This window comes from Arvicanthis niloticus, chromosome 12 (genome assembly GCF_011762505.2).
Source record: "Arvicanthis niloticus isolate mArvNil1 chromosome 12, mArvNil1.pat.X, whole genome shotgun sequence".
NCBI lineage: Eukaryota > Metazoa > Chordata > Mammalia > Rodentia > Muridae > Arvicanthis > Arvicanthis niloticus.
The window spans coordinates 41,588,092-41,660,180 of record NC_047669.1 but is presented as its reverse complement, the minus strand read 5'-3'; the positions used below and the strand labels follow the sequence as shown (position 1 = coordinate 41,660,180).

At 39.0% G+C, this 72,089-nt stretch overlaps 1 protein-coding gene across 1 annotated transcript; it reads left to right on the top strand.

The window, feature by feature from the left end:
- The first annotated feature begins 14,153 nt into the window (after positions 1-14,153).
- Positions 14,154-48,176, top strand: LOC117718180 (transmembrane protein 45A-like). The gene is made up of 9 exons (XM_034515718.3): positions 14,154-14,481; positions 14,770-14,801; positions 14,884-14,960; positions 15,099-15,236; positions 37,327-37,519; positions 39,761-39,967; positions 41,277-41,464; positions 45,813-45,958; positions 47,559-48,176. Exons 4-9 carry the CDS (start codon positions 15,195-15,197, stop codon positions 47,650-47,652), a joined length of 870 nt encoding a protein of 289 aa, XP_034371609.1. The 5' UTR covers positions 14,154-14,481; positions 14,770-14,801; positions 14,884-14,960; positions 15,099-15,194; the 3' UTR covers positions 47,653-48,176.
- Positions 48,177-72,089: the final 23,913 nt, after the last annotated feature.

The window sequence follows — 72,089 nt, the reverse complement described above, 5'->3', positions numbered from 1 at the left end:
CTACAACAACAACAAAAGCAATAATGTTTTAGACATATTTTCTGATATTTATTATATTTTTTCACATTTATTGGATATTTTATTTATTTACATTTCAAATTTTATCCCCTTTCCCAGTTTCTCCTCTGGAAACTCCCTATCCCATTTCCCCTCCCTCTGCTTCTTGAGGGTGCTACCCTACCCACACACCCACTCCCGACTTCCTGCCCTGACATTCCTCTACAATGGGGCATTGAGCCTTCACAGGACCAAGGGCTTCTCCTCCCACTGATGCCCAACAAACCCATCCTCTGCTACATATGCAGCTGGAGCCATGGGTCCCTCCATGTGTACTCTTTGGTTGGTAGTTTAATCCCTGGGAGTTCTGGGGGCGGGGGGGATCTGGTTAGTTGATATTGTTCTTCCTATGGGGTTGCAAACCCCTTCAGCTCCTTCAGTCCTTTCTCTAACACTTCCATTGGGGACCCCGTTCTCAATTCAATGGTTGGCTGTGAGCATATGTCTCTGTATTTGTCAGGCTCTGGCAGAGCCTCTCAGGAGACAGATATATCAGGCTTCTGTCAGCAAGCACTTCTTGGCATCAGTCATAATGTCTGAGTTTGGTGTCTGTATATGGGATGTATCCCCAGATGGTGCAGTCTCTGGATGGCCTTTCCTTCAGTCTCTGCTTCACAGTTTGTCTCCATATTTCCTCCTGTGACTATTTGGTTCCCCCTATTAACACAGTCTACCTTTTCCCTTTTCAAAACTGTAATTACTTTAAAATAAATCTTAACATGTATCTTACCCAGTATTTCTGCTAGGCAGCACTGAGCTATCTTCTGACTAACTCTCAACCCTTTATTTCTATTGCTTAAATTTTATTTTGTATGTTTTATTAAACATAAATATTATGTAATTTATATATTCCTAGGTGTTGTTTTGGTATAAATGGTATTATGAAGACATTTCTTCTAAATGAAAACATTCCCTCTGGGAGAGAAGAAAATGACTTAGGATGTAAGAGAAACAGGTAAGTCCCAGGAAATGAGTGAAACTTATGAGGTTCAGGAAGTTCCTGAAAGTTACAACATTAACAAGGCCTCTCTGAGATTATGTATGCATATATGCACTAACTGTTGAGAAAATGAGAAGGAGCAAGGAAGGGATCCAGGGAAATAGACAGTGGGGAAGCTGGCCAGCTGCCTACAAGTCATTCATTCAAAGAGTTCCAGATATGCAGCTTTAGTCCCTGTACTTGTCAGGATGATGCAGCTGCCTTTGAGTCATCCATTCACCTATGAATAACCCCTCACCTATGCTTCAACTTATCTCAAAATATTCACTCACAAAAACCAAGGCAAGAACTTTCCTTTGCTCTTCTTGTGTCCTGAGCCCTGCTTATTCACTGAGCAGATATTTAATAAGCACTTACATTGTGACAGGCACACAGTGGTGGGCCAATAAGCTTATGGCTTCGCTAAGTTAGACATGGGTAAAATTTTTTTCTTTGAATTATTTTTGTGTATGATGTATGTGGTCTCTCTCTCTCTCTCTTTCTGTGTGTGTGTGTGTGTGTGCCCACCTGTGGTTCCCAATGTACATATCCATTTATAAATGTGCAGAAGCTAGCAAGGATGTCCTGTCCTCTACCATGCCTCACCTTACTCCCTTGATACAGGGTTCTCACTGAACCTATAGCTCACTGTTTGAGGTTAGGCTGGCTACCAAACACCTGGAATCTTCTTGCCTCTGATCTCCAACTCTGGGGTTACAGGAATGGGCAGCAATACATGTCTTGTTGTTGATGTTGTTGTTGTTGTTTTGTTTTAGGTGCTAGAGGCTAGAAATCAGGTCTTCATACCAGTGCAGCAAATAGTATAACTCATGAAACCATCTATGTAGCTCCAGAACTCTTTTTCTTATTTGGTCTTCAGGGCCCTCTCTGGGGTAAATATACAATTTTTTTCATATCTCCATATATATTATATATATGTGGTTTAAGAGCATTACTATAAAGAGCTGGAGCCAAAAAACTTGGTCTAATTCTGCCTACTTTAGGCAAGCCCTTATCATATATTACTCTTAGAATGAGAAACTGTGTTTATAGTTAGCATTTTTGTCATAAAATGAAAACTACTTGCTCACATAAGAAGTATTTGACATGCTTCCAAGTAACGCAGAAGCACATAAAACATAAAATGGCAATCTTGCAGGAAGGTTAGGAATATGGTTCAGTGCTGGAGTCAAAGCACTCTAGTAACTGACCTCCGGAGGGACAGACTCGAGCTATGAGTTGGACAGACACTGGGCTTGAATGTCTCCTTCACTAAAGGAAAAATTGCCACCAACATTTTCTAATAAAAAGAACAGTACTATAGCATTTCCCATGAAGACTCTCATATGTTTATTAAGCAACGTAAATATTTAGCAATTTTCATGACTTACCAGTACTGGCTTCAGACACCAGCAGATAAAGAGAACTTAATATACAGTGCCGATGACTGACATTTGATATGATAGAAATTTTAGATAGGCGAAACAAGTGACTGCAAATTCTAATTTTCTACCTTTAGTTTTTTTCAATTAGTTATCTGAGAATTTTATACCCTGTCCTTTAATCCCATTCCATACCTTCCTCCCACTCCTCCTAGATTTCTTCTACCCCCGTATCATACCTTTGTGTGAAAATGAGACCACATCAAGTCCAATTAGCACTACCTATATACTGTTGGGTGTGTAGCCATTCCTGGAGCACATTAGATCTACTACTAGATAGTTAGGCGTACTACTATTAGAGAGTAGTCCTCTATATTACATCTGTAGAGAAGATGGATTCTTCTTTTTCTAGAAGCTATTAATTACTAGCACCCTCTCAGTTAGAGATGGAACTTTTATGCTCCTTTGTCCCCTCTCTGCTGGGATTTTTGTATAGCTTGAGCTTGCACAAGTCTTTTGCAGTCTGTCACAACGTCTATGAACTCATATGTGTGATCACCCTTTTGTATCTCTGTGAGTCATCACTGTCTGTGGCACTTGCCATTCTTTGTTCTTCTTCTTTTGCAATAGTCCCTCCCTGAGCCTGGGGGGGAGGAGGGTGATGCCAATGACCCATTTAGGGTGGAGCACTCTGAAGTGCTTAATCTCTGTACTGCAACCAGTTATGGTTCTCTGTGTTAACTGTAATAGGAAGCTTTACAAACACCACACTCATACATCATAAGTAAGGTAATGAGTAATAGAGAAAGAAACCCGATGTCAGCCTCTGGTCTCCACATAAATGTGCACATGCACCTGCACAAAAGTGCACACATTCGCATCTGAACAATTCACATTCATAAAATACACACACACACACACACACACACACACACACACACACACATTTTGACAATGTTGTGTTTGTGTGTGTCTGTGTACAGTGTATTGTTTATATTTACCCTCCATTTCCTTCTCTAATTTCCATCAAGTCTAATTAGCACTACTTATATACTGTTGGGTGTGTAGGCAATGTAGTCCACTAGAGCATGTTAGACCGGCTACTAAATAGTTACGTCTACTACTAGTAGTAATACTACTACTACTATAGACTACTATTACTACTAGGTAATAGTAATAGTACTCTGTATTACATTCGTAGAGAGGGTGAATTCTTTTTCTAGAAGCTATTAATTACCAGCATCCTCTCAGCTAGAGATGGGACTTTTATGCTCATTCACCTCACACTCCCTTTGAATCCCCCTTTCCCTTCCCAACTGATTCCCACTGTGTCTAGTTACAGCTGTCTGTATGAACATAGGTACAGAATTATATTATTGGAATATACTCAGATTACCGGTGGTCACAACACTGAAGAAAATGACACTATCTCTGGCAACCATTAATTACCAAACCTTCCCTAGGAGTAGGACTGCAAAAGCACATTTCATAATCTATGATGAAATGTTGAAGGTTCCAACCTTGTACAGGCCTTGTGTAGGTAACTGTAGCAGCTGTGTGTTCATGGTTGCAATGACTATGACATGTCAGGAAGTATTCCAAAGCTGTGATTCTTTCTCAAGCTCTGACAAGTTTTTCAACCCTCTCTTCCATGATTTTTTTTTTTTTGTGGGAATTAGCAGGAACGATAAGTGTCTTATCAAGGAGATCACCTTATAGTTATTTATTCTCAGGATTTTAATCAGTTAAAAATCTCTTCATTACTGTTGCTCCCACAGAACAAAGTTTCTCTTTCAAAGCCGAGAGTGCCAGTAGTTTAATGAATATCAATATGAGTATGAAAGCCTGTTTATTTTGCAAAGGAGCAGTAGTAGACTTCTGCTTAGAACCTGTGAGCGCCTCAGACATAGGCATTTGATCAGTCATGCAGTACAAGACATGTACCCCCTCTTGTGGAGTACACATTAAATCCAATCAGGAAAGTGGTTGGTTACCACCCAAACAGGCCTACTATGACTGATTCATCAGTAGTGTTATTCAAGGTCCATAGATGGTTAATATCCATAATGTCTTTTCTCCTTAAGTGGCTAAACCAACACCTAAGGTAACATATGAATGCTACCCAGATAGGAAAGCACTAACAGCTCAGTTCCAGATTGACTTCTCTGTATCCTGTAAACAAAATCTGTGATGTTTTCAGCAATAGGGAAAAAAGTATTAGGAACAAGGAAACTTTACACACAAAAAAGAGAGAGCTAAGATGCCTGTAGAGGGACCCCTTGAAGATTCATTACAATACTGATTGCACACGTATTTGAGGAAACTACTAGAAGCAGACTTGGGACCTACTGTGATTTGATTATGTCCCCCAAAGGTCATGGGTTCAAACTTAGTCACTGACTATGCTAATGATATGTGGAGAAAGAAGTTTTAGGAAATAATCAGGATCAAGGAGGGCATTAGGGAAGACCCTCAAAGGTTGTATTCATTGCTTTATGTGAAGAACGGATTTAGCTAGCAACCCTTTCCTGCCTCTCTATGACATGCCTTTTCTGCCATATTATGATGCAGCAGGATGTTCATCCTTCATCTTGGCCAGATGCTGGTGCTGTGCTTTCAGACTTCCCAGTCTCTGTACTATACAAAGGTCTTATCTTAATAAATCATGTACTGGAGAGAATTCAGTTATAGCAGCATAAAGTAGATTAGGAAAGAGAAGAACGAAGTCTAGCTCTCAAACAGGGATGCTAATGCTTTCTTTTTCCTTGCAAACTGGAAACGTCATAATGCATGTGACACACAAATATTAGATATATAAATATTAGGCACACACATATCAGAAAAGCACAAATATCTAGTTCCTGTAATCCAGAGTACTTAACACCAGAATGTACACAGTACAAAAGGTTCCTAATAATTCACAAAATCATTTTTTTTGGTTTATTTTCCCTCATGAATTTATCTCATTTTGTTTAAATGTTTTTCTCATTACCTTTTTTTTTTGTTTCATTTTTTCCCGTTTCTTTCCCCCCTCCCCCCATCCCTGCTACAATCTGCTACAAAATGTCTTAACCTCATTTTAGAACAGTGCTCCAAAATACTTATAAGAGGCTGGATATGGTGATAAACACTTGTAATCCAAATACTTGGTATTTAGTTAGAGTTTCCATTGCTATGAAGAGCTATGACCAAGACATTTTTTAAAAATTAAATTAAATTTAATGTTTTACTTATTCACTTTATATCCTGCTCATTGCCCCCTCCCAGTCACCCCCTCCCACAATCCTTCCCCTCCCCCTCCCCCTCCCCTTCTCTGAGCAGGTAGAGTCCCTCTGGTTAACCTCTCCCCACCCCACTTCAAGTCTTTGCCCTCACAGAGGTAGGTGCTTCCTCTCCCTCTGAGGCCAGACAAGGCAGCCTAGCTAAAAGAACATATCCTGCATACAGGCAACAGCTTTGAGGATAGGCCCTACACCAGTTGTTTGGGACTCATATGAAGACCAAGCTGCACATCTGTTATGTATGTGCGGGGAGTCCTAGGTCCAGCCATGTATGTTCTTTGGTTGGTGGTTCAGACTCTGAGAACCCCAGGGTCCAGGTTAGTTGACTCTGTTCGTCTTCCTGTGGAGTTTCTACCCCTCTTTGGGGCCCTCAATCTTTCTTCCTGTTCTTTCTTTTATTTCATTTTATTTTACTTATTTACATTTCAATTGATATCCCCCTTTCAGGATTCCCTTCCGGAAACCACCCCCATTCCACTCCTCTTCCCCTTGCTTTTATGAAGGTGCTTCCCCCACTCACTCCTGCCTCACTTCCCCTAGCATTCCCCTAGTCTGGGGCATCAAGCCTTCACAGGACCAAGGGCCTCTCCTCCCATTGATGCCAGATAAGGCCATTCTCTGCTATATATGCAGCTGAAGCCTTGGGTCCCTCCATGTGTACTCTTTGGTTGGTGGCTTAGTCCCTGGGAGCTCTGGGTGGGAGTGTGTGTGTCTGGGTGGTTGATATTGTTCTTCCTATGGAGTGGCAATTCCCTTCAGCTCCTTTAGACCATCCCCTAACTCCTCCATTGGAGTCCCCATGCTCAGTCTGATGGCTGGCTGCAAACATCCACATCTGTATTGGCTGGCTCTGGCAGAGTCTCTCAGAAGACTTTCATATCAGGCTCCTGTCAGCAAGTACTTCTTGGCATCAGCAATAGTGACTGGGTTTGGTGTCTGTATATGGGATGGATCCCCTGGTGGAGCCGTCTCTGGATGGCCTTTCCTTCAGTCTCTGCTCCACTTTTTGTCCCTGTATTTTCTATAGACAGGAGTAATTCTGAGTTAAAATTTTAAGAAAGGTGGGTGGCCCTATCCCACAAACGGGGGCTATGCCTAACCTCTGGATCTCTACAGGTCCTCTCTCCCTTTTGTTGGGTATTGCATAGAGTCCCCAGCTCCATCAACTGTTTGACTGAGGGTGTCTGTATCTGTCTGAGTCAGTTGCTAGGTGGAGTCTCTCAGAGGACAACATGTTCCTGTCTGCAAGCATAACAATATCGTTAGTAGTGTTAGGGATTGGTGTCGCCTGTGGGATGGGTCTTAAATTGGGCCTGTTTTTGGTTGGCCATTCCCTCAGTCTCTCTTCATCCTCTGTGCCTGTATTTCTTGTAGACAGGATAAATTTTAGCTTGAAAATGTTATGGGTGGGTTGGTGTCTCTATTGCTCCACTTGGCTATAGGAGGTGCCTCTTCGGGTACATATCTCCAGTGTAATGAGTCACAGCTAAGGTCAACCCTGGACATTTTTGGGTGCCACCCTTATCCCAGGTCTTTGTCTCATCCTGGGGAAGCTCCCACCTCTCCACTCCCATCAGTTTCTGATTTTCATTCATTTTAATGGCCATCTAGCCATCTCTAATCCCGATCCTGACCTTCCCATTGCCCCTCCCATCCACTTTCCTTCCTCCACCTGCCTCTTAGGACTATTTTATCCCCCCCCCCTTTTTTTTACTGTTAAAGATTTTCTTTCTTTTTCTTTTTTTATTATTGGATATTTTATTTACATTTCAGATGTTATCCCTTTACCCCATTTCCCCCCTGCCCAGGAACCCCCTATCCCATCCCCTATCCTTCTGCTTCTATGAGGATGTGCCTCCACATCCCCCCACTCCCACCTCCCCACCCTCGAATTCCCCCACACTTGGCGTCCAGCCTTCATGGGACCAAGGATCTCCTCTCCCACCTATGCCCAACAAGGCCATCCTCTGCTACATATACAGCTGGAGCCATGGGTCCCTCCCTAAGTGCTCCCAGGCTGGTGGTTTAGACCCTGGGGGGCTCTGGTTGGTTGTTATTGTTGCTCTCCTCATGGGGCCACAAACCCTTTCAGCTCCTTCAGTCTTCTCTCTAACTCCTCCATTGGGAACCCCTTGATCAGTTCAATGGTTAGCTGTGAGCATCCACCTCTGAATATGTTAGACTTTGGCAGACCTCTAAGGAGGCAGCTATATCAGGCTTCTGTCAGCATGCACTTCCTGACATCCACATCAGCATCTACCTTTGGTGACTGCACATGGGATGGATACCCAGGTAGGATGGTCTCCAGACAGCCCCTCCTTCAGTTTCTGTCCCACACTTTGTCTCCCTATTTGCTTCCTTAAGTATTTTGTTACTCCTTCTAAGAAGGACCGAAGCATCCACACTAGGTCTTCCTTCTTCATGAGCTTCATGTGGTCTGTAAATTGAATCTTGGGTATTACGAACTTCTGGGCTAATATTCAATTATCAGCGAGTGAATACCATGTGTGCTCTTTTGTGATTGGGTTACATCACTCAGAATGATATTTTCTAGTTCCATCCATTACCTAAGAATTTCTCAAATTCACTGTTTTTAATAGCTGAGTAATACTCCATTGTGTAAATACACCACATTTTCTGTATCCATTCTTCTGTTGAAGGGCATCTGGGTTCTTCCCAGCTTCTGGTTATTACAAATAAGGCTGCTATGAACATAGTGGAGCATATGGCCTTGTTATATATTGGAGAATCTTCTGGGTATATGCCCAGGTGTAGTATAGCTGAACCGCCAGACTGATTCCCAGAAGGGTTGTACCATCTTGCAATTCCACCAAAAATGAAGGAGTGTTCCACTTTCTCCATATCCTTGCCAGCATCTGCTATCACCTGAGTTTTTGATCTTAGCCATTCTGACTGGTGTGAGGTGGAATCTCATGGTTGTTTTGATTTGCATTTCCCTGATGACTAAGGATGCTGAACATTTTTTTTAGGTGCTTCTTGGCCACTCCAGTTTCCTCTGTTGAGAATTCTCTGTTGAGCTCTGTACCCCATTTTTAATAGGGTTATTTGATTCTCTGAAGTCTAATTTTTTGGTTTTTTTTTTTTTTTTTTTGTAAATTTTGGATATTAGCCCTTTATCAGTTGTAGGATTGGTAAAGATTTTTTCCCAATCTGTTGGTTGCCATTTTGTCCCATTGACAGTGTCCATTGCCTTACAGATGCTTTGCAATTTTATGAGGTCCCATTCGTCAGTTCTTGATATTAGAGCATAAGCCATTGGAGTTCCATTCAGGAAATTTTACCCTGTGCCCAAGTATTCAAGGCTCTTCCCCACCTTCTCTTCTATTAGTTTCAGTGTATCTGGTTTTATATGGAGGTAGGTCTTTTATCCATTTGGACTTGAGCTTTGTACAAGGGGGTAAGAATGGATCGATTTGCATTCTTCTACATGTTGTCCTCCTCAAACCTAAACCTCACAAAGACCCAACAAAGAAAGAGAACTTCAGACCAATTTCTCTTATGAATATCGATGCAAAAATACTCAATAAAATTCTTGCAAACTGAATCCAAGAACACATCAAAACAATCATCCATCATGATCAAGTAGGCTTTATCCCAGGAATGCAGGGATGGTTCAATATTTGGAAATCAATCAATGTAATCCACTATATAAACAAACTCAAAGAAAAAAAACCCACATGATCATCTCACTAGATGCTGAGAAAGCATTTGACAAAATTCAACATCCCTTCAGGGTAAAAGTCCTGCATACGGGCAACAGCTTTGAGGACAGGCCCTACGTTCCCCTATACTGGGGCCTAGGTTTTTTATCTCCAGGGTAGTCTTCTTTTGAGATTTCTTTATTGTTTCTACTTCCATTTTTAGATCCTGGATGTTTTTAATTCCTTAACCTGTTTGGTTGTGTTTTCTTGCAATTCTTTAAGGGATTTTTGTGATACCCTTCACAATAGTCACAAATAATATAAAATACCTTGGTGTGAATCTAACCAAGTGAAAGATCTGTATGACAAGAACTTCAAGTCTCTGAAGAAAAAAATCAAAGAAGATCTCAGAAGATGGAAAGATCTCCCATGCTCATGGATTGGCAGGATTAATATAGTAAAAATGGCCATCTTGCCTGCCGAAAGCAATCTACAGATTCAATGCAATCCCCATTAAAATCCCAATTCAATTCTTCATAGAGTTAGAAAGAGAAATTCTCAAATTCATTTGGAATAACAAAAAAAAATCAGGATAGCAAAAACTATTCTCAACAATAAAAGAATTTCTGGAAGAATCACCATCCCTGACCTCAAAGTGTACTACAGAGCAATAGTGATAAAACTGCATGGTATTGGTACAGAGACAGCCAGGAAGTTCAATGGAATAGAATTGAAGACCCAGAAATGAACCCACATACCTATGGTCACTTGATCTTTGACAAAGGAACTAAAACTGTCTGGTGGAAAAAGGACAGCATTTTCAACAAATGGTGCTGGTTCAACTGGAAGGCAACATGTAGAAGAATACAAATCAATCTATTCTTATTTCCTTTTCTAAGTGAGATTCAAGCATCCTAGCTTGTGCCTTCCTTCTTGTTTAGCTTCTTTGGGTGTGTGGAGTGTATCATGGGTATCTTGTACTTTGTGGCTAATATTCACTTGTAAGTGAGTACACATTGTGCATATCCTCTTGGGACTGGGTTACCTCCCTCAGGATGATATTCTCAAGTTCCATCCACGTGTCTGTAAATTTATGATGTCTTTGTTTTAAATAACTGAATAGTACTCTTTCATTGCTGGTGGGAGTGCAAACTTGTATAGTCACTTTGGAAATCAATTTGGCAGTTTAAAAAAAAAAAAACTTGGAATAGTTCTATTTCAAGACTCAACTATACCACTCCTAGGCATAGGTGTTTCACCATCCCACAAAGACACTTGTTCAACTATGTTCATAGCAGCTTCATTCATACTAGTCAGAAACTGGAAACAACTCAGATGTCCCTCAACTGAAGAATGGATAAAGAAAACGTGGTGCATCTATACAATGGAATACCAAGACAACTTTTATAAGGGACAACATTTAACTGAGGCTGGCTTACAGTTTTAGAAGTTCAGTCCATTAACATCACAGCAGGAAGCATGGCAGCATGCAGGTAGACGAGGGGCTGTAGAAGGACCTGAGTGTTCTGCTCTGTGACTGTAGTCCAAAGAGGTCTGGCTCTCAGCCAGATAGGAGAAGGGTCTCAAAGCCCACCTCCAAAGTGACACACTTTCTCCAACAAGGCCACACCTACTCTAACAAGGCCACATCTCCTAATAGTGCTACTTCCTGGGCCAAACATATTCAAACTCCAGACTTGGGAAGCCGATGCACCAGGATCATAAGTTCAATGCCAGCTACAGCTACATAGCAAGACTTCTCCCCCCCCCCAATAAAAAAGAGTGGTTTACATGTATGTATACATATGCACTTATATATACTCACACACTTGTAGTAATAAAGAAAACCCAGTACTCACGCCAAAAAACAACTACAATGCCTGCCTTCTCAAAAGAGTAAAGCAGTTGTATTTAGTATGCTGCTAAATGCACACATGGTTAAACTGATTCCTCATAACTTATCATCGTATCAGAGATCTATGTATCTTTAATCCCCATCTGAAACACTTCTGTTTACAGTGAATAGTGGTTAATGCAGAGACCCACAACTCATCAAGGTACAGAGAATAAGAGACTAAAGAATTCTCAACCCTAAAGTGAATATATATCTCTCATCCTCGCTACTTCCAAGGTTCAGAGATCACTGCAGGATAGGGGCTTGGAAAGAGTGTAAAGTTGAAAGGCAGTAGGTAACTACATGTAAATGGAGTCTTTTGGCTAGAACAGGGGAGATGCACACATGAACTCATGGTGGTTCAGACACTATGCCCAAGACTGCAGAAGTCTAAACCACACAGCATGGAGAAGGACATTGGGCGTACAATCCTACCCCTAACCATGGAGCTATTTGGCAGTCATTAGCTGCTGGGAGAAGGAAAGACAGTGTTCTCTAAGAGTACACTGGCCATGCTCCAATAGAAGATCGAATATCCTAGAATATCTGGATACTGCATGTTGACCTTGAATGGTATAAACAGGAAAAAAAAAAAAAAAACAAGACACAAAGTTAAGTCAGTAAGTAGAGAGTGTGGGTGTGGGAAGAGTTGTGTGGGAGCAATGAATATGATCAAAGCTCTTTGTATCAACTAGTAAAAACTGAATAAAAAATATAGTTGAAGTATACTACCCCAAGTTGCTCTGGAGACATACTTCCACATGCATTTTTAATCATGCCTTCAGTGCTTTCAGTATGATACTTTGTATGTAACACGCCAGAGACTGACAAACCATCCCCTGTGTTGATACTTCTCTGGTTTCCTAGGTGGTCATGCTTTGGTACTCATTACTATTTAAAAATATTTTTTTTTGTTATGCTTGGTCCCTTTGTATTGAATCATAAGAAGCTGAGCCAAGCTAAAACATTATCCAGTGACATAATGTGTTCTAATGGAATTTAGAACAAGGGACTGTGAAGGTGGACAAACAAGGTGATGCTATCTTTCTAAGGTTAGTGGATGATGCCAAATCAAAAAGTGGAAAGGGACACCAGAGAGAAAATAAATCTCAGACAGGTTTACGAACTGGATAAGCCACAGTCTGTAGTCATAAGTTTCTGAATGCACATGAGGTATGTGAGACATATGTGAAGAGTGGAGAGGACCAAGCTTATTTTAGGGGCTGAAGATCTCAGCTTTGTTTATCCCCAGAGGCTGGAGTTAAGGTCAAAGATTATGCAGGGCTCCACCACTGACCTCTGCACTTTGAGCTTGGATGTTTCTGCTGTGAGTTTGACAGTTTTATTGTGCCCGATAGGTATGTTTATATGGTCTCCCTCCCCACCTTTGCAACTCTCAGGGCCATCTGATACTCTACATTATATCTTAGGCACTTGTTGCCAGAGTGAGTTTCCGTCAGATCAGCTGGTACTAAGCATCCAGACATTCCTTCCCATCCTGCCCATGGAGCTGCATGGGATTTCTTCATGAACTGTATCAAGCTCTTTAGTATGGAAAAATAATTAGTTTCTTTAAAAATTTTGTCTGTACCAGTTTATGTTAAGAATCTTATGTAAAAAGCTGGGCGGTGGTGGCGCACGCCTTTAATCCCAGCACTTGGGAGGCAGAGGCAGGCGGATTTCTGAGTTCGAGGCCAGCCTGGTCTACAGAGTGAGTTCCAGGACAGCCAAGGCTACACAGAGAAACCCTGTCTCGAAAAACCAAAAAAAAAAAAAAAAAAAAAAAAGAATCTTATGTAAAATCATGACAGGATATCATTACCATTATTTTATCAAGTATTTTCTTTCTTTGGGATATACAGTTGGAAAGTGTTTGGAGACATTTTAATTTTTTTATTTGAGGAGAGACTGATTCAAATCATTTTTTTTTAAGTCTAGGAAGAAGGTTGTCCATCTATGGTCCTGCAATACTTTATCCTAGTCTCAGGTATGAGTGCTAGAGGTTGGGTGACTAGATGTAGGAATATAAGGTGGTTTTTAGTCAGTATTATCCTGGCCATCATTTTGGCTTCCAGGATGAGAGTAGCTTACAATATTTCATGACAACAACAACCACCAAAAGCCACATAGCAGATGAAATAAGCGAATTCATTTACTTTTTTTTTTTTTTTTTTTTTTTTTGGTGTCAACACAAACTGAAAAGGATTCTGCTCTGTGTTTTCCAATGAGAAAGACATAGAGGAGTTGCAAAAGTCTGGTGAGTTAATTGGCTTTGATGGCTGTGGGACAGGAAAAGTCAGTTTTCTTTAATGGCATGATCCCTGGTAGATTAAATATACTCTGAGGCAGGACACATACTCAGGAGAATTTGGGCAATAGACACTAGACTTAATAAGCTAAAGAAGAAAAGAAAAAGGAGAAGGAGGAAGAGGAGGAGGAGGAAGAGGAGGAATAGGAGGAAGAGGTGAAGGATGAGGAAGAAGAGGAGGAGAAGGAGAAGGAGGAGGAGTAGAAGGAGAAGGAGAAGGAGAAGGAGAAGGAGAAGAAGGAGAAGGAGAAGGAGAAGAAGGAGAAGGAGAAGGAGAAGAAGGAGAAGGAGACGGGAAGGAGAAGAAGGAGGAGGAGGAAGAGAAGAAGAAGACAGAGAAGGAGAAGGAGAAGAAGAAAAAGGAGAAGGAGGAGGAGGAGGAGGAGGAGGAGGAGGAGGAGGAGGAGGAGGAGGAGGAGGAGGAGGAGGAGGAGGAGGAGGAGGAGAAGGAGAAGGAGAAGGAGAAGGAGAAGGAGAAGGAGAAGTTGTTGATTATGTTGACTACATATTTGTAGCAGTTTCATTTGTGGTGGTGATGTGTGGGAGGGTGGCATGAGGAGATTGTGAAACTGCTTCTGTGAGGTGACGAAAGGAATGTTTTGCACTGATTTGTATCTGAGATATATTTTTCCAACTAGAAGAGTATTATCTCAGCAAACATGAAACCATAGTAGCCCAGCCAAGTGCATTCTACTCTGTCTCAGTCTCAGTTGTATTTTTCACTTTCCCACAATCTTCTGTTTCCTTTATTCCCACTCCGGGTTTTAATATCTTTCAGGGTCCTTCTGTCAGCAATCCCTGAAGGTCCTTATTGGCACAGACATTTCACATAATTCTGAAGAAGCTTTGATGAGCAATGTTAGCTCCTTGCATTGGTGGATCTTATATTTGGCACAGAAATAGAATTTATGTAATAATGTAAGTGTTCTTCAGTTTTCTGAAAATCAAGAGAGCCTTCCTCCCACCCCCATAATGCAGAGTTGGCAGGTTAAACAATGTCAGTAATGATATAAATCAGGTGTAGGGAAAGTAGAAATAAATTGTAAATTTACCACATAGTTATGGGGAAAACCTCTGATGTTAGTGACTATGTAGTACTTCTCTGACTGTACATAATAACGAGGTAATCTGAGCCCTTGATTAATAAGTATATGATATGATTTTAATGCTTAATGACATTAATTTGTGGGCCTGGACTTTTTGTAGGTTGGGCGGAGTTAAAACCTCCAGAGAAAAGGGTGAGTAAGAGGAACACATAATGCTCCTCTGGGCTGTTGCAAGGCTGATGCTGGCTAAACTGACTTCTCGTTCTGTAAGCAGCATCTGCCAGGATTGGCTACTGTGGAGTGCATCTCCAGCACATGAGTGGTAAAGACTTGGGCAATTGTTTAAGTGTGGTAAGTAACATTTGGCAAAGGTAAAATGTGGTAAGTTTTAATATCGCATGCTACTTGCTTTTGGCATATGCAAACAGATGTAAAGCTCTCTGTAAGGTGTCAAGTTTCAGCTGATCATTTTCTTCCTCTTTTGTCTAGGAAATCTCAGCCTTAAGTGAGAAACAAAACTGACATCGTAGCTGCTTTTATCTTCTCCCTGCTGTGTCAGTTCTAAAGTGTTTGATACCAAGCAAGATGAACGGTTCAGAAGTAAGAATTGACCCAAAGCACCCAAAGGTTAGTTTTCTACTTCTGTAATAACTTTGGTTTCATAATGTGGGAAGAGCAAGAAAAAAAATGTTTCCTGTAGCCTATCACCCAACCCGCCTTGAGATGAGTCTCGTATAACTGAGCTAGCCTCAAGCTTACTATACTGTGTGGCTAACCTTGTACTCTTGATCCTTCTGCCTTTCCCTTCCAAGTACTTGGATTACAGATCTGGTTTGATTCTAGACTGTGTATTTGAGACAAACAAGTAATCATTTCTGTTTTGTAAAATGGGTATATTAACATCATTTTCTTAGAATTTTATGAGATAAAGTTAGGTAAGAGTGCTTATCATGCCGGGAATATAGCTCAGTTGGTAGAATGCTCACCTAATATGCACAGAGATCTTTGATGTACTCTTCAGCACTGAAAAAAAAAAATCAACCCCAAGACAATTTTGGCTTAAAGAGCAAAATTATATGTCCTCTCTCATATTCAGATCCTATGCAGTGTAATGTATATATGTCCTGTCCACCTATAAATGGTTATAAATGGAGTTAAAGCATAAAAAGGTATAAAAGAGTCAAAGAGAGTGCCCAAAGAGGTTCTAGCAGAGGGGAGAGGGCAAACGGATACATGCCACTCGAAAGCAGAGAGTCCAAGATGTAAATGAGGGTGGGGATTGGGAAACGAAGGCAAGAACAGACACCACTGAGACACACTTTGCTGAAAATATCATAGTGATACAAACACTTTACATGACAACTAAGCATACAGTGGCTGCTACATGGTAGAACACAATAAAACCGGGTTCGCGGCACAGCCACAGCCACTGGAAATGGCGAGTCATGAAACCAGCACAGCTGCTTGACACTGTTCCAGCAAGGCTGAGCAGATGATGGCTGCAATTGTTGTCCTTCTCTCTCTCACTTTGACGTTTTGGTCTCTGCGTGTTGTGTTACTGGGGACTTTCTGCATTATGATTTATGTCTTTTCTTGAGAAAAATTATGTCTGAGTCCTTTTAATCCTAAAATTAACCCTATCTGGCCAGTATTTGGAAGTCTCCCTTATGCCCTGGAGATCATTAAGCAGAGGTAAGCATATAGCTGGATGAGATGAGATGAGTGCAGGAATCTTCTTGGGGTGTCTGCCCCTGAGCAAACACAAACAGCATAATTGATGCAGGGTAAACAGAGACAATTGACAAAGTCTGACTGGACAGGGGAATAGGTTACAGAAATCCAGGTCTCTTTTTTATTATAGTCTTAGAATTCTCTAAAAATGCAGTAAAGATAGGGGGGGTCATATAAGATACACTCCAGTAAAATAGATTGATTAAAACAAACTTTTCCTACTTTATAGTGTAGATGATGAAACATATAGTAAAATAAGTTAGGTATTAGTATTTGCTACTCATGAAAACAATGGCTCAGATATTTTCTTTTTGTCTGGAATGCTTCCAAAAAGCAAATATAGTGTTTGCTTTGGAGGGGACCTTCTTTAGATTATTTAAATTGGAGTTAAAGGGCTGGTAATAATAAGACTCATCTGTTCTGTTTCTATTCTCTAATTGGGACTGAACTTGTAATCCCGGATATGTGATGAAAAATCAAACACATTTCTGTACCACTTGGATAATGATCAGTCTCTCTTTGTTCTGTGAATCTTGTATAAATAAAGAAGCCCCTGGTTGCTAGTCAGTCAGAGCAGCAGAAATGGCCTGATTCCTACTCAGAGCCACAGAAGTTGCCTGACTGCTAGCAAGTCAGAGATTTATTTCCCTGACCATTGCGCCTGGCATCCTCCCTCCCCTGACTCCTTATCTCCTCTGCAGGCTGTTCTGTCGGCAAAGACCCTCAGACTTTCCTCTCTGTTCTGGGGAAGACCCTCTGGAAGGGCCCCAGCAGGTTTGTCAGCTCTAAGTTTTCTGTTTTTACTGTTCGTAAGTTTTTACTCCTCCTTAGTTGCCTTTGGGATGTTATCTTTCCAGACTGAAACACTAATTGTGAACATTAACGACTCTTCTATGTCTCAATATGAAGTCCTGGCAACATCAATATGTTCTTTCTTCAAACCATTTTTTTTAAAGAAAAGCTTCATTCTCTGTTGGTTAGATTTTAATTATTTGTTTTGAACAAATGCATCTGATTCTTGTGGGTAATTGTGTTTTCCATCAGTAAAGATGCAGAGTTTCTGTTCATATTCAAACTAGAAGAAAACTGCATCCAAGTGATGATACTTCTGAGTTTAAAGTTGAACAGCTCATTATTTATATTTATTATGAAAGTGTCTAAGCTTGTAGCCACATTTGTTGATGTGATAACAATTTGGCACTGGAGGTATAGTTGCATTGCTGACTCTTAGAACCACAGATGTCTTCCTAGACTGCTTATTATGTGTTGTATTTGATGAAAGCAAAGGAGAAACTAGCATAAATTATGGCACATAATCTTCTAATTTATGTGCCATAATTTATGCTAGTTTCTCCTTTGCTTTAGTCAAATAATGTGCCATAATTTATGGCACATAAATTTCTGGCACATAATCTGTATGCCATCATTTCTCATCTATCCAACAGTTATGTAGCACTTAACTATATGCTAGACATACTTTCAAGACCCAGAGATTAATCGGTGAATATAAGTAGAATCTTGCTTCAAGGTGTAAGATTCCCAGTGAAGAATAAACAAAACAAAACAGTAAATTCTATAGCATGTTAAAAGGCAATGTCTTATATAACAAGAAATCAGAAAAAAAAAAAAAAAAAAAAAGAAGCTCTATCTAGGCAGATCCACAGAAAGCACTGCAAGAAGTCCATATTTAGAAAGCAGTGTCCGGACATAGCTTTAGGAGAGAAAAAAGAAATAGCCAATGTTGCCAGCTAGAGGAGCTACAAGTGCTAATGTCCTAAGTAGAAGCAAGTTTGGCATCTTCAAAAAGAAGCAGGAAGGCTAATATCGCTGTTGGAGAAGAAGCTTTGAGCTGTCGGAGAATTAAGTGATGGACTAACTTTTGTGGGTCCTAGGATCCCATTTGAAGTCTTGGTTGTCTTACATGTCAACAAAGCAGTACTGGCTCCTGTGTTGAGAATATTCTGACAGAGGCAAAGATGGAACAGAGTCCACTTGGGTGACCATTGTAATACTCCAGGTTTTCCTAGGGGCAACATTAGTGGAGATAGTGAGACATAGCCAAATCCTGGGCATAGTTGGAGGTGAGCAGTTTCCAGTTGGCTGCATATGGGAAGAAGGAAAGCAGATGAGAAGTCAAGCATGACTAAAATTTTGGCAAGAACCATTAGAAGGATGAAGCTGTCTTTAAATGAGAAAGACAGTGTCGGGGCTCCAGGTGAGAGATGTTGGGAACTGTGCTCTGGACAGTTCTGAGTTTGAAAGCCACACTAGACAACAGAGTGAAGAAGCCAGGTGGGGAGGTTGAGGCAGGAGCCTGGGTAAGTTATATATTTGGGAGAAGTGAGCACAAGGTGTGGCATTTCCAACTGTGAAGCATGGTGGGAACCCCATCTTATGCATTTATCATTTATTTTCGATGTTCTAGGCTCCCCTTCTCGATGGAACCCATAGAAACACTTATGTAAACAGTCTGGCCTTGGCCTGCACTTATATATAAGAACCTTTAATCTTGCCAGATTTCTGGACCCATGCCTGGCTTCTGTCATATCTTGGTCTTGGCAAAATTAAATCTTTCCTGAAACTCCTAATTCCCTGGTGCTGCTAAAATATTACTCAATGCCTTACACCCTTTCTACACCAAAGAACACTTATATGTACTATTTATTTTGATTACAGGGCTTAATATGCATGATTTATTTTGATTACAGGGTCGTCCTAGCCACACTTGTCCTCCTGCCTTCCAAACTTTGCTGATTATTTCTAGGGCTTAGAAGGATCTTCAGTTCCTATTGGCATATCATTATCCGATCCTTCTTTCACTTGAGGATAAGGTGCTGGTGCGTAAGTTTCAGGGAACATTTACATACACATCTACAGATAAAGGTGCTCCTCACACGTACGACACCAGGGCTGCTGTGAGAATGAGCTGTGAGAATGCTTGTGAAAGAGCAGCACAGTGTGTACTCTCTGCTCCCCACTTTTTTCTCCTCTCTTTCATTTCAAGTCTTTATTAAACAAGTAAATGAAACCCATAAGATCTCCAAGTAACCACTAACCCCATATGTCTACCGAGTGAACAGAAACTGAAGGAAAGGCCATCCAGAGACTGCTCCACCTGAGAATCCACCCCATATGCAGACACCACACCCAGACACTATTGCTGATGCCAAGAAGCACTTCCTGGTATAGCTATCCCCTGAAAGGCTCTGCCAGAGCTCGAGCAATACCGAATTTGAATTGTGATAGCTCATCTGAGATGTGGTCTCAGTGTGAAATACACACACAAATTTGTAACTAACATGGTAGTATCCCCAAACCATTATTCTCATGGAATTCCTTCCTAAAATCAGAATAGCAGAGCACTGTGAGTTTGTGGAGAATTTTTTTTATAGAAAGCCAGACTTAGATGTGTTTCTGAGGTGCTTTTCCATCTCTGGTGAGCATTTGTTTTTGTTTTTGCATGTGTGGTTTTAATTTGCAGTGATGTTTTTATGAATGACAGTTTTGCTTTCAAGTCCCTATTCTGTGATCAAAATTTTCATAGTAGTTTAGAAATGTTGAATAAGTGGAAAAGAAGGGAAGAAATAAAAATTGTTTCATGATAATATTTGGTTATAAAAATATTAAGCTTAATTTCATAACTTATAAAAGTGAGCTTCTTATATTTTGTGAGTGGTGAATTTAATTTTTATTTCATTCATTTCTTTAGTGTGTGTGTATTTGTGTGTGTTTTATGCACACATTCATGTGCATGGTGCATGTATTTAGGGGTTAGAGGACAGCTTTTGGGAGTCTACACTCTCCTTCTGCCATGTCAGTTCCTAGGGTTGCAGTTAGGTGACAAAACTTGGGTTCAAGAGGCATCTTGGTAACTGGATTATGATAATTTAAGTTTACATTTTGCTTCTGCTGGGTACTGTGATTCTGACTGCTGGGAATTCTGCAGCAAGAAGCAAAACTGACATAGTTGAGCTTGGCAGCCTTGCAGAGGAAGTAAAAAAAAGAAGTTAAAGAAAAAAAGATTCCATATTATAAAATATAGCATGAACATAAGTCTCTGTGGATAATAATTAGAATGATGTAATTTAGAATATCTTGAGAAGAAAGCCTCCTGAGGAAGACTCACTAGTGCTGAGCCTTGACAGAGCCCTTCCTACAGGAAGTGTCCAGGAATGTGGAGACAGTCTGCCAGATACCACCTACTACCAACATCCACATGTCCTCGGCACTGGGAATGCCTGTGGTGCTGCTAGGTCCACGCAGGCTCCCTCACTCTTTGGAACTTGTGCTCTCATGGAGAGAATGGTGGGTGAGGCCAGCACCTTGAGGAGCAGGCAGGGTCACTGGCCATCAGTGCATTTGTTTCTTTCTTCTCCCATCTCAGGGCCATCAAAGACCATACCTTTTATTGCATATGTTCCTAGGGTGGGTCTGTTTTTCCTTTGAGTTTGGTATTAAGCTATCATTCATGCGTGGCATTGCATGTTCTCACCATCCTGTTCTGACTCAGACTTGGCATCTGAGAAATGAGCATCTACAATAGCCTTTTAATTGTACCTGTTGCCTGTAGGCCCTTCTCCCTTCCATATATTCTGGGAATGGCTGACAAGTTAATCCTGATGAAACGCCGTACCTTCCACACAACTTCTCTGCTCATAACTCTTTCTTAATCTGGTCCTGGCTGAGGAGCAGTTTGAGAAAACACGATGTGCTTCTCATGTTTCTTTTGGCTTTTCCCTCCCCTGTTTATAGAGAAACACACCCTGCAACCAAGATTGTTAGCAGAGATTCAGAAGACTTGAAACCCCAATTTTAAATCTAGCCGTGTGGCCAATTTCTGTTCTTATCCTACATTGCATGGGCATGTAAAAAGGTCCTTTTCTATCAAACCTACCACTCTGTCTATGGAATGTGTGAGAACTTACTGACAAGAGCTTAGGCTGCAGAGTCGTCAGACCAGATTCGAGTCTCAGCTCTACTATTAAATTAGCCTGAAGGAACATTCCCAGGAAAGTATTGTTTTGTCATCTCTGAATAGCAGAAGGCAAAGAGAAAGTTGTATTCCTCAAAGTTGGGCAGATAAGACACTGTACATAAAACATTTTAAGTTTTAAGTGTCCAGTTCACAGTGAATTCTTAGTCCCTCGCCTCTGTTTACACAAGTGTCAAAGTGCATATGGATGAGTAGATGTGCACCTGGGATCTTCTGGCTTTTTTTCTGCACCTCTGGGCTTAGTAATATCCTTAATTTTTAAAAAAAAAACTTTTTATTCCTCTCTCATACAGTACATGTCAACCGCAGTTTCCCCTCCTTCCACTCTTCCCAGGCCTTCCGCCCACCTCTCCCAGATCAGTTTCTCCTCTGTCTACCTTCAAAATATAAAGAAGAGGAAGAAAAATGAACAGGCCTCCCAGGGATATTCACTGAACGTGGCCTAATAAGGTACAGTAAGACTAGGCACAAACCCTCATAACATGGTTGGATATGAGAAGCCAGTAGGAAGAAAGGGCCCCAAGCACAGGCAAAATACCCAGAGACACCCGCCCTCCCATTGTCGGTAGTCCCACAGGAGCACCAAGCGATACAATTATAATGTATACACAGAGGACGTAGCTCAGACCCATCCAGGATCCAGGATGCTCATGTCTCTGTGAGCACTTAGGAGCCCTGCTTAGTTGATTCTGTGGGCCGTGTTTTTGTGCTGTCTTTGGTTCTTGGCGCCTCTGGCTTCTACAGTTCTTCCTCCTCCTCTTCTGCAGGGTTCTCCTGGCTCTTCCTAGTGTTTGGCTGTGGGTCTGTACTTTTGCTCCTTTTTTGTTTGTTTGTTTTTGTTTTTATCCTTTCTTTTTTCATTGGATATCTTCTTTATTAACGTTTCAAATGTTTTCCCCTTTCTAGGTCTCCCCTTCTGAAACTCCCTATCTATCCTCCCTCTCCTGCCTCTGTCAGGGTGTTCCCCCACCCACCGACTCCCATCTTCCCGCCCTGGCATTCCCCTACACTGGGGCATTGAACACACTCAAGCCCAAGGGCCTCTTCTTGCACTGACGTCCAACAAGGCCATCCTCTGCCACATAAGTGGCCAGAGCCATGGATCCCTCCATGTGTACTCTTTGGTTGATGGTCCAGTCCCTGGAGCTCTGAGGGATCTGGCCAGATGACACTGTTGCTCCCCCCATGGGGTGGCAAACCCCCTCAGCTCCTTCAGTCCTTTCTCCAACTCCTCCATTGAGGACCCCACACTCAGTCCAATGGTTAGATGTGACCATCCTCCTCTATATTTGTCAGTCTTTGGCAGAGCCTCTCAAGAGATAGCCATATCAGGCTGCCATCAGCAAGCACTTCCCAGCATCCACAATAGCTTCCTAGTTCAGTGACTGTATATGAGATAGATCCCCAGTTGAGGCAGTCTCTGGGTCACCTTTCCTTAAGTTTCTGCTCCACACTTTGTCTCCATATTTCCTCCCGTGAGTATTTTGCTCCCCCATCTAATAAGGACCAGAACATCCACACTTTGGTTTTCCTTCTCCCTGGGATTCCTATGGTCTGTGAATTGAATCTTGTATTTCCAACTTTTGGACTAAAAGTCACTTATTAGTGAGTGCATACCATGTGTGTTCTTTTGTGACTGAGTTACCTCACTCAGGATGATATTTTCAAGTTCCATTCATTTGCTTGTGAATTTCATGAAGTCATTGTTTTTAATAGCTGAGTAGTACTCTATTATGTAAATGTATCACATTTTCTGTATCCACTCTTCAATTGAGGGACATCTGGGTTGTTTCCTGCTTTTGGCTATTATAAATATGGTTGCTATAAACATAGTGGATCATGTGTCCCTATTACATGTTGGAGCATCTTCTGGGTATATGCCCAGGAGTGGTATAATTGGGTCCTCAGGTAGTACTATGTCCGATTTTCTGAGGAACCGCCAGACTGATTTCCAGAATGGTTGTACCAGCTTACAATCCCACCAGCAATGGAGGAGTGTTCCTCTTTCTCCACATTCTTGTCAGCATCTGCTGTCACCTGAGTTTTTGATCTTAGCCATTCTGACTAGTGTGAGGTGGAATCTCAGGGTTGTTTTGATTTGCATTTCCCTGATGACTAAGGATGTTGAACATTTCTTAGGTGCTTCTCGGCCATTTGAGGTTCCTCAGTTGAAGATTCTCTGTTTAGTTCTGTTCCCATTTTTAAAAATAGGGTAATTTGGTTCTCTGGAGTCTAATTCCTTGAGTCCTTTGTATATTTTGGATATTAGCCCTCCATCAGATGTAGGGTTGGTAAAGATCTTTTCCCAATCTGTTGGCTGTCATTTTGTCCTATTGACAGTGTCCTGTGCCTTACAGAAACTTTGCAATTTTATGAAGTCCCATCTGTCAATTCTTGATCTTAGCAAATACGTCATTGGTGTTCTGTTCAGGAACTTTCCCCCTGTGCCCATGTGTTCGAGGCTAAGTTAATCCTGCCAATCCATGAGCATGGGAGATCTTTCCATCTTCTGAGGTCTTCTTCAGTTTCTTTCTTCAGAGACTTGAAGTTCTTTTTTTGTGTGTGTGTGTGTGTCTTACTTTTTTATTAGATATTTTATTTACACTTCAGATGCCATCCCCTTTCCCCATTCCCCCCCTTAGAAAACCGCTATCCCATGCCCCCTTTTCCTTTTTGCATTTATACATTTTTTAAAAAATGTTAATCATAGGCTTTATAAGTTTGGTATTGCTCAATCAGAGGTGTAACCCACTACCCAACCTAGATATATCAACTATCTTTGACTGGTGGAGATACATGAACATCTGCCTCCCTGTCTCCCCCCTCTTTCTCTCTTTCATCACCTAGCTTCTTCCCTCCTTCTTCTCCTCCTCTTCTTACTCCTTCTCTTCCTCTCAGTACTCCTCCCACCTTAGCTCCTCCTACATATCACCCTTCCTGTTAAAATGAAACTTTTCTCTCAAAATACAGTTAGAGCATAATTATGCCAATTTGTACCCATGAGGTACAAGATAGTCCTCATACCCAGTCCATCATTTTGTTGACTAACCAGAACCTCTGTCGTCTATCCTAACTAAAACATTTAGTTCTGAACCTGTCTTTAGGATGAATGTCAGCTGACGACCATCCACTCAAATCTTTTCTCTCAAGGTAAATAGCCAGGATTGGCTATGAGGCTATAAGTTTTCAACCCCATCAGAAATCCAGAATGACTGAGTTAACTATAATTGTGGGAAGCACAAAGCATAGCTTCTAAAACTTAGCCAATTTATAGAGACCTCTGAACACCTGGACACTCCCTCTACTACAAAACGTTGGAGCATCTGTTCTTCTGCCTTCTGGCCCAGGATCATCTGACAGACCTTAGTGATGCAGAATTATTAAGGGCTGATTACTCTGTCTAGGCAGATATAATCAGTTGACTATTCTGCGAGTATGTCCTTTTCTGGACAGTAATTTGTCTGTAGAAGGAAAGAAGCACTTCTTGTCTAGTGACTATCTCACCACAACTGGAGTAACTCCAAAGATGCTCAATTTCTTCTTAGAATTCAATATAGGAAGCTGTCAGGAGCAGACAGGTCTCTAATCAAAATGAACATTAATACAGAAGTGTTTGTCATGTCAATTCTGTGGATTTCTGATGTTTTGAAAACCAACTATCCATGTAAGGTAATCTGGACTGTTGCCTGTTAACTCCACTCAGCTATTTCTAAATACAACATAAAAAACACCCTAACAATAAACTCCAACCCATGAATTTGCTATAGTCCCTTAACTCACAGGCTGACCATCTCAAATCAGTTAAAAAAAAAGTTAAAGAAGGACTGGGTCTAAGCCTTGTATTCCTAAATGTGTTATACTGGTACAATGCCTATGAGTGTAACAATATTCATCTCACTTTTATATCAATAAGAAGCTCGTACCAATGAAAACCTTAAAATTTGTAATCAAAGTAAATTGGTGCCATTTAAGAATTTATATCTTCATCTTGATACTAATTATACAGATTTCTACTAATAGGTTATGGCTATGCAATAAATCCTAGCTAATCCTCTCTATTCCCGCAAAACCACTACTTTTCCCTACAAAGACAGCCCAACATTTACCACCTTAGTCCCCAAGCCCAGGGAATAGGGACGCTGACTCTTCATTAGCTTCTTCAAGCTGAATATGGGCGTTGAGATATTAGAAGAGGAGTGGGGGGAAGAGCAAATTGATAAGCCTCTGATGCTGCGTCTTCACTGCCTCCAGATGGAATTCCCGGACCTCAGAGGTTTGAGCAGGTCTGCCCAGCTTGCTTGTTGAGTAGATACATTAAGGCTGATCATTCTGCAATATACAATTCTCAAAACAAACTTTAGTATCAAGATAGTTTTTTTTTTTTTTAAAGAGGGCTGACATTTTATTAAGGATGTTGGTTCTAACCGCTTTTCTTTTTTTCCCCTCTTTTATTGGATATTATATTTACATTTCAAATTTTATCCCCTTACGGCATTCTCCCCACCTCCCAGGAACCCCTTATCCCATCCCCCCTCCTCCTGCTTCTATGAGAGTGTTTACCCACCTACCCCCAATCCCCCTCCCCACCCTCAGATTACCCCCCCCACTCAGTGCTCAGCCTTCAAGGTACCATTGACCTCATCTCCCACCTATGCCCAACAAGGCCATCCTCCCCTACATATACAGCTGGAGTCATGTGGCTCTCCATATGTGCTCCTAGGCTGGTGGTTTAGACCCTGGGGAGCTCTGGCTGGTTGGGCAGAGTCTGACATACCCAGAGGCAGATACTCACAGCTAACCATTAATCTGATCAAAGGTTCCCAATGGAGAAGTTAGAGAGTAAACTGAAGGAGCCTAAAGGGTTGGTGGCCTCATGAGGAGAGCAACAAGACTTGAAGTTCTTATTGTACAGATCTTTCACTTGTTTGCTTAGAGTCACACCAAAAATATTTTATATTGTTGGTGAGTATTGTGAAGGGTGTCATTTTCCTAATAACTTTCTCAGCCTGTTTATCCTTTAAATAGATGAAGGTTATTGATTGGTTTGAGTTAACTTTATATTCAGTCACTTTGCTGAAGTTGTTTATCAGGGTTAGGGTTTCTCTGGTGGAATTTTTGGGGTCACTTAAGTATACTATCATATCATCTGCAAATAGTGATATTTTGACTTCTTCCTTTCCTATTTGTATCCATTTGATCTCCTTTTGTTGTCTAATTGCCTGGCTAGGACTTTGAGTACTATATTGAATAGGGAGGGAGAGAGTGGGTAGCCTTGTCTAGTCCCTGATCTTAGTGGGATTGCTTCAAGTTTCTCTACATTTAGTTTGATGTTGGCTACCGGTTTGTTGTAGATGTTTTTTTTTTTTTTTTTTTTTTTTTTTTTTTTTTTTTTTTTTTTTTTTTTTTTTTACTATGTTTAGTTATGGGCCTTGAATTCCTAATCTTTCCAAGACTTTTAACATGAAGGGATGTTGAGTTTTGTCAAGTGCTTTTTCAGCATCTAATGAAATGATCATGTGGTTTTTTCCCTTTGAGTTTGTTTATGTAGTGGATTACATTGATAGATTTCTGTATATTCAACCATCCGTGTATCTGTGGGATGAAGGCTACTTGATTGTGGTGAATGATCATTTTGATGTATTTTTGGATTTGGTTTGCAAGAATTTTATTGAGTATTTTTGCATCAATGTTCATAAGGGAAATTGGTCTGAAGTTCTCTTTGTGGGGTCTTTTCATGGTTTTGGTATCAGTGTGACTATAGCTTCATAGAAAAATTTGGTAGCTTTCCTTCTGTTACTATTTTGTGGAATAATTTGAAGAGTATTGGTATTAGGTATTTTTTGAAGGTCTGATAGAATTCTGCACTAAACCCTCCTGATCCTGGGGGTCTTTTAATGACTTCTTTTTGTTTAGGGGTTATGGGACTGTTTAGATGGTTTATCTGATCCTGATTTAACTTTGGCATATGGTATCTGTCTAGCAAATTGTCCATTTTACCCAGATTTTCCAGTTTTGTTGAGTATAGGTTTTTGTAGTAGGATCTGATGATTTTTTGAATTTCCTCAGATTCTGTTGTTATATCTCCCTTTTCAGTTCTGTTTTTATTAATTTGGATACTGTTTCTGTGCCCTCTGGTTAGTCTGGCTAAGGGTTTATCTATCTTGTTGAATTTTCTCAAATAACCAGCTCCCAGCTTTGTTGATTTTTTTGTATAGTTCTTTTTGTTTCTACTTGGTTGATTTCAACCCTGAGTTTGATTATTTCCTGCCGTCTACTCCTCTTGGGTGTATTTGCTTCTTTTTGTTCTAGAGCTTTCAGTTGTGCTGTTAAGCTGCTAGTGTATGCTCTCTCCAGTTTCTTTTTGGAGGCACTCAGAGCTATGAGTTTTCCTCTTAGCACTGCTTTTCATTGTGTCCTATAAGTTTGGTTATGTTGTGCCTTCATTTTCATTAAATTCTAAAAAGTCTTTAATTTCTTTCTTTATATTTTTCTTGACCAAGTTACCATTGAGTAGGGCATGGTTCACCTTCCATGTGTATGTGGACTTTCTGTTGTTTTTGTTGTTATTGAAGACCACCCTTAGTCAATGGTGATCCGATAGGATGCGTGGTGTTATTTCAATCTTCTTGTATGTGTTGAGGCCTGTTTTGTGACTGATTATATGGTCAGTTTTGGAGAAGGTACCATGAAATGCTGAGAAGAAGGTGTATTCTTTTTATTTTTTAGGGTGAAATATTCTATAAATATCTGTTAAATCCATTTGGTCTATGACTTCTGTTAGTTTCACTGTGTCTCTGTTTAGTTTCTGTTTCCATGATCTTTCCATTGATGAGAGTGAGATGTTGAAGTCTCCCACTATTATTGTGTGAGGTCCAATGTGTGCTCTGAGCTTTATTAAAGTTTCTTTTATAAATGTGGGTGCCCTTGCATTTGGAGCATAGATATTCAGAATTGAGAGTTCATCTTGGTAGATTTTCCTTTGATGAGTAGGAAGTGTCATTCCCTATCTTTTTTGATGACTTTTGGTTGAAAGTTGTTTTTATTCAATATTAGAATGGCTACTCCAGCTTGTTTCTTGGGACCATTTGCTTGGAAAATTGTTTTCCAGTCCTTTATTCTGAGCTAGTATCTGTCTTTGACACTGAGTTGTGTTTCCTGTATGTGGTAAAATGCTGGGTCCTGTTTACATATCCAGTCTGTTATTCTCTGTCTTTTTATTGGTGGAATTGATGTTAAGAGATAATAAGTCCATTGATGTTAAGAGATAATAAGCAATAGTGATTGTTGCTTCCTGTTATTTTTGTTGTTAGAATTTGTTGTGGAATTATGTTTGTGTGCTATCTTCTTTTATGTTTGTTGAAAGAAGATTGTTTTCTTGCTTTTTCTAGGGTGTAGTTTCCCTCCTTGTGTTGGAATTTTTTTTTTTTAATCTATTATCCTTTGTAGGACTGAATTTGTGGAAAGATATTGTGTAAATTTGGTTTTTGTTATGGAATATCCTGGTTTCTCCATCTATGGTAATTGAGTTTTGCTTTGTAGCCTGAGCTAGCTTTTGTGTTCTCTGAGGGTCTGTATGATATCTGCCCAGGATCTTCTAGATTTCATAGTCTCTGGTGAAAAATCTGGTGTAATTCTGATAGGTCTGCCTTTATATGGTATTTGACCTTTTCCCCTTACTGCTTTTAATATTCTTTCTTTGTTTTGTGCTTTTGGTGTTTTGACCATTATGTGACAGGAAAAATTTCTTTTCTGGACCAATCTATTTGGAGTTCTGAAGGCTTCTTGTATGTTCATGGGCATCTCTTTCTTTAGGTTAGGGAAGTTTTCTTCTATAATTTTGTTGAAGATATTTACTGGCCCTTTAAGTTGGGAACCTTCACTCTCTTCTATACCTGTTATCCTTAGGTTTGGTCTTCTCATTGTGTCCTGGATTTCCTGGATATTTTGTGTTAGGAGCTTTTCCAATTTTGCATTTTCTTTTACTGTTGTGTCAATGTTTTCTATGGTATTTTCTGCACCTGAGATTCTCTCTTCTATCTCTTGTATTCTGTTGGTGATGCTTGCATCTATGATTCCTGATCTCTTTCCTAGGTTTTCTATCTCCAGGGTTGTCTCCCTTTGTGTTTTCTTTATTGATTTTATTTCCAGTTTTTAGATCCTGGATGGTTTTATTCAATTTCATCACCTGTTTGGTTGTGTTTTCCTATAATTCTTTAAGGTATTTTGGTGTTTTCTCTTCAAGAACTTCTACCTGTTTATCTGTGTTCTCCTGTATTTCTTTAAAGAAGTTATTTATGTCATTACATCATGAAATGTGATTTTAAATCAGAGCCTTGCTTTCCTGGTGTGTTAGGATATCCAGGGTTCACTGTGTTGTGAGAACTGTGTTCTGATCATGCCTAGTAGCCTTGTTTTCTATCGCTTATGTTCTTAGCCTTGCCTCTGGCCATCTGATTATCTCTGGTGTTAGCTGTTCTTGCTGTCTCTGACTGTGGATTGTTTCTCCTGCAAGCCTGTGTGTCAGTACTCTTGGGAGACCAGTTCTCTTTGGGAGGATTTTGTGTATGGAGAGCTGTGTCATAGGGTCAGCTTCAGGGTGCTGACAGAAACCTGAAGGATCCTGTCCAAGGTTGTTCTTTGATTCCTCTGTCCTGAGGTCCCTGTGCAGGTCCCTCTGAGCAGAAGTGGTGTTCTTAGCTGTGCTCACAGGGCTGCCAGCACTCCTGGGAGACCAGCTCTCTCCTGGCAGTATTTGGGTATGGAAGGCTGTGGCACAGGATCAGCTTTGGGCACAGACAGAAACTGGAAAGCATTACTTTTATTTTTTACAGTCCAGTTGTTACCCCCATCCCAGTTTGCCCTCCCACAGTTCCTCATCCCATTCCTCTTCCCCGTGCCTCTGAAAGGATGTCCCCCCCACTGCCAGGCCTCCCTACTCCTTGGAGCCTGACGTCTCTTGAGGGTTAGGAGTGTGTTCTCTCTCTGAGGCCAGATCAGGCAGTCCTCTGCTCTACATGTGTCCCACACCCACAAAACTTATATTTCCCTTTTTATTCATTCTTCTCTCATATATTACATCCTGACTGCAGTTTCTGCTCCCTTCCCTTCCCTAATCTCTCCCCCATACCTCCTCTTTCCCTCAGATTCACTCTCCCTCGTGGGGACATCAGCCAAATAAAGCATAACAAGCTACAATAAGACCAGGAACATATTCTCACAGCAAGACTGGACAAGGTAACCCAGTAAGAGGAAAAGGGTCCAGAAGGCAGGCAAATGAGTTAGAGATAGCTCCTGCTCCACTGTTGGGAACTCCACAAGGACACCGATCTATACAGCTATAATTTTTATGTAGAGGACCTAGGTCAGACCTACCAGGCTGTCTGATTTCTGTGAGCCCATTTGAGTCCCAGTCAGTTGATTCTGTGGGCCTTGTTCTTGTGGTGTTCTTGATCTCTCTAGCTCCTGCAGTCACTCCTCCCCCTGCTCCACAGGACTCCCTGAGCTTCACCAGATGTGTGGCCGTGGGACTCTACATCTACCCCATCCATTGCTGGAGATGAAGTCTTTCATGTCTCTCTGATGATGATTATCATCTACTCTCAGCATATCCTGAGTCAGAGGTTTGGTGGCTGGATTGGTGTCTCAGTTCTTCCACTGAGGCCTTGCCTGGCTACAGAGGATGGCTGGTTCAGGCTGGTTCACCCCAAAATGCTCCACAGTTCCAGTCATCTCTTCTAGTATCCTCTCACCTCAACCCCCTTAATAGAGCATGAGGCAAATCATAGCCTGCTGCTGTGGACAATCTAAAACAGCCCCATATCCCACCTCAAACCCCATGTGATCTCCCCTGTTCCCACACCCATCTACCTCCAGTCTACTCTCTAGTTCTTGCATCCCCCTTTAAGTCCTCCTTTTTACTTAGCCTCTCTGGGTCTCTGAATGATGATCCTTTTATATATATATATATATATATTACTTTATAGCTAATATCCACTTATTAGTGAATACATATCATATTTGTTTTTCTGGGTCTGTGTTACTTCCCTCAGGATAATTTTTTTTGTTCCATCCATTTGCCTGCAAATTTCATGATGACATTGGTTATTGACTATTGAACTATTTATTGAAAAGTGGGACTATTGTCTGGAAATACTGGGAAAGAACACTGAATAGTGGCACTATGAAACTTACAGAAACCATTATATGTAAGATAATGAGTAATGAGATTTAAATTTCATTTATATATGGACTATACATACATCCCTAATAAATTATTGCTTACATGAATACAAAAATATCACCAGGTTTCCTATACTTTATGGCTTTATTGTTGCTAAGGTCACTTCAGGTATTTCCATAAATACCTGTGCAGATGTCAACACAGCTTTTTGACCCTTCTCTGGGAACTTTCCAGATCTCTATCCTGGGTATTCTTAGAGACTCTTGCTTTTCTTCATAGACTCATAGCCAGGTTGAACAGGTAATGCCCAGAGGACAACTTGCATACTGACAGACTAGGGATAATAGTTACTGATTCCTCTTTATTCCCTTTGTTTATTTTCATTGACCTTGAATCTTTTGTCATGAACAGTAGGAGAAGAATTAAAGGTGGGGATTTCTTGGGGCTCCTTTAATAACTTTAAGTGGTATCAGGGCATGGATAAGAGTTGGGATGGAAGAACAATCTATTTGGCCTTTATTCTCCTATACATGGGAAAGTCATTTTCCATGGAGCTGTTTTTCTCTTTGTATCTCAAACTGAGGCTTGAGCCTATACATCTGTGCCTTCCTTACTTTTTCTACACATTTTTTTCTATTTAATCTTGATTTCAAAGGAAAGATGGCATTGGACTATTTTTCCATGTGTTTAATTTATAAACAGGATACCCTAGAGTTCTTTAGTCTAACTGAGAAATTAAAGACTTTATTCAAAATCATGGAGTACAGTTTAGATGCAGACTTGGTGCATTGATGAGTAAGGAATTCCTAGTTCAAGGGAAGAGTTGGACAATGAGATGGGTGGTTTGATATGGCGAGTGTAAACGCTAATCATAGTAGAAGCAGAGAGTGCAGTCTAAGTAAGACTGGGAGCTCAATGTCAAGAGAAGAGTTACTTCCAAGATCAGCTTTAGCAGCTTTTACTGCTCCTTTCTAAGTCTTGGGGTCAGAGCCTTAAATATTTTCATGATGACCTTGGTTTTTGATACTTTGTTCTGTTATCAGGCCTTGTGCAGAAAAAGATGATCTCTGTATTTTTTTTTTATCTTTTTGTATTTTCAACGAAAAATTTAAGCAAATGTAAAAATACAGCAGATAATATACCTTATCCATTAACTAACTCAACAATAATATTATCTATCCTCTTATCCATGCCTCTCCCCACAAAGAGTTTTGTTTAAGTCTATGTTGGCAGAAACACAACTAAGCACCCCCCCCATATCCACAAATATTCTACAAATAATTCTCAACTTCAGTGGCTGCACGTGATTTTTTTTTTAACCTTTGAATTGTATGAAGTGACAGTTACATTGTATTGGTACACTATTTTGAACCTCCCAAGTTGTCAGTATACATTGTGATACCATCACATGCAATAGAAAGCAAAACCCATGTGATCTCAAAGGTAAACAGTTTTTTTTTTTTTTTTTTTTTTTTTTTTTTTTTTTTTTTTTTTTGTAGTGTGCTGTGGTACTAAGTTGTTATGTTAGTGGGTTTGCCTGTTATGCCATATGTATCGGGGCCCTCAGAAGCTGAATAAATGGGAGTGATTGATACTATCTTTATCTTAGAAGTATGTGAGCTTGTTGTGTAAGCTCTCTGAAGAGACATAAATAGACATCTACCTACCTCATATAGGGTGCCAAAAGTATTATAGAAACAAATTTGCCCATGTAACCTTTAAGCCAGAGTTTAATTAGAGTTACTTAATTGGAGTTAATTGAAGGATCATCCCCACCAACTGTTAACTGTGTACATATCCTTGGGGAGAGAAAGAACCTGTGATATCCTACCTCCTTCCATGGAAGAAAGTTAATGGGCAAAGTTAATCTTCTGTAGGTCTCTGATGGGTAACCACAGGTGAGAAGGCCATGCCATCTTTAAGAGATAGCAATCCAGAAAGGCTGAGTAACTGCTTTTCTTTATTTCATTGTTGCAATGGAAAGCAGATTACTTTAAAAAAAATTAAACATAATATGTATACTGTTATCATCTCTATGAAATAAAAAATTGAATGATTTTTGTGTTAATTCAATAGTATTCTCAGTCTTTTTGTTTGCAAAAAACCTCATATCTAGCTAGAGAGATTGGTTCTGGGGTTACAATCCTCCGTGGAAGAATACTTTGTTCACATTTTGTTTGATTGTATATCTCCTAATCCTGACAATTGTTGATTAACATTGTCACAAATTAAAAATTTGTAGAGTTCTACATTCTACCATTTTGTTGTAGTGAGAATTTTGGTACATTTAAAAGCACGGAAATGTTATGGGAATTGTTTTTATTTTAATCCCAGGTGTGGGATATGGGGCTGTTTTAGATTGTCCACAGCAGCAGACTATGATTTGCTTCATGCTCTATCAAGGGTATGATTTTGCCAGTTGCAGATAATTTCTGGAAGTGTATGACGTTTGGAATTTTGGGGAGTCATATAACTGAGAGAGGCCTGAGAGGGGCAGTGGCTGCTACTCTGCCTGCTGCTGTTAGTTGCTGGAGATATCCTAATAACAAAGATCAAACTTGCCCCAAGGAACTTGATGCCCCTAGTCAGTAGGAAGTAGTCTAATGATATTGATGCTCCCTTTCTACTCTAACCTTCTTTCTCTCCTACCTAGCTGGGGAATTGGAAGAGATAAGTGTGGAGTTGGTGGTAGAGAAAGGGGACCCGTAAAGTAGCCAAAAGTTTGGCTACATTCTGTTTTATATTTGTTAGCTGAAATATACTTATGAAAGAAATTTCCTCTCATTAGCTATCTGGGTACATTTCTTCCTAATTGTTTAATCTCAACATTTTCCAAATTCTAATAAATTAATTCTAGATAGTCTACTGATATCTTCTTATATTATGGGCTGATGATATTTACAGGGTTTTTATTATAATAACCTACCTTTGTATTAACATTTCAACATTTTTAAGACAAAAGTTCACTAAAAGTTCAAACATAAATTCAAATAATAAATTGAATAAGAAGTTTACAACAGAGATGTTTACATGTCTTTCTATTAAGAGTAATTATCTAGCTAGATATTCGTTATCTGTCACTAGCTCCACAAGTTTATAGTCTGAAACTATAATTTTTGTAAGTTAGCATTGAAATTTTATTTAGATAAGCCCAGTCAATATTTTACCTTCTGTCCTTGCACCTACAATCAATCTTTAGTTCTCTTTTACAACTGTTGGTTAATTGTTTTACGGCCTCTTAGAATGAGTCCATGAGTTGTAGATGCCTACTTTCTATCTCAGATGTAATTAATTCGTAACATGTGAAGACTGGAAAATTCTCATTGCAGTTTTCATATCAGGGGGCTTTAATAGCAGTCCTATTATAAAGGGCTTAATAATTACCAGTATAATTTTCAGAATTCTTATAGGATCATGATTAAGAATTAAGAAATAATTTGTCTATATAGCATCACTACAAGACAGTACATCTTCATTGGTCTGCAGAAATCTGTCCAAAAGGGTGGGCTAATACCTAGTGATTATTATATATATTTAATAATAGCAGGAAAGGCATATTAATAGCAGGACTCTTTCCTAAAACACTGTCCCTTCAGCTTTGCCTTGAAGGGCTCATTCATTGTGACTCACAGTACATGGTGGACCATCTCAGGAAGATCGCCTGCTAGCTTTTAGCCTCTCCTAGATGGCTCCTGGCAAGTATTAGTACTGGAGGACTTGAGTTGGAAAAACAAAAACAAACAAAAAAACAAAGTCAGTACTAGGCCTCACTCCTTGAAATTCTAGGTTGGGGTGGGGGATTAGATATCATAGATACTTTTTATGGTTTTCTGGATATTTTGTGCATGGCTCAAACTCAAAATATTTTTCTGCAGGCTGAAAACCACTGCTCTAAGAATTAAGTTTTGATCAGTATCAGGTTACACAATATACCAGAACTTTCCACCGGCAGTTCCAGACTTTCTGATCTCTTACTATTCCTGATTTATGGACTCCAGAATTGTAACGTTGGTTCTAATACTACTTCACTGGCCCCCCACCTCATCACAATGGGTCAAACACTTTGTACCCAATATCAATGAGGCAGAGCAGAGTAGGCTCCCCTCAGTGTTTCTCATGCCCCCCAGTTGTACCCTAGACACAGAAGTCATCTCTATCTCTTCTAGAGAAAGAGTGAAACAGTCTTCTGGGAAGCTTTGCAGTGTTTGAAGCAGAAACAACTTCTCATGTTAGACAGTCCCTGCTATGTTGCAAGAATGTGTATTACACCTGGTTATCCTTAGCTGATAACTGAGGAAGTTAAATAATGTTCTCCAGATTCCGTAACAGATTCCTTTGAAGGATTTGGTAGTGTTCATGTCTGTGCCTGCCTAGACTAATTGAAGCAGAATCTCTGAGAATTTTGGTATCTATCTATCTATCTATCTATCTATCTATCTATCTATCTATCTCTATTATATATCTATGTTAAATATGACCTTTTAATTGAGAATTTTATACACAAATATATTTACATCATTTCCTTCATCTTCTACTTTAAGTCCTTATCTGTGTGCCCCATTGCCTCTAAAATTCAACACTACTTCTTTAATTATTATTGTTACATATATTAACCTTCTGAGTCCATTTAATGTCACTCATTGTGTTTATGTCTAACAACTTGTGCAGGGGTCTCTGTGACCTTTATGAGCAGTGGAGTGATGAGTGAAGGGAGATGAGAAGGCACATCGTTTCAACATGACTCAGCAGCCAGTGTTGGTTAGAACTTTGGGAATATAAGACCAACTTGTTGAGGTCTAGTCTGTTGTTATGTATTGTAATGCTGATTTCAGGCCCTCAGGGATGAGAAAATCCATACACAAAATGATACTACGTGATCTTGCTTCTGGATTTAAAACCATTGGTTGAATAAAGATGCTGACAGCCTATAGCTGGGCAGGAGACAGGTAGGTGGGGGGGGTTCAACTCTCAGGTTTGGGGTCTGAGGCAGGAGACCATAGGGAGAGAAGAAGGTGGGAAGAGAAGAAGATACCATGTGGTAGGTGATCCATAAAAACATGACCATGAGGGCTGGCCAATTGGAGTTAAGAGCAGCCCAGATGGAACATGACCAGTTATAACTTAGGGTTATTGATGAGGAAGTAGATTTTAATAGCTTAGAAGTAAGTATCTGCCCAGCTCTAGTGCATTAAAGGCTCACTATAAATATAAAGGTTTTGTGTCTTTTATGTGGGAACTGAATGATTAAGGTGGGGTAGAAAACCCTAATAAGATTAAATACTATAATACCAAGTAGCTTAGTTTAGACATATTTAAACACAGCAAATCTGGTGAAAACTATTCTTGTGATGAGTAACTCAATTCTGCATACATAACAAGACATACTTAAATCTCTTTGTATTTGTAAGCTAAACACAGATCAGGTGTGGTTGATGAACTGCATAGTGTCTTTTAAAGAAATCCTTGTGAGTTTTACATTAAAACTGACAAAATTTTGCCTAATACTTGTGAAATCTGGGGAAGTCGTCTAACTCCTTCAAACTTATTCCTCAATTAAAAAATTGAGGGGAATAGTGGTCCCTTTGCTGTGAAAGTTGGGCTAGAGATGGCATTTAAAACATCCCCAACAATGTGCATGATCAAGTGTCAAAGTGAATTTTAACTTTCTATTGGCATAGTATAGCTGATACTATACTATGATCTACTATATGCTAATAACCATCAGGATCTACTCTGTTGTATGGAAATAAGAAATAATTTGGTAATGTTCCACAAATGAAATGTCTATCATTTGTATATTCTTATCTTTATAGATCCTGGGGGACGCCACAGGTCACTACATTGCTGGATCCTTTGTATTTATTCTAGGTCTTTGGTGGAGTATAAAGACTATTTTGAAGTATATTTGTAAACAGCAAAAAAGGTCTTCCTCCCTTATTACTCCCAATTTTTTCTCTCGAGCAGAAATTGTGGAGGCAATTATGATGATTGTCATGGCATCAGCAGGTGAGCTGACTTATTCTGTTGTGTTTTCTCAATTTTGTTGTTTTCATATGCATGAAAAAGATTTTGTTACAAAATCAAGGAACTCCAATGATGACTGTCTTATTCAAAAGTATTTATTAAATATTTGAATTACAATTTCCATGTAATATAATTTGGTAGAAAAATGGCATTTTATGTTTATTCAAAGGCCTATTGTTTTAGTTAAATTAATTTTCTTTTACTTATTCACTTTATAATCCACTCACTGTCCCCCACCCAGTCATCCCCTCTCATAATTCCCCCCACATCCTTCCTCCTCTTCTCCCCTGAGCAGCTGACTCCCCTATGGGTATTCCCCTGCCCTGGCACTTCAAGTCTTTGCAAGGCTATGTGTTTCCTTTCCCACTGAAGCTGAACAAGTCTGCCCAACTTTTGGGATACAGGCAGTATCTTGGGATAGCCCCCATTCCAGTTGTTTGGGACCTACATGAAGACCAAGCTGCACATCTGCTACATATGTGCAGGAAGTCTTAGGTCCAGCCTATGTATGTTCTTTGGTTGGTGGTTCAGAATCTGAGAGCCCCTAGGGTCCAGGTTAGTTGAATCTGTTTTTCTGTAGAGATCCTATCCTCTTTGGGGCCCACAATCCTTCCTCCTATTCTTCCATAAGGGTCCCCAAGCTCCATTCTCTGTTTGGCTGTGGGTATCTGCATCTGTCTGAATTAGCTGCTGGGTGGAGCCTCTCAGAGGACATCATGTGCCTGTCTGCAAGTATAATAGAGTATCATTAATAGTGTTAGGAATTGGTGCTTGCCCATGGGATGGGTCTCAAGTTGGGTTGGTTTTGGTTGGCCATTTCCTCAGTCTCTGTTCCATCCTCCATGCCTGCATTTCTAGTAGACAGGATAAATTTTGGGTTGAAAGTTTTGTGGGTGGGTTGGTGTCTCTATCGATTCATTGGGGTTTCTGCCTGCATACAGGAGGTGGCTTCTTCAAGTTCTATAGCCCCAGTGTAGTGAGCCACAGCTAAGGTCATTCCCATTGATTCTTGAGCACTTCCATTATTCCTGGTCTCTGTCTAGTCCTGGAGATGCCCGCCACCTCCTCGCCCCTGTTAGCTGTACATTTCCATTCATTTCCATGACCTTCTAGCCATCTCTCCTGTCCTTCCCCACACCTGATCCTGAACCCACCATTCTCCTTCTTATTCCCCATCCCTCCAAGATCCTTACCTCTATCTGCCTCTTATGACTATTTGATTCCCCCTTCTAAGTGAGGTTCAAGTGTCCTGGATTGGAAGGCCTATTTCTTAATAACTTAATTGTAGTATTTAATGTATCCAATTTAATCATGGTAAATTTTCTTTGTGATATTGTTTGGATCCTCTGAAATAACATATCAGTTTTTTTTTCTGGTCCATGAAAGAATATACCTACTAGAAACTATTTTGCCAGTGATGAAAAAATAATCAAGTGATTGTTCAAAAGCATCAATAAATCATTGCTGAGACGTTATAGAGTGTGGTCAAAGCCACGGAAGGCCTTGTTTTATGATCTTACCCTCTTTTTTTCTAATTTCTTGAATTAGAGAATATAGTTGGGCCATATAATTTATGAGGTCTTTTCATTGCTTTTGGGAATTCCATAAAAATGGTTTGTTTTTAGTTTCATTGTAGCTTGTCTGTTGTAAGAGAGAAAATTTTCTATTTTCCCATTACATATTTCTATGATATTATTCAGTTTCCAAAGAGACTAACTTATCTGCAAACTTATATATGTTAGTAAACAAGCCATCTCTGAGAAAGTTTAAGTGCTTGTATAACTGATTATACTACATGCTATATTGACAGGGGCTTTTTGATTATCCTCAAATGGTGGAAGCTAAATCTTAATTTTGGTTTTGAACTCAGGAACCAAGGCTGATCTTTTACCTAGTAGCTATCCAAAGTTCTAGTATCTAAGAAATGAACAATCGACTTCTATGAGACAGTATCATAAACCTTGGACATTAGATTGGAATGGACACCTAAACCAAAGCAATGAGCATTGGTTTAGACTAAAATTTGTTATCTTAGTGAGCATTTGAACTTCTAAGAAAGTCTAAGGTGTCACTACACAGCTGGTAGGGAACGACCAAGAAACAATGTGATGTTTTAAGAGGACACAGCAGATTGAACTAAGCAATGGTCATATCTTCCTGCCTGTGCTTGCCAGGTAAAAATCATCTAGAATGTTGCTAAACTGTGGCATAATTTTTCTACAGGAATAATTACTCTGTTTTATAACTATGAAAAACTAAAGTCGTTACCACATAAAGAAATGCAGATGATCAAAACCCTTCACTGGCAACATTGTATTATGTACATGTTCCTTGCAGTTATGGGTGTGACCAAGATCTTATGTTTCATCGTTAGTTCATTGCCAGTCTCTTTGGTCAAGTTAATGACATCAAATGCCTTCTTTGTGGAAGGTAAGTATGTGGGAGGAGGGTTTGTTTGTCCCCCCTTTCTTCCTGTACTTGTCTCTAATTGTAAGCACATGGGTAATAATAACTCCTGTATAATAAATACCTTTGTTTTCTTAGTGCAGTATTGACTGACAGGACAAAGTATTTCAGCCTTATTAAGATATTTGGGTATGCTATGTAGGGTGCCAATGGCTTTTCTTCTCTACTGACTCATCCTGCAATATTGAGAAGATACAACCATTTAATGTTATTTACTAGTGTTTGACATCTGCCCTGAAGAATCACTAATATCTTTGTTATTTCTTTGTTTTCTTAGCAATTCTCTTTTTTTTAAAAAAAATTTTAACAATGAAAAGAAATGAAACCCAGAGTAATGGAAGCATGAATCCTCAAATGGGGTAGGCAGCTGTTAACATATTCTGTCACCTACCAGCTAGCTTTTAGATCACCAATACAGTAAAACTTTGCTAGTATGTATAGAGTCTGCAAAATTCAATCATTTTAGAATTGGAAGTACTAATTTTGAGAGATTCATATAAAAGAAATCATATGTTTTCTTCATTTGTTTTCTAAAATTACTGTGGTGGGCGAGGAAGAAGTCTTCAATGAAGATGTGAGAATGTAGATTGACTATGAATCCCTGAAAGCTACAAATGACCAGGAGGCAGCTTCCCCTTTCCTTCCAGCTGAAGAGAATAGTTCTTGCCTGTTGCTTTTTGAGTACAAAGGCCAGAAGAAAATAAAATGCAACAGCTAATAGCTTGGTTCTCATATCTTTAATGAACATCCTCTTCTAGCTTAATAAAAACCATTAAGCTGAAACTGGAATATGTTTATGTAATGCAATATCACAGATGCTACTTGCTGCTAATATTGTCACACTTCTTAAGATGTGATCTCTGGTCATGTTTGCTTTTTTTCCAGGGGACTGCATTTAAGGCAAGGCTCTGGCTTCAGCTTATTCATCTGCATATTCACTGAATTGTAACTCCCTGCTCTGTCATATTTATTATTCATCAGTCTGCATAAAAATGCTTTCAAAAATCAGTTAGTTGAGCATTTTATGTTAGAGGAGAAAAGAAAGTTTGTAGAGAGAAATGGAGGGTTGAATTTCAATAATTCCATTCTAAATAGGCAGTGGTAACTGAAAAAAAAGAGAATGCCAAGATGCATTACTATGAGACTCATCAACTGTGTAGGTGTGTAAAATTCTGTGGCTAGAGAGGGAAGGAAGGCATGAGAAACAAGCGGTGAGTTGGTTCTCTTTTGCTTTTATTAAAAAACAAACCCAAATTTCCCCCTACCCTTTCAGCTTTTGTCTTCTACAACCACCCTAGTTCCTCGGTATTGGTGGACAACTTTGTGCACAAAGTGCTGAACTTGAGCGCGTTGCTGATTGCTCTGGCTGCCTTCATAGAATTCCTCCTCACAAAGAACAATGTAGTTCTGGAGCTTCTGAGGTCAAGTTTAACCATGCTACAGGCGGCTTGTTTCTTACAGGTGAGTCGATGCCTTTGGATTTATCTTGTTTCTGCCTGTGGCTTCTCTCCTTATTGGCTGAGGTATTTTCCTATAGGCTCCAGAGACTTTCCTATGACATACTGCCTATAGAGAAACTGTGGGTCTTTAGGTGGTTATGTCATTAAGTGAGATAATCTTATATTTCTAGTGGGAACACTGGTGGAACAACTGAGCAGGAAGTAGGATGTTCCTGTTATCACACATCTGACTATCCTCTACATAGAACCCTGAGTTGGTATTAGTCATCATCAATTCTTGACCGTAAGACAGCATGTTGCCTAATCAGGAGTAAGCTCCAGCTATATATGGAAGGCAAGAAAGTGAGGAGCCAGTTATTTATTGAGAAACAAGTATTTGTTTGCCATTGTATTAAAAAAATTTTTTGAGAGAGTATCTCTTTAGGTATCCTAGGTTGACCTTGAACTCAGAATCCTAGAATCCAAGGTCTCAGCATCCTTAGTGCTGGGATTATAGGTGTATGCCATGAGTATCTTTTATTGGATTCTTATGAACATCCCATTTTCTCAATTTATGATAATGTAGCAGTTAGGTATTATTATTTCCAATATGTTAGTAGGAAGATCAAGAAGATTAAGCTATTTTGCAAGGCTCATACAATAATGAAGCTAGGTACTTCTCTGCTAATTATTTTCCATATAAGCTTAGCTTAACAGGCACACATCCGTGTTAATGGAGACAATGTAATCACATACAGGATATTATGGGAACTCAAACAGAAATCTTCAATGAGTAGAAACCAAGAGGTGGATATACTTGATACATGGTAGAAACAATGAATATGCACCCTGACCCAAACCAGCATCTTTGCCCCATCCATTTGCCATTCCATTGATATATGTGGAGCCTGGAAAACTGTTAATTTATGAGGATGAAAGCAGTCTTATGCATCTTTCTGTGTTGAATGAAATATATACCATATTGAAACTTTAGCCACCAGACTGGGGAGAAAGGCCAATAGTCTCTTATCTCTATGTCAGGTCATTTACTGCCTCTAGGGTAGTTTTTCAACCTTCTTAATGCTGTGACTCCTTAAAGCTGTTCCTTATGTTGTGGTGACCCCCGACCATAAAAGTATTTTTTTTGCTACTTCATACCTGCAAATTTACCACTGTTATGAATTGTAATATAAATGTCTGATATGCAGATGGTGCAAGGGTCAGTTGACTACCAAGGAGTTGTGACCCATAGGTTGAGAACCAATGCTCTAGGGCTTACATTGTGGTTCACAAAGCTACTAAAAACCAACCAACCAACCAACCAACCAACCAACCAACCAGCCAGTCAGCCAGCCACACAAACAGCCTGAAGTGGATCTAAGTCCAGATTTATTTTATCCTAACCCTTATTCTCTTTCTATTTGATGATGTCAACTCTCTGACCTCAATATTTTGTTAAAAGCAGAATTATAATCAGTGATAGATTACATACATAATTTATGATGCCTGATAAATTGTCCTTTGATATACACTTAAAGATGTAAAGAATATTAGGGATGAAAGTACTGTACTGCTTAGATAGGCCATTCTGGAGCTTTTTGGTTCCAGAAAGGAAATATTTAGGTTGATACAGGCTATTTCAAGTATTTAGATTTTACACGAGTTATAAGAAAGTATTGTCAGGTGAGGAAAAGGAGCAGTATCTTGGTCAACAGAATAGGAAATACATGGTTTAGGAGTAACACATAGTAACATATCTTCATGGGACCAACTTCTTTCTTAGCCGTGATCATTCAAACTGCTGAGATTACCCAGACTGTCCTGGTTGTTCAGTCCACTATCCTTCCATATTGACCAGCATGGAAAGAATATATGTTGATGGAGAGTGTGCAGCAGAAGGAAGAAGCCAGGCACTCTTACTTTGGAATACTGTCTGGGTCATTCAGAAATTTTGACTGTTGTCAAAATTATTGAACTTTCTGAGTTTCAAGACTTCCTTTTATAATAGGAGGGATAATGAGACCTCCTTGTTGAAGTTATTTTTTAAGACTAAAGATTATTTCAGAGAGTTCATGCATACATAAGGATAAACTGCCTGGCACATGGCATATATTACTTGATCATATATATGAGCTAAAAAAGCTAGAGTTCTCATTCCAACAAAAGGGGATCTATACATGGGGCAAGCGACTCAAGCAAAAAAAAAAATCTTAATTTCTACTGATTAATTCAGAGTATTTGAAATTTAAGGAAGAAATGAAATTATGTCTTTACCCAATATGGACTAAGTGCATTTTTCTATAAAATTTCATTATTTGTAAAATGAAGATTACAGATTAAAGGTAATAATACATTCCAAAGAGGCCATTGGAAGGACTTGAAAGCACTGCCATAAATATACAGACAACTTGCCATAGCATTTATATAGTTATCCATGATATTATCCAGATTTTTTATATTTCATTCTGCTCTAGAGACCTGAAATCTATCAATCTACCATCTGCCATTTTATTGGAATAAAGTTTATATGACACGCAACTTTAAAGGATAAAATTCAGCAGCCTTTATTCTACTTAAAATGTCATACATTACTACCTCTAATGCTCTCCCAAATATTCCCATGCCTACAAAGAAAACTATGTGCTCAAATTATTAGCAGTTTATTGGCAGTCATTTTCCTTTGTCTGTGCTCCCAGGCTTTGCCAACCACTAATTTGTTTCCTGACCCCACATATTACGGATATTTTCTATAAAAGAGGACAATGTGTGATCTACTGTTTCTGCTCATTTTTACTCAATATAATATCTTCAAGTATCATCCATGTTATTACATACATTAACATTTCACTTTTTCATTTTTGGATAGTCATCATGCTGCTATGAACATTTATGCAGACATTACTTTTGTTGAATACTTGGAGGCATTCATAGTAGTAGAATGCCTGGTTACATGGCAATTCAAAATTTGACTCTCAGAGAAATTGTCAATTTTTTTCCAGTTCCATTTTACAGGTTTGTGTATTTTAATTCCCCTGCATCCTCACCAACATTTCCAATCTCTTTATTTATTATGATTTATTTATTATGATTGCCATTCTAGTAAGTAGCATCCCATTGCCATTTTGATTTACCTTTCTCTAATTACCAATGATTGTAGCTTTCCTTACATTTTGCTACTTTGCGGGTTCTTCTCCTGTCTCCTAACAATATCTTCTCTGGCTAAGCTCAGTTTCTCTTGGGTCAATAGTCTCCTATTATCACTCTGCTCAATTTCTTTTCTGCACTATCTTCTCATCTTTCTTCCTGCACCAAGTGTCTTCTTTAACTCTACTCTCTGACCCTACTTTCTCTCCACCTGTACCCTACTCTCATCCTACTCCAATCCTATTTCTCTCTCACAGACTCTGCTGGCTTTTTGTATCCTCTCATGTTCTCAGAAGTCCAAGAGGCAATGACTGAATGACACGGAAAGTCATAGGGTCCAACAGTTCTAACAGCTAAACATTCCCAAAGGGACAGTCGACAACAACTGAGGATCTTTTAAAGGGCCAAGAAAGCAAAATAAATTACACTACAAATGATATTGTTTACCTTCTGTGTGATTATTGACCATTTACATATTAAAGAACAATTTTCTCTATACACGAGAACTTTATTTATGTATACAATGTATACAATCATTCATCATTTAATTCTCCCATTTCATGTCTTAGTCTTTGAATCCCTCCCTAACCCATCTTTCCAAATTCACTTCTTTTCTTTCTTGAAACCTAATTCAAATTAGTGCTTCACATATGTACATGGTGTGGGATCACCCATAACATGGGGAATGTACCACAGGCCACATCGTCTAAAGAGAATGACTCTTCCTTCTCCAATAGCTATCAACTCTCAATAGCTTGTCAGGAAATGTCAGGGCTCAGAGAGAATCTCTCCTATCTTTATCTTTACCCAAACTTTTCTTGGCTTTATTTTGTGTCTGGCTTGGGGCATATAACCACATCTTCATTGATTTTATTTGTGGAACAGCCATGTTACCATATTCAGAAGACAGCATTTCACAACAATCTTCCCTCTCCTTTGGCTCTTATATTCCTTCTGCCCCATCTTTTGAGAAGTTCCCCAAGCCTTGGAACTGATACTAATCAGGGGATTAATAAGAATGACCCATTTAGGGATTAACACTCTTTTGAGATAGTTTAGAAAGATGACTAGGTAGATACTGTCTATGTTATTAAACTAGGTAGAAAAATATGATTTATCTGTGCTGTCTCGCGTGCTGGCAATCATCTCGTTGTTAAGAACTTGGAATAACTGTGTCTGGTAATGTTGTATGATTATTTTATGTGTCATCTTGTTTTAAAACACAGATTGGTTTTATCCTGTTTCCCAAAAATAAAGAACATGCATGGGACCTGAATGACAGTATCAACACTTCAACTGTTGCCACTTTCTTTTGTGCTTATTATGCATTGACATATGTCATCATTGGTGTTAATTATGTTCTTATTAGTAGGTAAGTTAAAGACTCTCACTCATCAGATATGATCATCAAGACTCAACTGAGTAGTTAATCTTAAAATTTAAATTCTTTCCACGAATGAGTTTCTTCTATTACTGTTTTATAAGAAAAAGTAGTATAGGAGAAAATTCTACGGAAGCACAGAAATTGCCAGTAAAACAGTAAATGCTGACTCAAACTTGGAATAGGTGTCTCTGATGTGCCTCTGATATATGCATCATCCTGCAGCACATTCACCTGTGCCTCCCTGGTGGGAGATTTGAATGTCCTCTACAACAGTTCTGTCTGATGGAAAAAGGTTCAAGTTTTTGTCTTGGAGAGGGAGAAGAAACAGGAAGTCTACCATCTTAAATATTAAGTACATTCATCTACTAAAGCTTCTCTCCCCTGTCTGTCTACTTTCTAGGGATCTATTTGATTCCTAATCCTTCCATGGTGACAGGCCCAAACATCATCAGACCATGGAAGGCAGAAAATTAAAATCAAGATGTAGGTGCTTAGAGAAGTTTTTCATAAAATGAGAATTATTTTGGTAATTTCTTTTACCACATTTGTTTGCACATTGGTTTCCATGATTTATGAAAATTATGTTCTACTTTTGTGGCCACAGTACACAATGCCCTTATGATAGTAATATATAGGAAAATTTTGCATGGTTCACAGTGATATTTTCCTTTGGATCATAGAAGTAGAGAACATGCTCAACTTTGGCCACTAGAAGCTTCATACCGTCAAGTGTTGGAAATTGTAACCACCACTTCATCCAAACCTGCATCTGAGTTTATTTCAAAGTACTAACATGGGCATAGGATGGGGGCCCTTCTGTCTACTTTAAGAACAGATTTACTGTTTGAGAATTTCATACATGTATATAATGCATTTTAATCATCCACTTTCATTTTTCCATCTCTAATTCTTCCCAGACCTCTCCAGACACCTCCTTCTCTCAACTTCATGACCTCTTCTTTTCAAAAATATCACCCACTGAGTTTAATTATTGGTTCTCATATACCTGTAGATTCTAAGGCTGGCATCTACTATAAAGGAGCTTGACACCTCTCTGAACTTCTCAATTTATTGTATACATGGATGTCACCTGTAGTTAAATAGCTAGTGCCCTGCTTACAAAAGTACTTCTTTGAAGGTACAAGGAAAAGTTGAAATCCAGCCCAGACTTGACCTGGCATTAAAGTTAACTTGGGCTAGCTATAATAAAGGCAATAGCTTCATGTACTTTCTTCAGAGGAAAAGCCACCTTCTTGTAATTCATAGGATGTTGTGGAAACTCCACTGATGGCAATTTCAACTGGGCTTTCCACAAAGTTGTAGATTCTCTTGTTTTTGTTAGAAATGATTTAAATTATGTCCAAATATGATAAATTTGAAAGCTCATATTTTTATCTGCTTACTTTTTACCTTACTTTAATCTACAGAAGTTTTAAATAACTCAAAGGCAAATAGAAATTATTTTCCTTTTGGAGTTGTAGCCACAGTTACACAAATAATATGGAGTTTGCTTTATTATAGACTCACATTGCTTTAAGGTTTAATTTTAGATGTCATCTAACCAGGGTTAGCTTTACTTTTTCCTCAGGTTCATTAAGTGGAAACTTAGCAAGCCCTGCCCCTCAGAAATGCAATCTCTGAAAAATTATGAACAGCAAGAAGACTCAGAAGATGATATGTGATTTTTGTGCCAAATGACTTCAGTTCTCCAAGAGAAAAAGTTGACCAGATCTCTGTAAAGGATAAGAGGACTATTTCCTGGGGTGTATCATTACAACACTATGAGACACTATGAAAGGAGCACTGTGCTTATAAGAGGAGAAAGCAACTACAGCATTGAATGCCACCATTACCCCAATCCTGTTAAAACAGGTGAATGATTAACACATGAAAAACTCATCTTGTCATACTAGAAGCCATCATCTATGCAGGGTTGTTGGGAGCCGACTCCTAGCAGAAAGTGGCTATCATTGTTGCAGCCTTCTCAAGCCATATACCCTGACTAGAGACTTGTTTTTCAACTGCCTACAACAGCTGAGCACACTCTGATAAACATCTTTTTTTGCTCACACATCTTGTTTTGCTGTTTAATACCCCCAGCTGCAAGGTGCACGTGGTAAAGTGTCTTCAGCTCTGTTCCCCTGCTTGTGCTTATAAATACCCAAGATTTCCTTTCAATAAACAAGACTAGAGACTTGATCACACACCCTGTCTTGTCTCCATTCTTCACCTCTCTTCCCCCTCCATCCCCACTCTCTCTCTTGCTAGACTCTGACCCATGGACCAGAGCAGCAGCTTGGGCTGGGACACAGTGGTCCCCAAGCCTGGCAGTATGGGCTGAGACATAGTGGCTCCCAAGCAAAGGGGCAGTGCGTTCCTCAACACAAGGTAAAGATTTTCTGGTGTAGCCCCTGTGAGGAAACTCTCAGCCCCAATTTGTAAATAAGCCAAATAAATTCATTGGTTCTCCAGGATGGACTTTAGTGGAATCATACTTTGGTTTCTTTAGTTTGTTTCTGGTATCTCATCCAATGTGATTTATATAATCCCAAGGGAGGAATTATCACAACATCTAATGTCTGAATACACACACTCAAACAAGATATAAGTCAGGGAGTTCTTAAAAGAACAATATTTGGTTCTGTCTAAGACTGACTAGGATCTGGGAGACTTTTAGTTGGCAAGAAAAGAATTTAATAGCAAGCTGGTAGGAAACACAAACAAGCAAACAAACAAACAAACAAACATTGACTGCAGCTAAAGACAGCAAAACTAAGTTTTGCCAAAAAATTATTTTTGTCAAATTACTTGAGTTCTCCAAGAAGAAAAGTTGACCAGAACTCTCTGAAGGACAGAAGGATTATTCACTGTGGTGTATGGTTACAAATAGAATAGAAAATAGAAGAGCTAAAAATAGAAAACTAATGGAAAATTTATTTCATTGAGAGATCTTGAAACAGTTCAAAGACAGGGTACATGCTAATTTATGACAGAGGAGATTGGGTATGATAAGAGTGGTATAGCTGTAGAACATGTACACTTATGAACGACCTTAGACTTGTTATTTCATTATTTTTCTATGGCTATTTTTTTTTTTTTGCCTATAGACTATCTTACAATTTGAAGGAAAATAAACTAGATAAGTAAAAATGATCACTGAACTAAAGCATACTGAAAATTATAGTAGAAAACAGGCCATTCAGAAAGGAATTTCAAAAAGAATATGATTATCATAGGAAAATTATCTCTTTGCATAGTTTGCTGCCTGGCATGGACTCTCTCCTCTAGTTTTCAATTTACCATTTTAGACCTTAAGAATTTTTTCATCTGAACCCCCAGAGTTATTAAATTAAGAGGCTGTCAAGCCTAGGATGGGTAAGATTCTGCACAGAGCCTTAACCAACCTAAGACAGAAATGCATTGCTTTTGATAATGTGTATTCCATGATGGGTAAGGAAGGCATTCTTGTCAGAATGACCTAAGACAGGCTCAGTCTTCTTTATGAAATGCAAAAGGGGAGAGGTGGAGAGCTTTTGGGGCTGCTTACCAAGAATCTGGCATGGGCCAAGGACAAGGAAATGTGCTGCTTGGCAGGAATATGACATTGGCCAAGGACAAAGAAGAGAGCTTCAGACAGGAATCTGACATTAGGGCAGAACAAAGAAGTAATTTCAGGCAGGAATCTAAATTTTGGGCTAGAACAAGGAAGTAGGCTTTAGACATAAAAAGGACTTTGGGCTAGGACAGGGAAGTAGGCTCAGATATTTTGGTCATCCTGATAAGCCCTTAGAAACAGTGATCATGGGAGTGTTCACATAATTGTGTTTAATGCCTTGCTTGTTCTTTGACTATTTGTGTTTATTGTATTGCTTGTTCCTTGACTATTTGCATCTATTTTACTGCTAGTTCCTCAACCTAGAACTGACCTTAATACTTGCATGTAATTAAAATAGTATAAAAGTGAAAAGGAGGGGGGTATGGGATAGGGGGTTCTAGGGAGGGGAAATGGGGAAAGAGAATGGTATCTGAAATGTAAATAAATAAAATATCCAATAAAAAAAGGAAAAAAACAAGAATGTTTTCATTGCCATGCCTTTACATCCAGGTTCTCATGAACTCTCTGCCATCCCCTTGGGGGACCCTGACACCAAAGCTGAGTCTCAGCTTAGTTCTTTTGCCTCACCTGGAATTCTGAGATAGCCTTTATTTCTTCTTGGATTGCCCTCACCCAGGGATTCTGAGATAGCTCTCATTTCTTCAGCTAAGCTCTTGCCACTGACCTTCTTTGACTAGACCTAATATAGGCCACTTATGGTGAATTGGCTCACTATAATGTCATTTAACTGTTAGGTCTGCTATACTAGATGCATCTTACATACCACTCTCATATCTGTCACTTGTGAGAAAGCGTGATTTCTACCTGCATGTGTGACTTTCTTCACTTTTAATCTCTGTGTTCTGTTGTCTTTGTACTCCAGAAGAAGAGAGCCTAATGTGCTTGATTTCATAATACAGAAGTTGGTGGAATAAAATTGTGTCCCTGGGTCAGAATTAATGATTATTCTTTTCCCATAGAATTGTGTTTGCTTAAACAATTTTTTATTCTTGATTGTCAAAAAGTGGCATTAAGTGACTCATGACAATTAATGCCCCCATTGAAAACTCAAGGGGACAAAACTGCTAAAGGATCCTCTGACTACCACCAATAGCAAAAGTAAAAGTAAAACTAATCCACAAGAAGAGAGAATTTTGTTTAATCAACCAAATTACTTGAACAAACTATTTTTTTTTTTTGGTCAAAGTGAGGCCACTATTTTAACAGCCTTTGGAAAACAGATAACCTATAATATTTTTATAAACTGGCAAAGAAACTTTTCCTTGGTCTTTGATCAATAGAATTTTTTATGATTTGATAGTTTCACTTTATGAAAGATTGTATTACAATAAATTTTCTGAAATAATGCAAATACTTTATAGCATGAATATTGAATGTTTTAAATTCTAAAAGTGGCTTCAGAAAGTTGACTTTAGGCAATGCTTCTCAATATGCCCATACCAAATACAATTACTCAGTATTTGTTAGATGTGTCAGTGTGAAAAATGCCAAGAGTCTGATGGTAAACATGATAATTTACCATATTGGAAAGACTTATAAACATTTTTAGCTTGTAAGCCATAAGGAAGTTGTTCCTATTTTGGATATGCCCTGCCAGCTAACTTGTTTAAGATGGTGCAGTTGGGCTATTTTAAAAACTACTGGCTTTTTAAATCTTTCACTGCCTCAACTATTTGTACAAGAAAGTGGGTCACAAGATTAACAGTTTCACTAAGTTTTACTTCTATATGAAATGGTTGTTTAGATAGCTGAGGCATCTGTGAGATGTCTGTTATAAAATCAACTTTTACACTTAGGATGAGTTAACATGGCTCCCCCAAAACTATAACTTTGTGGTTTTGTCTTTAAAATCCTTAAACTGCCAGTAGCTTAGGCCCTATATGGAGAACTCTGGTTTGATTCTAGCCAGTTTTTTTTAATTACACTCCTCTATTTTACTACAATTAAAACTCAATTCAGACTGGTGAATCACTGAATTACTCTCCCCCCCCAACACACATATGAGGAGAGAGAGAGAGAGAGAGAGAGAGAGAGAGAGAGAGAGAGAGAGAGACGAGAGTGAGATAGAATAGAAGTAGAATCTCAATATTGTTTTGTGCTTCTCCTTTTAAGAACTCTGTTCAATTAGTGTGTCCATTTATTGATTAGATTATTTTATTTTTCTGGTAATTTTTTTATATCTTCATTTTGGTTATTAATCCCTTGATAGACATGACAGGCAGCAAAGATTCTCCCAATCCTTAGGCTATACCACTACTCTGTTTTTTCCTTTGCTGTGCAGAAACTTTTTAATTACATCCAGTGACTTCTGTCAGTTCTTGCTATTATTTCTCAAATCGTCAGAAAATTTTTCCATTATATAATTTCATCAACTCTTTATTCTGCATTGACTGGTCCAGGTATTGCATTGAGTGGATATACAAACTAACAAGCATCCATCCTGTAATCACTTAGAACAGATGAATGAATACAAAGAATATGGTCCCTACTATTCAAGGACATAAAATGACCTTTTCCCTATGTAACTCAGCCATTTTGGTTAACCACCTCTTTTTGTACCATTGCTCTCTTCCCTGCTGCACCTGGATCTCCTCTGGGCCAACCACATCCACTAGAAACGGCGAGAGTCATGAAGCCAGTGCAGTTGTTTGACACAGTTCCAGCAAAGCTGAGCAGAATGCTGCAATCACTGTTCTTCTATCTCTAAATTTGGGGTTTTGGTCTCCGAGTGTCGCATTCTTGGGGACTTTATTTATTATGATTCATTTTGTGTCTTTCCTGAGAAAATTATGTCTGAGTGTTTCTAGGAAAAATCTTAAAATTAACTTTATCTGGCCACTATTTGGAAGTCTTTATGCCCTGGAGATCATTAAGCATAGATAAGCAGTTAGCTAGATTAGAGCATGACTCCAGGAATGTTCGTGGGGTGTCTGTCCCTGAGCAAATGCAAACAGTATAATCAGACAATTGACAAGCTCTAACTGGCAAGGAGAATAAGTTATAGATTCAAGGACTCTTTTTATTGTAGCTCAGAGATCTCTGAAAATGTAGTTTAATGATGGGACGGGGGGCGGGGTCATGCAAGGCACACTCCTTGGAAGAACAGAATTTAGTAGTTAAGATAGATAAACTAAATTTTTGGTTGTGAGCCTAGCCTTTAACAGCTGAGCCTATATCTCATCTACAATCTGGCTACTCCATATAACTCAACCTCAGCTTTGCACATCACAATTTATATGCTCATAAAACAGTTTAAAAATTTTATAATTGTCGACGGCTGATATGCATGATTTTCTATTAGCTACTTCTCAGGAGTTTGAACCTTCAGTCTAGAATTTTAAAATGAAGTCAAATACAGCTGCTACTAGATGATGCTATTGAGCAGAGATCTGTTTAGAGAGTGTAATACATTGTTGATGTCTCTTACAAAGTATATTGTACTCATTTTCATGGTGGTCCAAGAATCTTGTTCATACTCTAGGTCACTCAACCAGGAAGTTTGAAATGCCTCTGTGAATTCTTTCTTTCTCTTGCTTCTTTGCTCATCAAATGATGCTTTGTTGGAACAATTGCCATGTTTATACGTTGTTCTAGAACAATTTTTTTTAATTAAAAATTTGCATAATTTCTAATATTTTTCAAAATAAATTGATTTTGACTAACAAAAAAGATAGATTAACTAAAATAAACTAAAAGAAAATAATCCCACTTTATAGTGATGATGAAATGTATAGTAAAAGAAGTTACTATTCATAAAAAGACTGGTTTAAATATTTTCTGTTTGTCTGAAGTGCTTTCAAACATCAAACATTGGCATCTTAAAAGCAGGCTGTCAAATAATGTGTTTGCTTTGGAGGAGACATTTTTCAGATTCTTTAAATTGGAGTATATATTACACAGACGGGATCATCCCACTTTACATTGTTTAGTTTGTCGGATGTTTATATTGATAGAGTGATTTTAGTGACTAAATATGATGAGTTCTTACCTAATTGCTAGAGACTGATGAGGTAGGTAATACAAAGCCTGCTGCTGTCTGCTCTGTGTGAAGCTCCTGAGGTAGGAATAAGAGAGGGATGGGCCCTGCGCTTCCGGAGGTGAGAAAGAAGATTCTGAAATGTAACAATGAACTCATTTTAAAATTTGCAAATTTTTTTTTCCTGAGATGTAACTAATATAAGTGCACTAACTATAAAATGCAATTTGGGAAAATAGTACCTACATCAGAACATCAAACATTACCATAAGCACCTCAAAATTTCCTTTTGGTCTGTTTCAGTATTTATTTGCTGTATACCATGGCCCCTCCTAGCATGCACCCAAAAGTAGGAATAACCTCACACATTTGTATATTATCCATGTGCAAAGGCCAAACTAACCTCAGTACTGTTTCCATAGTAGCATGGCAAAAAATTACTTCAAGAACTGTATGTTTCCTCAAGATAAATGTCATCTGATTTTTTATTATAAAAGTCAGGGTTTTTTTCTGCTACATTACTGGGTTAAAATGGAAAACAAACATGAATACTCCCGTGTCCCACAGAGAATGAAGCCTGTGGTTGGGTATCTGTCTCCAGCATGCATATTCACAGCAGCTCAATCTTTTGCTCTCAGTGTTTCCCAGTGACTTGGTTTGTTCTCAGTCTCAGCTGCCTCTGCCAACTCCCTGTTATGCCTTCAGATATTCATCTAAGATTCATTTAAACATTTAAAGAATAATATATTTAAAAATATTTAATGGGAAACCAATGTTTTCCCAAGGCTGAAGTTCTTTTTTCGAGAAGACACAATTTCTTATATATCTTCAATAACATTCTTTAAGGTCATGTTATGTTAAGGACATGACCAGTGGCACAATCCATTTCAGAATTATAAGAACCAAATATATGAATGAAAATCTCTTGTCCTAGTTAGGGTTTTACTGCTGTGAACAGACACCATGACAAATACAAGTCTTATACAGGACATTTAAATGGGGCTAGCTTACAGGTTCAGAGGTTCAGTCCATTATCATCAAGGTGGGAGCATGGCAGCATCCAGGCAGGCCTTGCAGGACGAGCTGAGAGTTCTATATCTTATCTGAAGGCTGCTAGCAGAATACTGGCTTCCAGGCAGCTAGGATAGGATTCTTAAAACCCACACCCACAATGACACACCTACTCTAACAAAGCTACACCTTCTAATAGTGTTACTCCCTGGGGAGAACATATACAAACCATCACATATCTAGTATCATTTTCATGGAGAGTGGACAAGAATGTGGCACAATAAGGACATGAAAATGAGTCTGTCAATAAGACAGGGCCATCAGAAGGAAGGAGGAAGTCACTGACCAATAAGAAAAGAACCAAATGAGTGGTTTGCTCTAACAAACATGTTTTTGGGTCAATCCTGTTGGTCCTGGTTGAGTACAATTAGAATCAGGCCAAACTAGATTCAAATTCTGCCTTAGGAAGCTCTACATTTTATAAACATCAGGTGATAAAGAAGTGCCTACCCTGTCTCAACAGTATACTGCCTTACCTGCCCACAGAGGAAGTATGATAAGTAACCATGTACAAAGCTTTATAGATGTTAACTACTATCTCGTTTCTTATTTTTTCTTTGCTGTGTGTTTTAATGAACAAACTAAGATTACATTGTGTTTCCTAAACTGAAAAAATAAGAGTTATAGGGTTGATAACAAAAATAAAAACTGTTCTGTTTGTATTGTCTAATTGTGACTAAACTTGTAACCTTGGACTTGTAAAGAATAATCAAACATATAATCTCTAGTTCTTGGATAATCATTAGTCTGTCTTTGTTTCATGAAACCTGTAGAAATAAAGAAGCACCTGGTTGCTAGTCAGTCAGAGCTGGGAGATTCCCCTGGCCATCCCTCGACTCACTCCTGCCTCCTCTTACAAACTCTATATTTCCTCTGCAGCCCAGGAGTCCTATCTTAATATGGCTCAGGGTCATGCTCACCCTGTACTCTCCCAGATGCCTCTGCCTCTGCTCTCTTACATATCTATAATAAAATTTCTCCTCCACCATACCTAGGAGCAATTATGTCCTCTCCTTTTCTTTTTATTTCTTTTTCCATCCAGACTGTTTCAGGGGTGCATCTAAGCCATGGAGGCAGTGGTAGCAGTGGACTGTAGTAATAATGTTTTATGTCAATAAATCTCAGAAAGCAGAAAAAGTAACTCGCCACAGACCTACAGTTATAGGACAAAAGCACTGGTGTCATGTTTCCTTTTTTTTTTTTTTTTTTTTTTTGGCAAGTTCAAGGCTGTTGTTGAACTTAAGTCCTCCTGCCTTAGCCTGGTAACACCTGGATTATGGGAATATGTCACCACATCCAGCATGACTATATCACTGCATGGAAAAACACAAGAGCTTGAATGAGAAGATGGTAAAGCAAAGCAGTGTTTAAAAAAAAACAGTAAAAATATGAGTAACAAGAAATGACTGGGAATAACTCTGCATAATCTTTGAAGTGAAGGAGGCTGAGAAAGCAAAAAGGGACAGAGGAGTCAAATGGCCAAAGGCAACTCAAAAGCACACTTATCTGTACACCACTGGCACTATTTCTATAACGTTACATACAGTCTGCTGTTTTCCTTCTGAAGACGTATTTATTGTACAAAAATAAATGCAGAGTTAAAAAAAGATCAGGAAACACTTTCAGGACTAACATGCCAAAGCAGCCTTCCTTCTTTCCTTTGTTTCCTTCTTTCCTTCCTTTCTTTTTTCCTACCTTTTTCCTTCCTTTGTTCCTCCCTTCCTTTCTTTCTTTATTCCTTCCTTCCCATGCCTCCTCTCCCCCACTGACTTTCTTTCTGTCCCACCTGGGAAGGTTTGAATGAACATGACTTCCCTAGCCTCATGTATCTGAATGTTTGGTTTCCAGCTGTCCTATTTAGGGAGAATTAGAAGGTGTATCCTTGTTAGAGAATGTGTCACTTGGCGGGCTCATTGAGGTTTCAAAGCTCCATGCTAGGCACAGTCTTTTGCTACCTCTGCCTCTATCTTTTGGATAGCATGTAGGTTCTCAGCTACAGTGCCATGCCTGCCTGCTCCCACACTCTCCAAAGTGATGAGTCACACAGACTAACTCTCTTAAGTTGTAAGAAAGACCCTTATAAAATACTTATAAAATATTTTCTTTTATAAGTTGCCTTGTTGCTGCCAACTCTCACCTTACCTATTTAATATAGTACTGGAAGTCCTAGCTAGAGCAATTAGACAACAAAAGGAAGTAAAAGGGATACAAATAGGAAAGGAAGAAGTCAAAATCTCACTATTTGCAGATGATATGATAGTATACTTAAGTGACCCTAAAACTTCCACCAGAGAACTCATAAACCTGATAAACAACTTTAGCAAAGTGGCTGGATATAAAATCAACTCAAACAAATCAGTAGCCTTCTCTACTCAAAGGATAAACAGGCTGAGAAAGAAATTAGGGAAATTACACCCTTCACAATAGCCACAAATAATATAAAATATCTTGGAGTGAATCTAACCAAGCAAGTGAAAAATCTGTATGTCAAGAACTTCAAGTCTCTGAAGAAAGAAATCAAAGAAGATCTCAGAAGATGGAAAGATTTCCCATGCTCCTGGATTGGCAGGATTAACTTAGTAAAAATGGCCATCTTGCCAAAAGCAATCTATAGATTCAAGGCAATCCCCATCAAAATTCCAAACCAATTCTTCATAGAGATAGAAAGAGCAATTTGCAAATTCATTTGGAATAACAAAAAACCCAGGATAGTGAGAACCATTCTCAACAATAAAAGAACTTCTGGGGGAATCACCATCCCTGACCTCAAACTGTACTACAGAGCAGTAGTGATAAAAACTGCATGGTATTGGTACAGAGACAGGCAGGAAGATCAGTGGAATAGAACTGAAGATCCAGAAATGAACCCACACACCTATGGTCACTTGACCTTTGACAAAGGCGCTAACATCATCCAGTGGAAAAAGGTTAGCATTTTCAACAAGTGGTGCTGGATCAACTGGAGGTCAGCATGTAGAAGAATGCAAATCAATCCATTCCTATCCCCTTGTACAAAGCTCAACTCCAAGTGGATAAAGGACCTTCACATAAAGCCAGATACACTGAAACTAATAGAAGAGAAGGTGGGGAAGACCCTCGAACGCTTAGGCATAGGGGAAAAGTTCCTGAACAGAACACCAATGGCTTATGCTCTAAGATCAAGACTTGACAAATGGGACCTCATCAAATTGCAAAGCTTCTGTAAGGCAAAGGACACTGTCAATAAGACAAAATGGCAACCAACAGATTGGGAAAAGATCATTACCAATCCTAGATCTGATAGAGGGCTAATATCGAATATATACAAAGAACTTAAGAAATTAGACTCCAGACAACAAAATAACCCCATTAAAAATGGGGTACAGAGCTAAACAAAAAATTCTCAACTGAGGAAACTCGAATGGCCGAGAAGCACCTTAAGAAATGCTCAACATCCTTAATCATCAGAGAAATGCAAATCAAAACAACCCTGAGATACAACCTCACACCAGTCAGAATGGCTAAGATTAAAAACTCAGGTGATAGTAGATGCTGGTGAGGATATGGAGAAAGAGGAATACTCCTCCATTGTTGGTGGGGTTGCAAGCTGGTACAACCACTTTGGAAGTCAGTCTGGCGGTTCCTCAGAAAATTGGACATAGTATTACCTGAGGACCCAGCTAGCTATACCACTCCTGGGCATATACCCAGAAAACACTCCAACATATAACAAAGACAATGCTCCACTATGTCCATAGCAGCTTTATTTATAATAGCCAGAAGCTGGAAAGAACCCAGATGCCCTTCAACAGAAGAATGGATAACAAAAAATGTGGTACACCTACACAATGGAGCTATTAAACATAATGAATTCGAGAAATTTTTAGGTAAATGGATGTAACTAGAAAATATCATCCTGAGTGAGGTAACCCAATCACAAAAGAACACACATGGTATTTACTCACTGATAAGCGGATATTAGCCCAAAAGCTTGAAACAACAAATATTCAACTAACAGACAACATGAAGCTCATGAAGAAGGAAGAACAAGTGTGGATGCCTAGGTCTTACTTAGAAGAAGTAACAAAATACCCAAGGGAGCAAATATGGAGACAAAATGTGGGACAGAAACTGAAGGAGAGGTTGTCTGGAGACCATTCCACCTGGGCATTCATCCCATGTGCAGTCACCAAAAATAGAAGCTGGTATGGATGACAGGAAGTGCATGCTGATAGGAGCCTGATATGGCTGTCTCCTTAGAGGTCCCCCAGAGTCTGACATACCCAGAGGCAGATACTCACAGCTAACCATTGATTTAATTAAGGGTTCCCAATGGAGAAGGTAGAGAGAAGACTGAAGGAGCTGAAATGGTTGGTGGCCCCATGAGGAGAGCAACAATACCAAACAACCAGAGCTCCCCAGGGTCTAAATCACCAGCCTAGGAGCACATAGGGAGGGACCCATGACTTCAGCTGTATATGTAGGGGAGGATGGCCTTGTTGGGCATAGGTGGGAGAGGAGATCTTTGGTCCCATGAAGGCTGAACACTGAATTGGGGGGAATCTGAGGGTGGGAAGGGGGGAGTAGGGGGGAGGTGGGGGCACACCCTCATAGAAGCAGGAGGAGGGGGGATGGGATAAGGGGTTGCAGGGTGGTGGGGGGAATGGTGTAAGGAGATAAAATCTGAAATCTAAATATAATATCCAATAAAAAAGGGAAAAAAGAAAAGTTGTTAGAACCAACATCTGTAATAAAAAGTCAGCCCTCTAAAAAATTATCTTGATACTAAAATTTGTTTTGAGAATTGTATATTGCAGAATACACAGCCTTGGTGTATCTACTCATCAAGCAAGCTGAACAAACTTGCTCAAATCTCTGATGTCCTGGAATTCCATCTGGACGCAGTGAAGACACAGAGTCAGAGACGTATCAATTTACTCTTCCCCCTGCCCCTCTTCTAATATCTCAATGCTCATAATCAGCTTAAAGAAGTTAATGAAGAGTCAGCGCCCCTATTCTCTGGGCTTGGGGACTACAGTAGTTAATATTAGGCTGTCTTTCTAGGGAAAAGTAGTGGTTTTGATGGAACAGGGAGGATTAGCTAGGATTTATTTCATAGCCATAACCTATTGGTAGAAATCTGTATAATTGTTATCAAGATGAAGTTATAATTTCTTAAATGGTACAAAATGGTACAATTTACTTTGATTTCGAATTTAAGGTTTTCATTGGTACGAGCTTCTTATTGATATAAAAGTGAGATGAATATTATTACTCTCATAGGCATTGTGCCTATATAACACATTTAGGAATACAAGGCTTAGACCCAGTCCTTCTTTAACTTTTTTAACTGATTTGAGATAGCCTGTGAGTTAAGGTCCTATAGCAAATTCATGGCTTTGAGTTTATTGTTAGGGTCTTTTCTATATTTCATTTAGAAATAGCTGAGAGGAGTTAACAGACAACAGTCCAGATTACCTTACATGGATAGTTGGTTTTCAAAACGTCAGAAGTCCACAGAATTAATGTTACAAACATTTCTGTATTAATGTTCATTTTGATTAGAGACCTGTCTGCTCCTGACAGCTTCCTATATTGAATTCTAAGAAGAAATTGAGCATCTTTGGAGTTACTCCAGTTGTGGTGAGACAGCCAATAGGCAAGAATTGTCTCTTTCCATCTACAGACAAATTACTGTCCAGAAAAGGATACACTTGCAGAATAGTCGATTGATCATATCTGCCTAGACAGAGTAATCAGCCCTTAATAATCCTGCATCACTAAGGTCTGTCAGATGGTCCTGGGCCAGAAGGCTGAAGATCAGATGCTTCAATGTTTTGTAGTAGAGGGAGTGTCCAGGTGTTCAGCGGTCTCTATAAATTGGCAAAGTTTTAGAAGCTATGCTTTGTGCTTCCCATAATTTCAGTTAACTCAGTCATTCTGGGTTTCTGACGGGTTTGAACACTTATAGTCTCATAGCCAATCCTGGCTATTTACTTTGAGAGAAAAGATTTGAGTGGACGGTTTTCAGCTGACATTCATTCTAAAGCCAAGAAAAAAGCCAGGTTCAGAACTAAGTGTTTTAGTTAGGAGAGATGACAGAGGTTCTGGTTAGTCAACAAAATGATGGAGTGGGTATTAGGACTATCTTGTACCTCACTGGTACAAATAGGCATAATTATGCTCCAATTGTATTTTGAGAGAAAAGTTTCATTTTAACAGGAAGGGTGATATGTAGGAGGAGCTGAGGTGGGAGGAGTACTGAGAGGAAGAGAAGGAGTAAGGAGAGGAGGAGAAGAAGGAGAGGAGAAGCTAGGTGATGAGAGAGAAAGAGAGAGAAAGAGAGGGGGGCATGGAGGCAGATGTTCACGTGTCTCCACCAGTCAAAGGTCGATATATCTAGGTTGGGTATTGGGTTACACTTCTGATTGAGCATTACCAAACTTATAAAGCCTTTGATTAACATTTTTAAAAAATTGTATAAAAGCAAAAAGGAAAGGGGGGCATGGGATAGGAGCTTTCTAGGGAGGGGAAATGGGGAAAGGGCATGTGAAATGTAAATAAAATACCTAATTAAAAAAAATAAGTTGCCTTGTTTGTGGGGCTTTATCACAGCATTAGAACAGCAACACCTCATCCCTACATTCCAGGAAGTACATCGAATCCCAGGGCCTCTCCTGGTAGTCCCCAGCTGTCGACTTGCTTCTCCAGCCCTTCAGAGCAAGAAAGTTCTTGACCTCCTAAAACAGACAGAGGCAACAGAGGCAAATAATACTCTGTGCCAAGACAAAACAAAACAACAACAACAACAACAAAAACAGATTCCCACTGTCCACATGGAAGATGAAACTTAGATTTCCACAACATTGTTGACCTTCACATATCTAACTTTTTACCTAGGATAGAGGCACTCATTAGGTGAAAACATGATTATTTTTCTTAAGAATACACTCAAGATAGTATTTCATGCAAACATTAAAAAAGAGAAAGACATTGCTGTTGTTACTGTGATTATGCAGAAACAAAAATTTGCAGAAAGTGTTGGTGACTTCTAAAATGCAGCATCCTATTAGAGGTACAGGCTGCTTCTTAGCTATTCTGCTGAGTGTATGGTGGAATCTCAGGGTTCATTTTGTCCTATTGGTAGTGTCCTTAGCCTTAGAAAACTTTTCAGTTTCACGAAGTCCCATTTATTAATAAATTATTAACCTTAGTGCCTTAACTATTGGTGTTCTCTTTAGGAAATTGTCTCTGGTGTTAATGTGCTCAAGGCAGTTCCCCACTTTCTCTTGGATTGGATGTAGTGTGTCTGGTTTTATATTTAGGTCTTTGACCCACTTGGACTTAAGTTTTGTGTAGAGTGATAAATATGGATCTATTTGCATTCTTCTACATGCAGGCATCTAGTTAGAGCAGCACCACTTGTTGCAGATACTTTCTTTTTTCTTTGTATCAAGTGTCCATAGGTGTTTTTATGCCAATACTATGCTGCTTTTATTACTATTGCTCTGTAGTACATCTTGAAACCAGGCAGGGTGACACCTCCCTAAGTTCTTTAATTGTAGAGGGTAGTTTTTACTGTCCTGGGGTTTTTGTTTATCCAGATGAAGCTGAGTGTTGCTCTTTTAAGCTCTGTAAAGAATTTTGCTGGAAATTGCATTGAATATGTAGATTGCTTTTGTGTGTGATGGCTGTTTTTACTATGTTAATCCTGCCAATCCATGAGCATAGGAGATGTTTTCATCTACTGATATCTTCCTTGGTTTTTTTCTTCAAAGACTTGAAATTCTTGTCATACAGGTTTTTCACTTACATGGGTTAGAGCTACACCAAGACAATTATTTGTTATTTGCTATTTGTTATTTGTGACAAATTATAAAAGGTGTTGTTTCCCTAATTTCTTTCTCAGCCTGTTTATTGTGTGTATAAAAGAGAACTACTGATTTTTTAACGTTGATTTTGTATTCAGTCAATTTTGGTGACAGTGTTTACCAGTTGTAGGAGTTCACTGGTAGAATTTTTAAGGTTACTTATGTGTACTATCATACCATCTGCTAGTAGTGATATTGTGACTTCTTCCTTTCCAATTTGTATGCCCCTTGATCTCCTTTAGTTGTTTTATTGCTCTAGCTAGAACTTCAAGTACAGTGTTGAATAAATAGGGGAGAGTGGGCAGCCTTGTATTGTCCCTGATTTTAGCAAAGTTGCTCAGCTTTCTCTCCATTTAATTTGATGTTGGCTATTGACTTGCTGTATATTGCCTTTATTGTGTTTAGTTATGTGCATTGTGTTCCTAATCTCAGGAAGACTTTTCACATGAAGAGGTGTTGAATTTTGTCTAAGCTAAAAGTAATATGCACTCAACCAGTTTTTAAAATCTATTTGGAACATTAATCATGATAGAAGTAGAAGAAAATCTCTTATGAAGTCCTATATGAAAGGAACTTGTGATAAGTTCCTGATTAGACAGAAACCATTCCATCTCCAAGGGAGAATATGCAGCATAACTGTGGCTTCATAGAAGAATTGGATAGTGTTCCTTCTGTTTCTATGTTGTAGAATAGTTTAAAGAGTATTGGTATTAAGTCTTCTTTGAATGTCTAATAGAATTCTACATTAAACCCATCTGGTCCTGGACTTATTTGGTTGGAAGACTTTTAATGACATTTATTTGTTTAGGGGTTATGGAACTGTTTAGATGGTTTATCTGATCCTGATTTAACTTTGATACCTGGTATCTGTCTAGCAAATTGTCCATTTTACCCAGATTTTCCAGTTTTGTTGAGTATAGTCTTTTGTAGTAGGATCTGATGCTTTTTTTTAAAATTTCCTCCGTTTCTGTTGTTCTATCTCCCTTCTCATTTCTGATTTTATTAATTTGGATACTGTCTTTGTGCCCTCTGGTTAGTCTGGCTAAGAGTTTATCTATCTTGTTGATTTTCTCCAAGAACCAGCTCCTGTTTTTGTTAATTCTTTGTATAGTTCTTTTTGTTTCTACTTGGTTGATTTTAGCCCCGAGTTTCAATATTTCCTGCTGTCTACTCCTCTAGGGTGCATTTTCTTCTTTTGGTTCTAGAGCTTTCAGGTGTGCTGTCAAGTTGCTAGTGTATGCTCTCTCCAGTTTCTTTTTGGAGGCACTCAGAGCTATGTCTTTTCCTCTTAGTGCTGCTTTTCATTGTGTCCCATAAGTTTGGTTATGCCTTCATTTTCACACAACAACATTGCCACAACAATGCCACAACAATGCCTTCATTTTCATTAAATTCTAAAAAATCATTAACTTCTTTCTTTATTTCTTCCATGACTAAGTTATCATCGAGTAGAGTATTGTTCAGCTTCCATGTATATGTGGGTTTTCTGTTGTTTTTGTTGCTATTGAAGACCAGGTTTAGTCCATGGTGATCTGATAGGATCCATGGGATTATTTCAATCTTCTTCTATCTGTTGAGGCCTGTAGTGACAAATTATATGGTCAATTTTGGAGAAGGTACTGTGAGGTGCTGAGAAGGTATATTCTTTTGTTTTAGGATGAAATGTTCTATAGATATGTTAAATCCATTTGGTCCATGGCTTCAATTAGTTTCACTGCGTCTCTGTTTAGTTTATGTTTCTATGATCTGTCAATTGATGTGAGTGGGGTGTTGAAGTCCCTCACTATTAGTGTGTGAGGTACAATGTGTGCTTTGAGCTTTAGTAAAGTTTCTTTTATGAATGTGGGTGCCCTTGCATTTGAAGTATAGATGTTCAGAAATGATAGTTTGTCTTGGTAGATTTTTCCTTTGATGTGTATGAAGTATCCTTCCTTATCTTTTTTGATAACTTTTGGTTAAAAGTTGATTTTATTCAATATTAGAATGGCTACTCTAGCTTGCTTCTAGGGACCATTTGCTTGAAAAATTGTTTTCCAGCCTTTTATTCTGAGGTAGTTTCTGTCTTTGTCACTGAAGTACTTTTCCTGTATGTAAAAGAATTGTTGGTTCTGTTTACATATCCAGTCTGTTAGTTTGTCTTCATATTGGGGAATTGAGTCTATTGATGTTAAGAGATATTAAGGAATAGTGATTGTTGCATCCTGTTATTTTTGTTATTAGAGGTGGAATTATGTTTCTGTGCCTATCTTCTTTTAGGTTTGTTGAAAGAAGATTAATTTTTTGCTTTTCCTAGGGTGTATCTGTCCTTGTGTTGGAGTTTTCCATCTATTATTCTTTGTAGGGCTGGATTTATGGAAAGATGTTGTGTAAATTTGGTTTTGTCATGAAATATCTTGGTTTCTCCATCTATAGTAATTGAGAGTTTTGCTGGGTATAGTAGTCTGGGCTGGCATTTGTATTCTTTTAGGGTCTGTATAGCATCTTCTCAGGATCTTCTAGCTTTCATTGTCTCTGGTGAGATTTCTGCTGTAACTCTGTTAGGTCCGCCTTTATGTGTTACTTGACCATTCTCCCTTAATGCTTTTAATATTCTTTCTTTGTTTTGTGCCTTTGGTGTTTTGAATATTATGTGATAGGAGAAGTTTCTTTCCTGATCTAGTCTACTTGGAGTCCTGTAGGCTTCTTGTATGTTCATGGGCATCTCATTCTTTAGGTTAGGGAAGTTTTCTTCTATAATTTTGTTGAAGATATTTATTGGCCATTTAAGTTGGAAATCTTCGCTTTCTTCTATACCTATTACCCTTAGGTTTGGTCTTCTCATTGTGTCCTGGATTTCCTGGACATTTTGGGTTAAGAGCTTTTTGCATTTTGCATTTTTTGACTGTTGTGTCAATGTTTTCTATGGTATTTTCTGCACCTTAGATTCTCTCTTCTATCTCTTGTATTCTGTTGGTGATGCTTGCATCTATGACTCCTGATCCCTTTCCTAGGATTTCTCTCTCCAGTGTTGTCTCCCTTTGTGATTTCTTTTTGTTTCTCTTTCCATTTTTAGTTCCTGGATGGTTTTGCTCAATTACTTCACCAGTTTGGTTGTGTTTTCCTATAATTCTTTAAGGGATTTTTGTGTTTCCTCTTTAAGGACTTCTACCTGTTTACCTGTGTTCTCCTATATTTCATTAAGGAGTTATTTGTGTCCTTCCTAAAGTCCTCTATCATCATCATGAGATATGATTTTAAGTCAGATTCTTGCTTTTCTGGTGTGTTAGGGCATCCAGGGCTCACTGTGTTGTGAGAACTGTGTTCTGATCATGCCAAGTAGCCTTGGTTTCTATCGCTTATGTTCTTGCCCTTGCCTCTGGCCATCTGATTATCTCTGATGTTAGCTGTTCTTGTTGTCTCTGACTGTGGCTTGTTCCTCCTGCAAGCCTGTGTGTCAGTACTCCTGAAAGGTCACTTCTCTCTGGGAAGGAATTTGGGCATGGAGAGCTGTGGCACAGGGTCAGCTTCGAGGAGCAGAGTAAAATCGGAAGGATCCTATCCAAAGCTGTTTCTTGGTTCCTGTGTCCTGATGGCTTGAGCAGGTGTGTGGTAATGTTCCCTCAGTTTCTATTTTGTGGAATATTTTGAAGAGTATTGGTATAAAAAAAGTTTGGTAAAATTCTGGTCTGGGCTTTTTCTGTTTGGGAGACTTTTAATGACTGCCTCTATTTCTTTAGAGGTTATAGAACTCTCACCAGACTGTACAGGAGCTGAGGTTACCTTTCCTCTGGATCTTGGTCCTTACCCAATCTTCTCATCCCAAAGGCTCACTGAATTCTACTCAGCTAAATTCTTTCCCTCTGGCCCACCTGAATCACTTTGAATGAAAACCACCAGACAATCTTAGTTTAAAAATCAACAGATCAATCATAGGGCTTGGTATCTATAGTCCTAAACTCATCAACTATTCTATGTTGGAAATCTTCAGGTGGCAGATCCCCACCAGATCTAACTATTCCAGATTTACATCCTGCTTCCTTTTGCTTTTACCTCACAAAAAAAGGCCGTTCCTCCCTCCTGTGTTCCCTCTTCCTTTCTTGGACCCAGAACCCTGCCTTCTTTTTGTCCAGCGATTGGCTTCTTGTCACCTTTATTATCCAATCAACTAATTAGAAGGAAATTCTGCTACAGCTTTTAATATTCTTTCTTTCTTCTATACATTTATTGTTTCTATTATTATGTGGTGGGAGGATTTTCCTTTCTGACCTAATTTAATTGATGTTCTGTTAGTTTCTTGTATGTATATAGGCATATATTTCTTTAGGTTGGGGGAAATTTTCTTTTATGGTTTTAAAAAAAAGTATTTTCTGAGCCTTTGTAATTAAGAATCATCTATTCACAGTATTGAAGATTTTTTGAATATTTTGTGTCATAAACTTTTTAGATTTAGCATATTCTTTGACCAATGTATTGGTTTCTTCAATCATATCATCCATGCCTGAGATTCTCTCTTTCTTGTATTCTGTTGGTGATGCTTGTAGCTGTTCTTCTTGTTCTCCTCCCTAGATTTTACATCTCCAGTTTCTTCAGTTTATGTTTTGTTTATTGCTTCCATTTCCATTTTCTGTTCTTGGACAGTTTTTTTCATATCCTTCACCTGTTTGATTTGTATTTTCCTTTGTTTCTTTAAGGGATTTATTCATTTTCTCTTTAAAGGCCTGTAAAATCTTTACAAGGTTGTCTTCAGGTCATCTTCTTACGTGTCAGCTGTGTTAGGATATCCAGGGCTTGTAGCAGGATAGCTGGGTTCTGGTGGAGCCATATTGCCTTGGCTCTTGTGTTGTGTTTTTATGCTGTCCTTTAGTCATCTTGTTGTCCCTGGTGTTGACTGGATGTTTCTGAAGCCAGTGGGATTTCTCAGGGAGGCAATCAAAGGCATGGGCCTGACAATGGATCTCAGGGAATACCAGATTGCTCTCCTGTGCTAGCTGTGCTTCAGGTGGGCCTTTCAGGCAGGGGATTGCTGGGGGAGGGGGGTCTAAGCTGGATGCTCCTGGGGTGCTGCAAGGCTCCTTAAGAAGGCAAGGAGACCTGTGGGCCAGAGGACAGAAGGCAAGGGACAGTATACAGCTAACCTATGCTGGTTGTGTCTGGTATTTTCACTATTAACCACTCTCCTTTCACCGTGTCAATATGTTGTGTATGTGTAAAGTCAGTCACCAGGGATGGTCCAAATGTGTTGTTTCTAGGGTCTATGTTTCTGTTTTTTATAATTTGCTTTTTGTGAATTTCATATATAAATATTGTATTTTGCATCATTTTAAAAATACATTTTATTTTATTATTTTTATTGACTATTTTGTTTATTTACATTTCAGATATCATCCCCTTTGCCCATTTCCCCTTTCTAGAAAACCCCTATTCCATCCACCCTTCTTCTTTTTGCTTTTATACCATTTTGATTACATGCAATTCTTAAGGTCAGTTTTACATTGAGGAACTAGCAATACAATAGATGCAAATAGTCAAAGAACAAGTAAGGCAATAAACAAAATTCCATGATCACTGTTTCTAAGGGCTTATCAGGATGACCAAAATATCTGATCCTACTTCCCTGTCCTAGCCCAAAGTCTTTTTCATGTCTGAAGCCTACTTCCTTGTTCTAGCTTAAGATTTAGATTCCTGCCTGAAATTACTTCTTTGTTCTACCCTAATGTCAGATTCCTGCCAGAAGCTCACTTTCTTGTCCTTGGCCAATGTCACGATCCTGCCAAGCAGCCCATTTCCTTGTCCTTGGCCCATGCCAGATTCTTGCCAAGCAGCCCCCAAAGCTCTCCACCTCTCCCCTTTTGCATTTCATAAAGAAGACTGAGCATGTCTTAAGTCATTCTAACGAGAATGCCTTCCTTACCCATAATGGAATACACATTATCAAAAGCAATGTATTTATGTCTTAGGTTGGTAAGGCTCTGTGCAGAATCTTACCCGTCCTAGGCTTGCCAGCCTCTTAATTTAATAACTCTGTCTGGGGGTTGATTTTCAGTTTCAAGCATGTACTTGGCTGTCAACATGTTGCTGTTGTTAAAGACAAGCTTTAACATGATGGTCAGGAATAAAAGTATTCCCAGGACAAAAAGGGATAGCATGATCAAGCAATATATGTCATTCTTGAAGCTTGACCAAAATAAAAATACTGACCTCAGGCCATGGGTAATTTTATCTTCAGTATCTGCCAAATCAATGCTCAGCAGAGCAACATTCTTTAAATTCATAAGCTCACTATGCAAAGTTAAAACATCCAGAGAGGGGTTAGAATTATGCCAAATACACTGCAAGTGTCTTCAAACTTTTTCCTACTTATAATGACTACTACTGTCAATTTTAGAACTAACACAAATCCATTGGTATTTGGCATGATACTTGAGATGGCTCCTTACTCTTAAACTCTGTACCTCCTTCCAATAATTTGAATAAAATAAAGACTATCAATCTGAAAATGTCCAGAACCAGCCTTCCAAATGAAGAGTTGTTATTTCCAACATTGGATTGATTTCTAGACCAGTACATTATTGAGTCCAAATAACTGGTCACATTTAAGAAAAATACAAGAGCTGGGCAGTGGTGGCACATACCTTTAATCCCAGCACTTGTGAGGCAGAGGCAGGCAGATTTCTGAGTTCAAGGCCAGCCTGGTCTACAGAGTGAATTCCAGGACAGCCAGGACTACACAGAGAAACCCTGTCTCAAAAAAACCAAAAAAAAAAAAAACCAAAAAAAAAAAAAAAAAAAAAGAAGAAGAAGAAAGAAAGAAAGAAAGAAAGAAAGAAAGAAAAATACAAGAGTCATTATAACTTCTCATTTTGATTCTCTGTTCAATGAGGTCTAAAACTTGAGACAAGGCAGCTTGTCCTATCAGGGGTATAGGTAAGCAAAAGTGGATCAGGAACATATGTCCAATACAGCTTCCCAGTCACCATTGTCAGGATACTCAGCAAGCTCACAGGTCAGCACCATTCTTTGTCCTGGCATTAGCACGTCTCTCACCCATCACTCTGGCAGCCACTACACTCTCTCAGCATCCTGCAGAAAAAACACAAACATGCCCTCTTTCCCATATTAAATACCTGATTGAGATCATGTCATATGTCAGTAGTTGAATCCTTCCCTTTCACCTATGCATAAGTATGCCTAGTTGTAGAGGGCCATAGACACTCAGCAGAAAGTTCCTTGGCATCCAATTTTTTTTTTTTTTTTAAAAATTAAAATAAAAAGAACATGATTTAAATAAATTTGTGGTGTATTGAGATAGACTTCCCCCTTTTTAATTTTATGAAGATATTGTTTTACAGTTCCATGAGCCCCTTCCACAGTCCCTTGTCCTTGACAATTATAAGGAATCCCAATAATATGGGTGTTATTAAATTGCTGCTAAAAAGTCTGAAATGCTCGATCGACTGTGATAGCTGTTTTCATTATCTGTTGGTTTTTTTGTTTTGTTTTTGTTTTTTTAATTGGATGCTTTATTTATCTACATTTCAGATGTTATCCCCTTTTCCCATCACCCCCCAAGAAACTCCTTATCCCATTCTTCCTCCTCCTATTTCAATGAGGATGTTCCCCCTCCCATCCACACACTCCCACCTCTCCACCCTCGAATTCCCCCTAACTGGAGCATCCAGCCTTCACAGGACCAAGGACCTCCTCTCACACTGCTGCCTGACAAGGCCATCCTCCGCTACATATACAGCTGGAGCCATGGGTCCTTTCATGTGTGTTCCCAGGCTAGGGGTTTTAGACCCTGGGAGCTCTGGTTGGTTGGTATTGTTGCTCTCCCCATGTGGCCACAAGTCCCTTCAACTCCTGCAGTCTTCTCTCTAACTCCTCCATTGGGGACCCCATGATCAGTTCAATGGTTAGTTGTGAGCATCTGCCTCTGTATATGTCAGGCTTGCAGAGCCTCTCCGGTGACAGGTGTATCAGCCTCCTGTCACCATGTACTTCCTGACATCTACAGCTGTGTTTGCATTTGGTGATTGCACCTGGGATGGATCCTCAGGTGGGGCACACTCTGGACTGTCCCTCCAGTCTCCGCTCCACACATTATCTCCGTATTTGCTCCTGTATTTTGTTACTCCTTCTAAGAAGGACCAAAGTGCCCACACATTGGTCTTTCTTCTTCATGGGCTTCATGTGGTCTGTGAGTTATATTTTGGGTAGTGTGAGCTTTTGGGCTAATATCCACTTATTGAGTGCACACCATGTATGTTCTTTTGTGATTGGGTTACTTCACTCAGGATGATATTTTCTAGTTCTATCCATTTGCCTACAAATTTCACGAATTCATTGTTTTTAATAGCCGAGTAGTACTCCATTGTGTAAATGTACCACATTTTCTGTATCCATTCCTCTGTTGAAGGACATCTGGGTTCTTTCCAGTTTCTGGCTATTATATATATGGCTGCTATGAACATACTGGAGTATGTGTCTTGTTACATGTTGCAGCATCTTTTGGGAATATACCCAGAAGTTACCACTCGATCCTAAGATAATACTATGTCCAATTTTCTGAGGAACCACCAGACTTATTTACAGAATGGTTGAACTAGCTTACAAACCCACCAACAATGGAGGAGTGTTCCTCTTTCTTCACATCCTTGCCAGTATCTGATGTCATCTGAGTTTTAATCTTACCCATTCTGACTGGTGTGAGGTGAAATCTCAGGGTTGTTTTGATATGCACTTCCCTGATGACTAATGATGATGAACATTTCTTTAGGTGCTTCTCAGCCAGCCATTCAATATTCCTCAGTTGAAAATTCTTTGTTGTGCTCTGTACCTCATTTTAAAAATAGGGTTATTTGATTGTCTGGAGTCTAATTTCTTGAGATCTTTGTGTATTTTTGATATTAGCCCTCTATCAGGTGTAGGATTGGTAAAGATCTTTTCCTAATCTGTTGGTTGCCATTTTGTCCTATTGACAGTGTCCTTTGCCTTACAGAAGCTTTGCAATTTTATGAGGTCCCATTTATCAATTCTTGATCTTAGAGCATGAGCCACTGATGTTCTATTCAGGAAAATTTCACCTGTGAGCATGTGTTTGAGGCTCTTCCCTATTTTCTCTTTTATTAGTTTCAGTGTGTCTGGTTTTATGTAGAGGTCCTTGATCCACTTGGACTTGAGTTTTGTACAAGGAGATAAGAATGGATCAATTTGCATTTTTCTACATGCTGACCTTCAGGCCAAACAGCATCATTTGTTGAAAATACTGTCTTTTTTTCACTGAAATGTTTTAGCTCCTTTGTCAAAAGATCAAGTGATCATAGGTGTGTGGGTTCATTTCAGGGTCTTCAACTCTATTCCATTGATCTTCTTGACTCTCTCTGTACCAATACCATACAGTTTTTGTCACTATTGCTCTGTAGTATAGCTTGAGGTCAGGAATAGTGATTTCCCTCAGAAGATCTTTTATTGTTGAGAACAGTTTTCTCTATCCTGGGTCTTTTTGTTATTCCAAATAAATTTGAAAATTGCTCTTTCTAACTCTTTGAAGAATTGAGTTGGAATTTTGATGGGGATTGCATTAAATCTGTAGGTTGCTCTCTGTAAGATGGCCATTTTTCCTATATT

Excerpts from the sequence above, each read along its gene's own strand:
- LOC117718180 (XM_034515718.3), top strand. The coding sequence starts at position 15,195 with ATGAACGGTTCAGAAGTAAGAATTGACCCAAAGCACCCAAAG. Across the intron at positions 39,968-41,276 it reads AAATGCCTTCTTTGTGGAAG|CTTTTGTCTTCTACAACCAC; the intron begins GTAAGTATGTGG and ends CTACCCTTTCAG. Across the intron at positions 45,959-47,558 it reads AATTATGTTCTTATTAGTAG|GTTCATTAAGTGGAAACTTA; the intron begins GTAAGTTAAAGA and ends CTTTTTCCTCAG.